This window comes from Callospermophilus lateralis, chromosome 18, assembly GCF_048772815.1.
Source record: "Callospermophilus lateralis isolate mCalLat2 chromosome 18, mCalLat2.hap1, whole genome shotgun sequence".
Classification (NCBI taxonomy): domain Eukaryota; kingdom Metazoa; phylum Chordata; class Mammalia; order Rodentia; family Sciuridae; genus Callospermophilus; species Callospermophilus lateralis.
The window spans coordinates 4,455,812-4,527,900 of record NC_135322.1 but is presented as its reverse complement, the minus strand read 5'-3'; the positions used below and the strand labels follow the sequence as shown (position 1 = coordinate 4,527,900).

The window sequence follows — 72,089 nt, the reverse complement described above, 5'->3', positions numbered from 1 at the left end:
TCTGTTGTCTTAGTACCATCTTTAAACCCCATGTAACCGATCATAACCTCAGGAGTGACTACAGACCATTCTCCAAGTCGCCTTGGAACAACCCTTTCACAGTGCACGTTTTCATTTGTAGTTCTCAGGATAACTGTAGAGTGTGCTGAGAAGGTAACACGATAAGACAGGAAGGGACTAGATGGAACAGCACAGCCTCTGCTCTAATTTTCCCTGGAATCAGGACACCCTTTAAGGGTTTAGTGAGTCATGTGATTCTAGGCCATAAAACCCAGGGAGTACCACTTTCTGGGTCCTCCAGCTGTGGTGTAAGTGGAGCACGTTCAGATGAAACTAAGACCTCTGTGAGGAGCCTTCATGAGTGCTGAGGACAAGCTTGGAATGCATCCTAAGCTTCTGCTGTCCCTTGCTTATCTATCTGTAAGTAGTAATCCTGCTTCACTCTTCTTGCTAAGTATTGCTTTGGCTATTATGGGTCTCTCATTTTTCCAGATGAATTTCATGATTGCTTTTTCTATTTCTTTGAAGAATGTCATCGGGATTTTGATTGGAATTGCATCTGTATAGTGCTTTTGATAGTGTGATCATTTTGGTAATATTAATTCTTCCTATCCAAGAACAGGGGAGATCCTTTCATCTTCTAAGGTATTCTTTAACTTCTTTCTTTAGCATTCTGTAGTTTTCATTGTAGAGGCCTTTTACCTCTTTTGTTAAGTTGATTCCCAAGTATTTTTTTGAGGTTATTGTAAATGAAGTAGTTTTCCTAATTTCTCTTTCATAGGGTTCCGCACTGATGTACAGATGTGCATTTGATTTATGACTGTTGACTTTATATACTGACACTTTGCTGAATTCATTTTTTAGTTTTATTTTTCTGGTAGAACCTTTCAGATCCTCTAAGTTTAGAATCATGTCATTGGCAAACAGTGACAGTTTCTTATTTGTATCCCTTTAATTTCTTTCTTCTGCCTGATTGCTCTGGCTACAGTTTCAAGGACTGTGCTTAATAGAAGTAGTGAAAGCAGGCATCTCTGTTTTGTTTCAGTTTTTAAAGGGAATACTTTCAATCGTTCTCCATTTAGAATAATGTTGGCCTTTGGTTTAGCATAGATAGCTTTTGCAATGTTGAGATATGTTCCTATTATCCCTAGTTTTTCTAGTGTTTTGAACATGAAGTGGTGCTGAATTTTGTTGAATGCTTTTTCTTACCCTTAAGTCTACTGATGTGATGAATTACATTTATTGATTTTTGTATGTTGAACCAATCATTCATTCCTGGGATGAACCCCACTCGATCACTGTGCACTCTTTTTTATGTTTTTGTATTCAATTGGCCAGTATTTTACTGAGAATTTTTGCATTTATGTTCATCATGGATATTGGTCCGAAGTTTTCTTTCCTTCATGTGTTTTTGTCTGGTTTTGATATCAAGATGATGCTAGCCTTATAGAATGAGTTTGAAATGGTTCCCTCCTTTTCTATTTCATGGAATAATTTGAGAAGTATTGGTATTAGTTCTTCTTGGACGGTCTTATAGAACTCTGCTGAGAATTTGTCTGATTTTGGACTTTTCTTTGTTGATAGACTTTTGATGCTGTCTTCTATTTCATTGTTTAAAATCAATGTGTTTAATGTATATGTCCTCCTGATTCTGTTTGGGTAGAACATGTCTCTAGAAATTTGTCAATATCATCAAGATTTTATTTTGTATTGGAGTACAAGTTTTCAAAATAATTTCTAATTGTCTTCTGTATTTTAATAATGTCTGTTGTGATATTTTCTTTTTCACCATGTATGTTAATAATTTGAGTTTTCTTCCTTCTTCATTAGTGTGGCTAAGAGTTTATCAATTTTATTTTTTTCAAAGAAATTTTTGTTTTGTCAATTTTTAAATTTTTCAAATTTATTGATTTCAGCTCTGATTTTAATTATTTACTGTCTTCTACTACTTTGGGTGTTAATTTGTTTTTATTTTTCTAGGGCTTTGAGATGTAATGTTGTCATTTATTTGTTAACTTTTTTAAATTCTTTTGATAAATGAGCTCAATGCAATAAATTTTCCTCTAAGCACTGCCTTCATAGTGACCCAGAGATTTTGATATGCTGTATTGGTGTTCTCATTTTTTATCTCCACTCTGATGTCTTCTGCTATCCATTGCTCATTCAATATCACGGTATTTAGTCTCCAGGTGTTGGAGTAGCTTCTATTTTTACTTTATCATTGATTCCTAGTTTCATTCTATGATCTGATAGAATACAGGTAGTTTCTTTATTTCTTATTTTATTCTTTTTTTTTTTTGTATTTTCTGAGAGTTGCTTTGTGGCATAATATATGGTCTATTTTAGAGAAGGAGCCATGTGCTACTGAGAAGAAAGTGTGTTCCCTCATTGATAGATGAAATGAACTATATATGTCTGTTAAATCTAAATTATTGATTGCATTACTGAGTTCTATAGTTTTTTGTTGTTGTTTGTTTTGTTTAGCTTTTTTTTTGCATGATCTACCCTGTTGTGAAAGAGGTGTGTTAATGTTACCCACTATTATTGTTTTGTGATCTACTTGACTCTTGAGATTGAGAAGAGTTTGTTTGATGAATGCAGATGCTCCATAGTTATGGGCACATATATTTATAACTGTTATGTCTTGTTGATGTCTGTTTCCTTTAGTCAGTCTGCAATGGCCTTCTTTATCCCCTTTGACTGACTTTGGCTTCAAGTCTACTTTATTTGATATGAGGATGGAAACCACTGCTTGTTTACATGTCCCATGTGTATGATATGTTTTTTTCCAACCTTTTACCTTAATGTCTTTTCATGTCTGTGTATGTCTTTTTTTATGAGATGAGTCTTTTGTAAGCAGCATATTGTTGGGTCTTTTTAAAAAATCCAATCTGCCAGTCTACTTCTTTGGATTGATGAGCTTATTAGGCCATTAACATTCAGGGTAATACATGTATATGTACAGTTCATGTGTATGTACATGTATGTATGTATACAGTGTATATGTCTGTATATATATTGTTGCCATCCTTAAACACACACTGACCATGCTCTGCACTCAGTCTTCATGGTTCACTCATGCTTTAGCTGAAAATCTGAACCTGGTGATGGTCCTCTCCCACTTCCCCACACTGCCTGCTGGCTGACTCCTTTCACTCTCTGCTTCCTTAACTTCAACAGCTTTAGGTTTTGCACAGAATTGAGATCGTGTAGCATTTGGTGTTCTCTGTCTGGCATGCTGCACCTACCATGGTAACCTCCAGACATACACATGATGTTGCAAATGAAAGGGTTTTTATTTCCACATGTGGCTGTGTAAATATTGCTGCAATGGTGTGGGAGTACAGATGACTTCTGGCTCTGTACCCTGATGTAAGATTGGTGATCACATGTTATTTCTGTTTTTCATTGTTTGAGAAAAATTCCATGTTTTTTTAATGACTGTATGAATTTCCTACCAAAATATGTACCAAGATTGTATTCCCTAACATTCTCACCAACTGGTATATTTTGAACTTCCAGAACTATCCTAACAGCGTAGGATATATGACAATGTCATTTGGATTTGCATTCCTCTCATGATTAGTGATGTGGAGCTCCTTTACACATAGCTATGTCCTCTAGGGAACATTTTATTCAAGTGCTTCACTCACTTGTAATGGGATTATTCCTATTTTTACCCTTGAACTTCTGTCATGAAGATATCAACTTTCCATAGGATATTTTGCCTCCTGGAATTTTCTCCCACTCATAGTGTCTTAATTTTGCTAGATTTTTAGCAACAGTGGTTGCCAGGAACTAGGGGAATGGAAAGAAGGCAGTTCTGATCAGTGGGCATAAAGTTTTAGTCAAGCAGGATAAATAAGCTCTAGAAAGCTTCCTTACAACAAGGTATCTATGGTCAATAGAAATGTGCTGTACATTTAAATATTTGGTAAGATGATAAATCTTAAGTATTGTTATCATAAGAAATATTTTAACAAACAGTAAAAGAAAAACAAACAATAAAACAAACAGAGGAGTGGGGAAATGTTGCTGGTTTCTCCTTTGGTGCACAGGAGCCTTTAATTTTAACGTAGCTACACTTGTTCAGTTTTTCTTATAGTCCAAAATTTGGTGCCTTATGGAGAAAGAACACTGTAAGGACGATAATATAGTCCTTTATCACACATTCTTTTAGGAGTTATATGGTGCCAGTTTTCACATTTCAGTCTTTCATCCATTTGAAAGAGGTTTTTATATACTGTAGAAGAAAAAGATACAATCGCATTTGTTGGATGTGGATGTGTGGTTTTTCAAAATGCACTTATTGAAGAGAGTATTATGAGTTCCTTGCATGTTCTTGCCATCTGTAGATAACTATATAAGCGAGACCCTGTTCTGGGTGTCCCACATTCTATTTCATTGGTATCCCTGTCTGTATTTATGCCATTACCATACTGCTTTCATTACAATGTCTTTGTTATATAGTATGATGTTAGAGGTGTGACATCTCTAGCTGTGCTCTCACACTTTTATTTTTTTAATAAGCTTTTGGGGCTTTTGTGGTTTCATTCCAATCATAGATTTGGTCTTCTGTAGTAAAAAAAAAAAAAAAAAAAAAAAAGCAATGGAGATTTGAGAGAGATTTAATTGAACCTATAGTTCACTTTGGGTAGTATGGACATTTAATAATATGGCTTCTCCTGAACCATGAATGTGAGATACCATTTTATTTGCTTGTACTTCCTCCAATTTTTTTCATCAATTTCTTATAATTAGGGTAACCCAGTAACACATTGTCCAGTAATACATGTCCATTTGAGGCCTCAAAGCCAGCCATTCATGTTAACTCCTTCTGGACATTTAACAACCATTGCCCTTCTTCTTCTTCTGTTTGTTAGCATCCCAAGATGTGCACCACCACCTTATCCCCATGTACCTCTTTTAGCATGTCCTCTTTTTTACTGGTTCTGTCTCACATCTATGCAGTATTAATGCCTAAAACATTCCCGAGTTCATATCCTAGGTCTTGACCTAAGTGGCCAACCTCACAGCATTTATTAAGAAGATTTACTATAAATATTGTCCTTGTAGGGTTGGAGGGGATCAAAATAATACAAAGGGCCCCTTTTCTGTGGTCACTCGTTGAGGCTCTCAAATTATCATTACAGAAATGGTGTATCTGGACTGTCAAAGCATCTGATCCTGCTGCTGTCATCGGTGAGGGTCTCATTTAGAACATGCTGTTACTTGTATGAATACCATTCTGTTTCTCCTTCTTGTCAGTAATGGGAGTTAATATTGGTAGAGTATATTTCCCTAAAAATATTTTGTATGAATTGGCATTGAATTGTACAAATGAGTCCAAATTACTTAACTTGTATTTGTGCAGATGAGTCCAATGGCTTCCGAGGTGAATTATTAGCATCACATTCTTTTTATATGTGAGTTTTTATATCCATCCCAGGTATTTTGTCTCATTCTATTTCATGCCTATAGCTTCAAGAATGGTGCCACTCAGGAAAATGAATAGGAAGCAACTAAATTTGAGGTAGAAAACCACTCAAGGAAGCAAAGAACACAATGAACATGCATAGCTCACTGCCAGTCCTGCACATGACAGACCTCAGTATTGTGTGCTTCTGTGGTGTGGGATGCTGTCTGCTTCCAGTAATCATAGATTATTGGAAGTAAACTCTCCAGGATCCTATTAAGAGATGCTATGAAGATATTATCCAAAAGATCTAAAATCAGCATCCTACAGTGAAATAGCTATCTCAATGTTTACAGCAGCACAATTCACAATAGCTAAACTATGGAATCAACCCAAATCCTGTCAACAGATGAATGGACTAAGAATTGTGATACACACACACACACACACACACACACACACACACACACACTGGAGCTCTACTCAGGCATAAAAATGAATGAAATTATGGCATTTACTGATAAATGGATGAAAATGGAGAATATCATGCTGAGTGAAAGAAGCCAAAATCAGAAACTTGACATGTGGAAGGTAGGGTAAAATAAAGGAAAGAGGGAGGGAAGGACAGGATAACATAGAGGGAAGATCAGTAATGTAGAAGACAGAGAGGGAGAGATAGAATAGAGGGTTGGGAAAGGGGAGGCAATGCATAACGAATTCTTTAAAAATCATGCTGTGTGCATATATAAATACACCACAGGGAATTTCACCTTTATGCACAGGTAGAAAGAACCAAGGCAAGTAAACAGAAGCCTAGTAGAGGAAGGAGAATGGGAGAGTGGATGGAGGACTAGAGGGAGAAGGGGAGGGATCATGAGCTGAAATCGAACTCCATGCATGTATGAGTTTGTTGAAATGAACCCAACTACTATGTATAAATATAAAGCTCTAATTTAAAAAATAAAAAGAGGTACTACCAAGAAACATATGATGATTTTTGATAAGTGTCACCGTCGGGAGCCATTCTCACACGTGACTGGGTGACTCCCGGTTAGGGTCTGAGGCGCTCTGGCTGTGTTGGAGCTTTCCCGGCCCTCTCCTGTTGAGAGAACCTGTCCGTGTGGGGGTGTAACTGACCACTGACCCCGGAGGCCCAATCACTGACCCTGACCTTGGAGTGCAGCCCCCCTTCAACCTTCATTGGATGGAATTCTCCCCTGAATTTCTTGCTCCCCAATAAAAGGCTACTCCCTGGCGTGCTCGCTCTCTCTCTCTCCTGCTAGCTCTGAGTAATCCTTGCTGCCCTGCTGGGCGGTTAGGGGAGGGAACCAGAGAGGGGAGCCCTCTTGGACCTGGTCATAGAAAAAGGTAACTGAGTCTGTGTGTTTATTTCGATCTCACTAGCTAACTTTTATGCCAAGAACCTCATTAATGAAACCATTGCGCTGGCCGCGTGGTAGATATCACCTGGGGAGAAAGTTTCCAGCAGTGTCCTCAGCTCCCCAAGCCTGCACACCCATTACTGCTGCAGGATCAGAGCTAATTGGTCCAAGGAGAGGGAAGGTCACAGTCACAGACCCACGTCAGAAGCTGGCTGCCTCCCTGCAGCACACATCCTGGTCACAGAGGCATCAGCTCTGAGATCAACATCCTAGTAAAATAAATAACCAGGTGAGTATTTCCAATGTCAGTATGAAATGCAGATTGTCATGGAAAATCCATTTTAAGAATCTGAATAAGTGATCATATCTGAAAAAAAGGATTCTGGAATGCACATGGTAAATATTAAAGCTACTCAGGAAAAGAAAAATTTCTGAATGGATTCACACTCTAAAGAGAAATGGGGTTGCAGACCATGCACCAATCCCTGATAGCTCCTAATTTTACTTAATGGGATTTTCAGTGACAGTTTGTTGGATTAAACAACACTGATTTTCAAGATGTGTGAAGGTGTTGCCTCAAAATCAGACCCTGAGAGGAAACCTAGCCTAAATCTGCAAGATTTCAAGGGCTGGACCTACAGTCACTCAGACTTCTTATAACAAGTAGGAAGAACTTACAGGAATCCGCTAGTCTTGTGTAGAAAATGATCTGAGTGATGTTTGCTGGAACACAATGTTTTCTCTACATTGGGTAAAGAAAGAATAGACACAGTAACTGTACCAATCCTGAAACCATCAGTGCTCTATGACTATGGTGAGGCCATTTCCCACTTAACATGGAAAGTAACATTTCAAGAAAATAGCATGAGTATTACAGGTGTGCAATACCAGTTATCAGATGGTTGTCTTGTTTTTACCTGTTTAAAAAATATTCACCTGATTGTAGCAAATGCATCATTTGCTACATACAGGGAGAAGGCTAGCAGTGTGCAGGAAACATGTAGGAAATCTCTACCTGTGTTAAACTTTTTTAACCTAAATATGTTCTAAATAAAGAAGCCCTCTTCAATATGTACATTTTGAAAGACAGCTGTATTTGTGTTCTTACATACACAATATAGACAAAAATCTACTATTTCAAGTTTTTAAATGCACAGGATTTCATGCCGTGGATATGACAGTTTGCATATAGGATTCCTATTCTAATATCGGTAATCAACCTTGTTTCCTTTATCTAGTTGTCCTTAAGTCAGTTATTAGTTAACACATAAGTGTATCATCTGAAGAGAGTAAGAATTCTGTTCTACCCTCCATTCTTTCATCACCAGTTGTTGCAACATGTCCCAAAGCTTAGGACATGCTATATCATTGTGACACAATGCCTGTAATAGATGCCATTGTGTTGTTTTCCTAACACACAACCATGGGGTAGCTGTCCCAATGTGCAACCAGTCCCACCTCACTTCAGGTAACTCACCATGGGACAGGTGCCTGCAGGGCTAGAGTTCCTTCAGTGTACCTGCAGTGATTAAAACACCTAAATGTCCCCCCCCCAATTGATATTGGTCCATAGAATAAACCTTTTTTAAAAACATTTTTTTTAATTATAGATGGACACAATATTTTATTTTATGTGGTGCCAGAATCAAACCCAATGCCTCACACATCCTTGGCAAGTGCTCTACCACTGAGCCACAACCCCAGCCCAGTCCATAGAATAAATCTTTACAAGCAAATGGAAACATATGAATATAAGAAGTTATAAAATACCACTAGTTTAGAATACAACAGGAATGTAGAAGAGCAAAAGTAAATATAGAACTGGATTGTCTGAGCCTTTAGGGAAGCCTGATGGTTCACTGAACTGTTTCAACTCAGCCAGTTCCAGGACCCTTCTCTGTCCCTAATAAGAATACAAATCTAGATCCATAACCAGTGTGCTCAAGTTCTCCTCCTCTTTGGAAAGTCATCTCAGTGCCTGCCTTCTGTCATGAAGACTCAAGAAGTCACCATGTGCTGCCTTCATAGCAGGGATTTGTTCACAATTAATGCCGTTAGATACACATACAAATCTTTTAGAAACAGCCTTAAAAGAAGAAACATGAAAGTAAATTTTCAGAGCAGGAACTCTTGTGAGTGGGCAATGCTGAGTTTTAGTTGACAGGACACGAACAGCCCAGTCCTGTTCCCTGCTGGACCTCTTGCTGGCACAGGAGGGAACTGGCAGGATAGCAGCCAGTGAAGAGGCTGTAGGCATCATCTTCCTGGCACAGATTGTGGTTGGAGCTCTGGGCAATTCCTCCCTTCTCCTCCATTACCTGGTCCTTTACTTCACTGGGTGCAGGGTAAGACACACAGACTTGATTCTTCAGCACTTGATTGTGGCCAACTTGTTAACTCTCCTGTGTAGAGGAGTTCCCCAGACAGTGGCAGCATTAGTTTGAAACATAGAAACTACTTTTCTTTCTTCACAGGGTGGGTAGAGGTTTGTCCATGTGCAGCACCTGCCTCCTCAACATTTCCAGGCCATCTCAATCACTAGTGGGGACTGCGGGTTGGCAGAGTTTAACATGAAAGCTTCCAGTTATATGGGCCCCTCCATATGCTGAGCTGGATCCTGTACCTCTCCTTGTAAACATTCACTTTCTTATGTACAGTACTAAAAAATACAGTAGTAACAAAAAAATCACCAGCCTAAGCAATTTTGGAAACTGTTCTGCTGTTCATCATGATAAAACCCTAACCTCACTGCATGCAGCATTGCTAACATTCCCTGATGTCACAAAAACATCCTTCTCCTGATAAGCACCTTTGTCTTTTATACAATTTCCTGCATCTTTCAAGTTTCCTTGGGTGTTATTTATAATCCCAGCTTGTTCCTGATGAACACAGGTACAATATTGCTGGGTGACTGCCAGCTTTCAGCCCCTTTTCACTCATGAGGTGGCCCTCCAGAGCTTCTGCACCTTGCTTTGCCTGTACACAGACTCCTAGTGCAATGATAAATCAGTCACATTGTCATTGCACTGTACACAGACACATTTGTATACTGTATTCCCATGTATATTTGCATATGTTTTCATTCATGTACCATCAAGATGTTGATTGTCCCTGAAGCAATTTAAGAAATTTTCACAGAAATAAAAATTTTCAATTTTAAAAGACTCATAAAACAACAAAAATCTCTTGAACATAAAATCTATTTTATTTGATGTCAATCTTACCATTGTAGTTGATTAACTGGTTACAATGTAATGAATATATCTTTCATCTATTTACTTCTATTCTTTTATCTTAGCTTTTTCTGGAGTCAGATATGCTCCCCTTGTACCATAAGGCCTCCTATCTCAGCCTTTTTCTCTTGGAAACCTATCCAAATGAATACAGTCAAATAGTATTTGACTTTTAAAAGAATAGTTAGTCTTTTATGTTCATATAACCATGGACATCCTTTGATAGAATTTACCTACAGATCTTGCGCTCTTCATGACACTTGTTTTATTTTCTTATTCTATTTTTTCTGTGTGATTTCCTTTCATAATTCCACATTTTACCCCTTTTCTTTGATGGTGAATATTTACCACTCAGAAATTACAGCATATTTTTGAAAACTAGTCATAGGGTAAATCATTTAGAATTTTTAGTCTCCACATTGACAATATAAGATTGTTGTAAACTAATCTGTTTACCTTCTTTCAGTTTTTAATTGCCCATGTTTTTTAAAATAATTTTATGCACGGGCTGTGAATGTTCTCCTCAATGAGATCTGACTAACTTAACTCAACACAGCTCTGCATGCAGCTCCTATGTCAAATAAGACAGCAAGGTCCTCTTCACTGATGCCACTTCACTCCTTTCCCATCATGGTCCCTGGGTGACCACTACGTAACAGCTAACTATGCCACTTCACTCCTTTCCCATCATGGTCCCTGGGTGACCACTACGTAACAGCTAACTACGTAAGTCTCTTTCTTCTCTTTTATAATTTGTATAAATGGAATCACATTGCATAACTCTTTAGTATTTAGCTAAAAATTACATGCTTCTGCACTCATCTGCATTTTCACAGTTAGTGATAGGATTCCACTGTGTGGGACGCCAGCTATAAATCATCCCTCCCTTGATGTCCATGTAGGCTTCAGTTTGGGGCATCATCAGTAGCGCTGGCATGAAAGTTCTACCTCATGTTTTAAAGACACAGTAGTGCTTTCTGTTGGGTTCACGAATGGAAGAAAGTGTTAGGTCTCCAGCTTGCACATATATATAGATCTAGAACACCTCAGTTTTAGAAAACACTTCCAATATTCCCAAATTTTTGTATGCATTTCACACCAAGAAAAAGCTCTTAATTTTAAACTTGACATGTTCTCCTTTGTATCTCATGTTTTTTGTTCTGTTTAGGTTATTTTCCCAGGACTGGGATGTAGCTCAGTGGTACAGCACCTGCTTAGTCTGTGTGAGTCCCTGGGCTCAATTCCCAACACCACGAAAAGAAAACAGAACAGAATATGCCCACTTCTGACCCCTGACACTTTCTCTTGGCTACTTTGGCAACTCCTGCCCCCTGCCCTCCCAGCCTCTAACCTGTGCTGTTGTCCCCTTGCCCAGCCTCTCATTCCCTTGTGGTTCAACCTCCTCCTCCCACACTTTTAACCTCCTTGGACCACTGCCTACTTCCAAGACCCACCAACCCCATATTCCCCTTCTCCTATAACACCCGATTTCTAAATCTGTGATAGGTTTCCTGTGACTTTTACAAACCACTGATCTTTACCACTTTTGCCCAATATCTCATCTGCATTTCCTCCTTAATTCTCACAAAGTCCTCACTTTCCCCTATGCCCTCAATCCCTGCATGCACATTGACCCCTCTGCCACACTTATCAATATCTGCCTTTTATCCTTTCAGGTCCTTTTCTCCTGCTCTCTATGCTGCCATGCCCAGACTCTGCACCACTTTTATCAGCACCCTGCCCCTTTTGTACCTAGGTGTCCTCCACCTAAGCACCTTCTCTCTTCCAAACTCCACAGCCTTCTTACAGGGTGTCTCAATGGTAGGTGGTAACGCTCACTAATTTTCCAGGCTGTGGCTATTGTTTGGGCTTGGAATGCTCCCCCAAAGATTCACGTTAAAGGCCTAGTTTCCAGGATGGTGCTACTGGGAGGTGATGGGCCTTTTAGTAGGTGGAACCTAATGGTCCCCTGGGGACATGCCCTTGAAGGGAATCTTGGGATTCTGGCCCTTTGTGTTCCTGTTTGCTTGCTGGCTCGTGGGTGGTTTTGCTATGCCACACATTGCTGCCAGGATACAGTGCCAAAGTATTAGGGTCAATGGATCCCAAAATGGAACCTCCAAAACTGTGAGCCAAAATAAGCCTTTTCCCTTTATAAGTTGATTATCTTGGGTATTTCATCATAGATACACAAAGCTAACATAGTGTTTATGAATATTGTCCTGGTAAGTTGTATGGGTGGAAGGGTTACAAGTGATGGGATGGGCCCTCTTCTCTGGCATCCAGAGGTCTGGAAATACAACTACTATATATGACATGTCAAGATAAACACACACACACACACACACAGTGACTACGTATGATTACAAGTAGTGTGAACATGCCAAGTATGTGCATGGACCTTTGAATGTGCTGCCAACTGTGTATGTGAGGGACTATATGAGCATCATGTGTACTTGAGTGTGAGTGTCCACACGCACATTTTTAATCCTTGTATAAGTGTGTAAATGGTTTTTGTATACAGTCTGGGTCATCTACCTCCAACTCAAGTTGAATATTGGGGATGCCTGGATTATGATCCTGAACAAACTGTGAATCTGTCTTTAGGAATACTCAAAGAATCCATTTCAACTCCTAAATTAAGTCATCCTGACGTGGGTGAAGTTCACAGAGAAAAGACTGACATAACTTCTTGCCATTGGCCAGTGGGTCATGGCTGAACTTAACTAGATGTCATGTAGCAGACTATTTTCTATTTCCCAAGTGGGGCTTCTCCTGTTTCTCTGCCACACTGAGATGAATTTTTTTCTATCAACATTTGAGAAATCATGTCAGGCAAGGGAACACTAGAACTAGTCCCCAGTAGAGTCTGCCCTTGCCTGTTCCTCTGCCCATATTAATCCGTTAGGCAGGAATAGAGGCACATTGAGATGGGCCTCTCAGGAGACACCAGACCTCTATTCCTAGAGGAAACCAGTCTGGGTAGTAAGACTGAGGCCTGGGGCTTTTCCAAAGTTCACAGTCCATCTGGGTAGTGGAGGGCTCCTGGGAATATACCAGAGTATATCCATGGCTTAGAGCAGAGCGGCCAGGATCCTCATGGAAGAGGCAATTGCAATACTTGCTTATCAGACGCCCTTCACACCAAGACTTCTGCAGTAGAGGCTCATCCAGGAGCTTGGCTTTGGTCAAGGATGGGGTCACAATGGAGCACAACCAAAGCCCACCCTTGCTCTGAAATGCTTCCCAGGCCATGGAGGGAGAATGACACTAGCATAGCACATGCTTCTTCATTTTAGATTACTTAATGCACATCTGCTCAGGTTTTATTTTTAGAATACACGTATTTTTTTAAAATGTAATTTGGAAAAAAAATACCCTCTACAGAAATATTCAGACTTGTTGAAACAAGAAAATCCAAAGAAGACCTCACCCCAGGAAGGGCAAGGGACAAGCATCTCCAATGTCAGTAATGGGAGTAGTTAGTAATGGCTACACCCTAATCAGAGGAGTGGGTTAGAAAGCTGTCATCTGAGTCATCTTGAGGCATAGCTGCCCTGCCCCACGGAAGCTGAGAAGTTGTAATCTGCTCCTTCACCTAAGCATGACATGAGGTTCCACCCTGAGCACATTCTAGAAGAGCAGGGAAAGGGGACTTTCCCTGAGTAGGGAAGGAGGGTAGCCATAGAACACTGTTATGCACTCTGGGCACTTTCCTGCACCAAAGGGAAATGTTCTCACATTCCTAAATCCCCTTCCTATCTCAGAACTACTGTGCAGACAAACAGTCTGAGAGCTATGGTGCTTGGTATGTCAGTAGTAACCTCAGCTATCTCAACACCGGACACTATGGCCAAAGGAAGAACAAGCAGTGGGCAGGCCTAAGGGCCAGGAAGAAAAAGAGGACATGGTACCTGCAGACCTGGGCAGGATTCTCTCCACATTTTCAAGCAGCACTCACATCCCCTCTCCAGCCACAGAGCAGAATTAGCTTCCAAGTTCAGGACATGAAACTGACCCCTGATATGAGCAAGTGTTGTGTATGTCCTCCCTTCCCAAGGCAGCCTGCTCCAAAGAAAGCCCTGGAGGCAGGAATACTGTCCTGGGAACAGTAGGCATTTTCTGCAGTTTAGAGACTTAATCAGGAGGTAGAATTGACTGGGAATGTATGTTTGAAGACTTTTTTGATGTGGACCCTGGGGGGAAAAAGGGCAAGGCCTAGGAATCCTCCATGAATGACAAGAATGTTTGTGATACTACCACATGTTCTCTCAGGAGAAAGGAGGCAAAATGAGGAAGAGGTTGGGATGGGAAGTGAATGAAGAGGAGAAAACAACCACTCCAGGGAGAAAGACATAAATATCCCCCTCCCCAGCTTGACACCCACAGCAAAAACCGATGAACCTGGGCCCAGGTGGCACGGCTCAGCAGGGGGCTCCCGCAGCAGAGCACTTTCCGCAGAGATGCACACAGGTTCCACCAAGGGAGGTTTCCAGGCCTGTCACTCTTAGACAGATGAGCCTGGTGTCTTCCTTCCATCCATCCTGATGATAAGCAGGACTGTGTCCTTGGTGTCCTGGTGATCCTCATCTGTTCTGGGAAGCTGCAGTAATTCCTGTGCCTGAGGGGACAGTGCCAGGGCTCTGCCTGAACCTCTATTCATTAACTAAAGGCACCAAATAACTCCACAACCTCACGTTTTGACCCAAGTGGTGTGAGTCAGACTAGTAGAACAAGCAAGCATAGAAGTTTCTGGCAAAAAAGTCAAAGAAGCAGAATCATCCAAAAAGAAGACCAAGCTTATGCATGGTGCTGTAAAGTGGCCACTAGAGAGAAGTTGTGCAGCATTTGATTCAGACCTGCAGGGAGGAGAGGAGGACAGTGGAGCCCATCCTGGCCAGTTCCAGGACCAAGGGCCTTGCTCTGTGAAACCCTTCCACACATACACACCATCCAAGTGCCATGCTCCTTCCTCTGGGGCTATCTGGGCCCCTCCCTCCATCAGTTAGGATTTAGATGACCAACAAGTGATAAGATCTCTGAACAGTCAATTAAGAGTGCAGCCCCTCCTTGTGACCAATATCAGCCAGCTGGCTGTTTGCAGCATCAGGAGCCCAGGCTCTTGTCTTGCTCTTCTGCCTTGCAAGGCCTACATTCCATAGGTAATCTTCTGGCCTAAGATGCCTATCTCCATTCCAGCCATCGTATCTACATCCCAGAGTTCAGGAAAAGCAGGGGAAGGTGGGGGTCATACCTTCCCCTCCTCACCCCCAAGGATCATTCATAAAAGCCACATATACCATTTCTATTCACACCTTTCCAGCCAGAACGTAGTCACAACTCCATGCCAAACTTCAACAGACACTGAGAAATGTCTCGATCCCAGGCAGTCACGTGCCCAGCTAAAACTCAAGTGCGTCCATGTTAAGAGGGGGAGAAGAGCAGAGATTGAGAACAAATGCTTGTCACTAAAGTCCCCTTACTGCTTACTGCTCTAGCTTTGACTATTCTGAGGCTCAGAGACAGGGCCCAAACCCAAGACACCCTAGCATGTAGGGCCTGGGGCACAGGGTGTGCAGCAATCTAAAAATAGTCTTGACTGCACATCATGTGCAACACGGGGCTTCTTAATTCACTGGAACTAACTCATTAGGCACACATGACTGGCCTTACAACCTAGACACAACTGTAACCCCCACTTTACAGAGCACAAAACCAAGGACTATGCTCTTAAGCAACAAATATACTGCTAGCATCTATACTAATCAACCACAGCATAGAACTCTATGGGCAGACACCATGGGGCCGACCGCTGCCCGTAGGCCAACGTACTGCTGGTGGACCTCGGGGAACACTTCTCACTCTAGAGACACCTGCTGTAATGGCTCTAGGACTAGTTCCCCCAAGAGACAAGGGCATAGTCTGTGGCCCTGAGGTGGCACCCCCTCCTCCATGCCGACAACTCAGACCAAAGGACTATTTCTAGACCTTTATTTCTCTGTGAAAAGAAGGAAAAAGGAATAAAATAAAAATGGCAGAGCTGACACAAAAAATCCACTGGGGGATGGGAAATAGGGAAGTGGACAAGTAGATGGGAAGGGGTCCCCATTACAGCAGCAGGAGCCAGTGACCTGGGATGCTCACATCTCTCCCCCAATGTGGGCAGGTGTGGCCCCTTCCTCCCAGGTTGCTGCCCTGTCCTACCTTGTGCTCTCCCAGCCCCTTGGGAGGTGGACAGTGACAAGTCATCCCAGGCTGGGGAGAGGAGGAACCGTGCTGGGTGAAGGGGCCTGGGGTCAGACCATGCACAGGGAGTGACAGTCAGTGGCCCTCTACTGTCTCCCCAAAGGAGGTACTTAGGGGAGTTGGAGGGTGGACACCAGAAGCCGGTGTGGGCTCTTCTTCCAGCATCAGGCGAGAGAGAGAACTGGGAAAAAGGAACAGGCAAGACTCAGAACCACAGCTCTCCCTCTGCCCACAACTGCCACATCTCCCTCTTCCCAGGCCACTGTGAACTGGGGCTCTATGCTTTCAAGGCCTTACCAGTCAGAGCCTCCTGGGCAAAGTACTTGACATCCACATCCTGGTCCTGGGTCAGCTTCTCCAAGATGGGCTTGACTTCACTCTGCAGGGTGCTGGGAGAAGGGAGACAAGAGGTAAGCCAGGCGTATCTGGGGGCCACAGATGGGCAGAGAGTTCCTGAGTAAGAGTCAAAAACAGACACACACACACACACACCCCAAAACCCAAGTGGGGAAGCCTCCAGAGCCGAGGAAATACCTATACACAAATAAGAAGTCTCTGAGGCCCAGGATACAATTACTCTGAAGGTTGGAAGGTGACAAACAAGGACAGACATCTCAGGGGCCCAGAAAAGGAACATGAGAGCTGCCAGGGAACGTAGAGCAAAGAGGCAGAGAACCCATGAGGCTCAACTGAGCAGCTGGGTGCCTTTCACTGATGAGACACATATTCACCGAGGCCCCTGTGTATTGTGTGTGAACACAGTGTTACATCACTCTTGATTTCACCCATGGAGAGCTTGAACCAGGAAAAGACACAGTCCAAACTGGGAATAAGTAAAAGGCGTGGGACAAGAGGCTCAGCTGGGGAGTTCTTGGCCCTGCAGGAGCTCAGCAGAGAAATCCACTTGCACCTACTTGGGCCCAGGGACATGCCCAAAATTGAAAATCAGTAATTTGGGGAATGCAGAAAGATTTCTAAGACAAATGAAAGGTAAGAAATAAGGTGTACACATCCCACTTGTTTTCCCCCAGCTGACAGCGAACTCCCCTTCCTCCCATGTAATCAAGGATTTGTTTTGCTTATTTCTGAACTTTATATAAATGGTGCATCTTCCTGGGTCTGGGTACTCTCTCAACAAAATATCTGAGTCACCTATGTCATTGTAAGGGTCTGCTTTCTCACTGTTGGGTGAGTTTTCAGCCCCATGAATAAGCCCCAATAAGTCCACTCTATGGTGGACAAGCACTTGGGTTGCTTCTACCTTACCGCCGCTACGTGCAAAGCTGCCACCAGCATCCGTCTGTCTCCTCTGGGACACAGACTAGGGTAACAAGGGGTGGCACACAGGGTTCAGGTGTAACTAGCCTCACTTCAGCCCACCATCATTCAGAACACATGGCCCTTTCCACAGTCCCTGGCAGTCAGTGAGCCATCCTGCTGATCCACACCCAGCCACGGACTAGCTGGTCTGGGAAGGACACACCACCATGTCAAGGATTATCTTGATGGCGAATGATGCTGATGCCCTGTCATATCCTTTCTGGCCATCTGGAGACACTCCTTTTGAACTATAAGTTCAAGTTTTTTGTCTTTGTCTTTCTTGGGCTTCCCTCACCTTAGTATTTTGTACACAAGTTTTCTGGGTGAATCCTGCAAATACCTCCTTCTAAATCAGGGGTTTTCCATTTCACTTTGAAATGTTACTTTTGATAAATAATTCTTCATTTACTGAAGACCTTTTATCAATCTCTTCCTATGCCAAGTCATGAAGACATATATTCTCCTACATTTTCTTCTAAAGATCTATTTCTTTGTCTTTCTGTTCTGCTCGGTCACTTCAAGTTAATTTGCTTATACACTGAGACAAGTTCTTTGATTTACATGTGGACATCCAAGTGAGCCACCACTTTTGAAACCATGTGCACTGCCCACCCAAGTGCACTGAGACCTGCTGCTACACCAGCTCCGTCTGCTCTTCCGCCTCCACCCTATTCTCTGTGCTGTATGAACATCCTTGAACCTACACCTGTTTTGATTATAGTGGCATCCTAAGTCTTGGTATCTGGTAGAATACTTCATCCAACTTCATTCTTAAGAATGCTTTGGCTAATTCAGATCTCTGCATTTCCATGTTATTTCCAGCATCATCCTGTCAATGTTCCACGAAAAATATCTGCTGAAATTTAATGGGCTTGTACCAAATCTAAAGATGTATTTGGAGAATTGTTCCATGCACGGATATTATTTAGGTTTCCCTGAATTCCTTAGAACAATGTTTTATAGATTTTACCAGGTGCTTCACATCTTTCATTTAATGTTTATTCTACTATTATTAATTATCAAGTACATGAACACACACACACACACACACACACACACATATATATATATGCACACACAGAGATTTATATATGTATGTGTGCATATATATTATATGTAAATATTTGTTAATTTCATTTTCTAATGATTGGTTGCTGGTATAGAGTGCTACCCTCTCCTCTTTCCTTCCATTCTGTGAAACAGGTCACACAAATGCTCATTCTACACTTGAGAAAACACACTGCAAAGGGGAAGAGAGAGGATAGGGCCACAGAACAAGCCAAAAGCAGGGCTAGACTTCAAACCTGGGCTCCATCTTCAAAGGTCAAAGATTAACATGCCCTGCTAGTGTGAGGGAGCACCCAGGCCTCACCTGTTGTCCAGGATGGGCCCTATCTTCTGTAGGGACTTGGCCACGTTGAAACGGACATTGGCAACTGGGTCCCCAGCCATACGCAAGACCGTGGGCAACATGTGCTTGGTAGTGATATCCTGCCCACATACTTCAGACAGCACCTGGGGGCCAGTGAGTGACAAAGGGATTATTATGTGAAGTTAAGGATAAATTCTATGTTCCCTCTCCTCTGTGTAGGCCACTAAAATGATCATCAGGCCCTAGAGGGATGCTGGGCAGCATCTGGGTCCAGAAGACCCATACTAAGAGTGGTTTATCCTCTGGAAGCTTCCAGGTTCCCTACCACTATGGCATATCCCCTAACATTGTGGCATGTTCTTGGTCTGTCCTATGGGGATGGGCCTTAATTCTTAACCCTTGAAATCTCTCCTTCATTCAGTGGTTTTTAAACTGTGGCATGAAAGAAATTATCAGAACACTTAGTTATATTTATTTCTAAATCCCATTCTTGACTTTCCAGCCATGTGTACAATTTACACATAAATATAGCAGTGCATAAGATAATCAAAATAATGAAAATGAATAGATAAGTGTACTTCCTACATGTGCCCCAACTGCTCTAAGCCCTTTATGTACAACTCATCACAACCTGAGGAGTTAGGGACTGTGACTACCAGCAGCAAGCCTTTCTAGTGAGAAAACTAAAGCATTGAGTGGTTAGGTAATTTTCTCAAAGTGTAGAGCTTATGAGTGGCAGAATTTAAGCCTAGGTGTGAGTCTAGAGCCTGTATGCTTAGCCCCTGTGTCAAAATTAAATAAGCTCACATACTAAGTAGGAAAGAAGAGGGTGCTCAAAACACTTTGGAGAGTACTGCTCATGTTTAACAGGTCTCTCCAACCCTAGGTCTCCCACTAAGCAAGTCCCTGCCCTGAGAGATGAATAGCCCCAAGCTTGGGAGCCTCCAGCCTACAGTCCCTGGATCTGTGGGTTTCTGTCAATTCTTCCATTTCCATGCCAGCTGTTTGGTTGGGGGCCCTCCTCCACCCTCCTCTCCCAGGCACTCTGTTCCACAGATGGGTAGGTGGGGTGCTCACGTTGATGCAGAAGAGTGTAGTCATGCGGTGCAGGTAGTTGGGGTCTCCAGACATGGCCAACACTTTGGGGATGATAGTGGCATGGGCCCACTCCTTCCCAAACTTCTCTACCAGCTTCTTCAGGTTGCTGGTGGCCGCCTCACGGATGGCATAGACTATATCAGAGTGAGAGGGAGGTGAAGTGCTCAAGAGGTGTAACACCCTACACACTACTGCTTACTCAGCAATGTCTGGTACCAGGCCACATGCGAGCCAATCAACTTTGCCAGAAAGAAAAAAGGGTTCACTATGCTCTATCTAGTGTCTTCTTTTCACACAAATATCTCCTCATCACTCCAAGAGGTGTTGGCCTCAATATACAGAAGGGTAAATTAAGGTCCTGAGATGTCCTTTGCCCAAGCAAATCATTAAGCACTAAATAGATTAAACAGTGCCTGGCAGAGATAAACACTGACTTTTATTTTTTACCACTATTAATGAAAACAACGAGCAATTCTTACAATTGCCCTGAGAGACTGAGATGTCTCAAGTTTCACAGAATGGCAATGACTCGTTTACGCTTCCAGGCCAAGAGAGTGGGATTCAAACCCAAGTCTGCTCAGTGGTGCTCATGTTCAACAGGTTCAAGCAGTCCCTCAGAGATCTGCTACATCCCGTCCCAGCCTGTAGTTCTCTAGGGTTCTAAATAGCAAGCGAGTGAATCCATGTGAGCATGTGGTGTCGGGGCATGGCCCAGCCCTTCCATCCACCCCTCCCGGAGCTTTCACCTCCTCCTGCCATCCTGCTGGAGGGACTCACCATGATCCACGAGCCAGGCCATGCACAAGGAGTTGAGTTTCTCATCAAAGAATTCCACCCCCTGCAGGAGCAAAGGAGACAGGGCTCAAGGGAGAGTGGGCAGGGCGAGGTGCCAGAGACCCCAGGGAAACTATAGGCATCTCAGACACTGGGTACTTCTCAGCCTCACCTGAAGTGCCCTTTCCCTTTACCCCTTATTGAGTTCTATACATGATCTAAGGACCTGCGTCCTGGGTCTGTTCCTCTGACTCCTAGGCAGTTGTTATGGCCTGCAGCAAGTTTCCATGCCATCACCACCACAGCCCTGCACACTTTACCAGACCCTGGCAGTTTACCACCCCAGGCAGTGTTGCCAGACCTGAGCCCCCTCACTCACCAGCTGTCCAGCCAGAAGGGGCATGTATTCGATGATGGCCAGCCGTACCCGCCACTTGGCATCTTCAGCCAGCTCCACAATGGCAGGGAGCAAGGACTGAGAGAGCTGTCGGATGCCAATCACTTCATTCACACAGTCCAGATTGGAGATGATGTTCAGCCGCACCTCTGGGCACTGTGGAGAGGACAGGAGGTTCTGAAAGAATGCTCTGTGCACTCAACCCAGGACCCATAAAAAGAGAATAAAAGCACCAATTCTGCACAACCAACATCTCACAAGGGCCTTCCCAGCTCCTGGCCCTATAGTAAAGGCACACAGGGCAAGCAGCATTTATTAGCAGGTGATGCAGCTTTTTAAATCTTATCACCTCAAGACATGTTGAGCCATTTTGAGAGAGCTTGCAAGAAGCACAGCAGAGATTACAATGTTATAGCAAAAGCAAGAATAATGCAGGCATGATTTTAAACCTGGTTCTGCCACCTGCTAGCTGTGGCTTCTGGGAAGGGGTCCTTTCTGGGTATCAAACTGTTGACATTAAAAGTGCATCCTGTAGCTACTGAAAGTAAAGGAGGGGCCACAGTTGCTAGCACACAAAAGGATTAATGTGTAGGAGCTTATTTTTATCACTGCTCTTGCTTTTATTCTCTGCCCATTTGAGTCCCAAATGGCATATATATATATATATATATATATATATATATATATATATATATCCATAAAGCATACAAACACATTTATAAGAAAAGACATATAAATGAAGTTCTCTCTCTCTCTTTTTTTTTTTTTTTTTGGATACCAGGGATTGAACACTTGAGCACTTAACCACTGAGCTACGTCCCCAGCCCTTTTTTACTTTGATAGGATCTTGTTAAGTTGCTAAGGCTGGCCTCAAACTTGTGATCCTCCTGCCTCAGCCTCCCAAGCAATGGAACTGCAGGAATGTGCCACTGCACCTGGCCACAATTAGTTCTTGTTAAAACAGAAGCTCTACTAGATCCTTGTCCTATATTACATACTCCTGAATGGCAGACACGGAGCTACTTTTCTCTATATTCCCTTAGAAGTGTGGGGTAAAGAAGCAAGCTTTGAAACAAACCAGTGAACCAACTTAGTAAGTGTGCAGTAAAGTCAGCAGGTCAAGGCTATCCAAACATTGCACATTTAGAGAAAGGTCTGGCCCTTGACCAGCTCCTGGAAAGTAACCTCTAAGCCCCTGGGATGTCCTGACAGGCAAGAGTGTCCTGGTTTACCTTGGGCTACTCTAGATAGTCTGTGCTAACACCGTGATCCACGGTTAAGGCCTTGGTATCAGCATGCTCTCTGGAAGGGCTGGGGACTAAGTAACTAAGGTTAGTCACACAGGTGCAGCTGGCCTGGGCAACCAACTGCCAATGAAATCCTGACCACTCAGGCTCAGGGGAGCCGCCTAGTTGGGAACACTCCATGTGTGCTGCCACAATCACTGCTAGGTGAAGTAAACACTGTCCTCACAACTGCACTGGGAGAAGACAATGGAAACCCAGCTGGTCTCTCTCCCATGCAACTGTGAATCAGCAAAGACTTCAATCTGTATCCCTGTACTGCATTAAACAGGAAATGTGAACAGAACAGCTCATCTAAATTCTGCAGGCTATTGCAGCAACCCATTGAACATGAGGATGGACTCACGAACCCAGACATAGCAAGAAATGAATAGAGACTAGCAGTCAATGGGAGGACAAGATGGCCTTATATGGAACCCCCAAAGTGAAATTCCCCAAAAGGTTCCCCAACAATTCCTTTGTAAAAAGCATATAAATCCCTTTTACCAAAATGACAAGATTTTCCATCAGGGATGGAAGGTAGCCAGTATTCTGCTACCTAGTCTGAAGGCTAAAGAAGTCTCAGAACCAAGATCCCCCACCTTGGTAGGGGGGTCAGTTTTCTATACCTCCAAACACTCAGGGAGAAGGGAGGAAATGTTCTGGTGCTAACCAGCTTGTTGACTTCCCTTTCCTCTTAGAGTGCTTTCCTTGGAACTTCTATGAAACAGTGTTCATGTGTGTTCATAAACTGACATAAATGATCTTACTGAAAGCTTCCCCAGCTTTCCTTCCGAGGGATTTGTATGCAATAGTTTACAAAAGCTCGGACTATCATGTCATCAGGAGAGCCACCCCGTGGTTTCCTCCTACCAAAGCAAAACCTTTTAATGAAATGACTTCCGCCAGCAGTTTTAAGTCAAACATAACCCTTCTGCTTTTTTCTACCTTGGCTCCCCTAAACAGCTCTTTGGTACCTGAGCCTGACAGAGATAAACTGAAGACTGACTATCCTCAGGAAAAAATCCACAATCATATGCTAAGAGCTTCTGATCTGTCTTTCCTTCCTGCTTCAGAAAAAGACTTTTGGAGTAGGAACACCTATGTGGCCATCTTCACCCAAGTCTAAGAAAATGTGCATATGAATATGTCAGAAACTACAACTTTGTAATGTCATCAAAGTGCTCCATTAGAGGTAAACATGACCCAAATAAAACAGGACCACTGATCCAGCCTGGCCCCTCCCTGACCCCTGCAGTCACCCCCATGTGGCCTCCCCTGCACCCTCCGGCCACCTTACTTCCTTCATAGTGGCCTCAGGGTTCTATTCTAACACCCAGATAAGTTCCGGCTCTGCCAATTGCCCACAGCTTCAAATCCAAACTCCTTTCCTAGTAGTCACACTGATGATCTCTCCAGTTATCACCCTCTTGCCTTCTCTGGTCCTGGCCACTTGGACAGTCAGGAGTGGTCACACGACTATCTCTGGATAATGGGGCATGCAGGTGTGAGCAGATGTAATGTCTTGTCCCTAGGAGGACCAGGTCTGTTGCTGTCAGGTGCCAACCTTTTCATGGGGGCTGGGAGACAGTAAAAATTAGAGCATTCACCTCAGACCCAGAAGGAGTCAAAGTCAGCAGGGCTAGCCCACCAGTGTGGGCTCACTGTGAGAGAAATAATCCTGTCTTATTTAAGTCACTGTATCTTAAGGTCTCTATTACAGCATCTTCACCTGAGCCGCAAAAAACATGACCCAACTGTCTCAGCACCTATAGCACCTTGGATGCTGTAGATGGGTATTGACCTTCTGCCCTCTTTGCTGCCGGTTTGTGAAGGTCAAAGATCAAAACTGACTTGTTCTTCCTCATTTGTATTCCCAACACCCAGGAAAAGGACCAAACACTTAGTGCGGGACATACAAAACAAAGCCTGATGCGAGAATGAGTGAACACACAGATTATTGCGCCCACAAACAATAAACTGAGCAGAGATTTGAATGCTTGCAGAGGTCCTAGAAGATTTCTGGTCAAGCTGGGCCACCAGCCTGTCACCTCTGCAAACTCAGAGCCTGAATTCCCTCCGGGCATCCTTACCTCATCCTTCAGCTGAGCCAAGAAGAGGGGCAAGAGGTGTTCAATGGTGTTGTCTTTGCCCAAGATGGGAGAGAGGCCCATGATGACTGAGGCCAAGGCTGACTTGACGTGCTGGTTAGCATCTGACACCAGCTCCTGTGAGGGAGAAGGGAGGAGGCACCAGAATCAGGCCACCCTGCAGTGGCAATGGCCAAGCAGACACCAACTCTGAAGCTCTTCAGATAGTCGTTCCTCTGCCCTGCTCACTAGTAGAAATAGACAGCTCAGAGACGGCGCAAACTAATTTCTTATATGCCCCCACTGCTTAGAGCTGATGGGCCTGTTTCCAATAACTCCACCCCAAACCCAGAGCTCTCTGGATGAGAAAACTAGGGTCACCTCTGAGGATTCTCACTGCTAGCACTTGTTGCCAAAGTCAGCCCTGAGCAGCAGATTGGTTTTTTTTTGTTGTTGTTGTTGTTGTGTTGTCACTGGGGATTTAACCCAGGAGCACTCTACTCCTGAGCCATGAGCCATATCCCCAGTCCTTTCCGTTTTTTACTTTGAGATAGGGTCTCATTAAGTTGCTGAGGCTGGCCTTGTGGTATGGCACCCTGCTGCAAGCGTCAGATTCTGTCTGTAGTTAGAAACCCCCAATTGCTTTAAGCCCAAGTGTGGCACTAGCAGGCAGGGAACCTAGCTTGTGTCTGGCAGCCCCCAGAGACCAACCCCCCCCCATATTCTTTGTCCCTCCCACGGAGCTCCCCATCACCTTAACACAGGGCAAGATCTGGGTCATGATCACATTCTCCCGACAGTCTGCTGAGAGGCTTTCACAGAACTCTGTGGGTGAGAAGAGCAGGAGGGAAGATGAGACCCAATGTCCTGCTGCTGCTCTCAACCCTCGAGCACCCACCCACCTTGCTGAGTTCTGGTCACCAGCACCAACCTTTGACCTTGTGGGAGGCTGCAGCCCTCACCTCAGCCTCACAGTCCTTCATCAAGTTCTGGAAGGCAGGGACCAGATCTGTCTTGGTGATCTCGGGCCCCACTGCTTTCTGGAGCTATGGATAGGGAGAAAGGGGATGAGTGAAAGGGGAGAGTGAGAGGGTCTATTGAGCCGCCATTGTGGGCCAATGGGTAAAATCAAAGTAAAGGCGCCAGAATCAGGGGTCTGAGCAAGGAGACTAGAATCTTCATTGAGCTTTAATCCCGGCACCACCGAATGACCCTGGATAAAACTCTGCACCTCTCTGAACCTTAGCTTCTTCAGAACCAAAGTGAGGCCCATGAGGGCATGTACTTCATGGTGTTACTTGCATTAAAGATAACAAGAGCCCTCCTTATCCTTTAGGTTATTTTATCTGGTTTTATGTTACCTAATCCAGAAAATTTCTAATAACATAATGGCTCCCACTTTTTAATTAATGATTTTTATTTTCTTAAGATTGATTACCAGAAACAGGTATTACTTTTATAATTAAAATTAAACAATAAAGACTGAGGGAAGAAGTAAACTAGACCTGCCTGTTTCCTGGAACATGGACTCTGCTCAGAGTTGGTTCCTAAAGACCCAGATGGAAGCAGGATGGTTCATTACCAAGAAGGGAATAAATAAGTAAAGACCTTCTCAGGCCTCCCGGGCATTCATATAATAAATATTCATATAATAAATATCTGTTGTCTGCTGGGAGCCAAGCACTGCTGAAGCAGTCCAAAGCACTGTCCCAACTTGGTGCATGCTGTTCGCCACAAGGACAGGGAGGCGCTGACTCACAGGCTGTGCACACACGCCTGCGTGGTCACCTTTCCTAGCATCTTCACAGAGCCAGGGAAATGGTACGGGAGGCTCTGACCCCTCCAACAGTCATGAGTGTAAATAAACGGCAACACAGGAGAGGAAGCCCACAATGGAGTGGCAAGCAGAGTGTGTGCTCTGACCCTGCCCATCTCTACTGCACTGGGTCCAAGATCCAGCCCTGAATCTTCCTACTCACTCCCGCTCCTCCCTCCCAGATGCTCTTGCTGGGACACAATCCCTCCCTAGCTCTCTCTCACCCATTCATCCTCCACAACCAGCTGAAGCACCACAACCAGCTAAAGCACTCGCTCCTCAATGCTTCCTGGTCCCCTCTACCTCCCCCTCTGCCCCACACCTCTGACACTTCATTATCAATTTCCCCCCACCTAGGCTGACCAGCCCCTTTGGTCAGGAATGTGCTAATAAATTCACTGCAATCTAACGACTCCCAGGAAAAAGATGGTACTCAGCCAAAGAGCACTATTCTGGGCTGCTGTCCCTATTCTGTCTGCTGGTGGTGTCAATCTAACCAACTAAACTTTTGGGCTATGTCTTCTCTTTTATAAAAAAAAAAAGAAAGAAAGAAAGAAAGCTCTGTGAAGACAGGAACACACTTTCTTCCTTGGAGTCTGAATTTGGCCTCAGAATGTCTCACTTCAGTTGCCCCAGCAACCAGCCAGGATTGGCATGTGTAGTGGGATTCAACAGGTCCATCACAGAGATCTTCTTGCTCTAACACCTGAGAGAATGTGCTCGCCTAATGAAAACCTCCAGTTCCTACACATCCCTTGCCCTGTCCCCTGTGTCCTCCCTTCTGTAGGACAATGTCAACAGCCCCTCACTGTGGGAAGCCATCCGTGAAATGCACAAGGACCTTTTCAGCATTGAGCCAGCAAGCGGGTAGATCTGGTATTTGGGAACTTATAGTGGCACTTCCCCTATTAAGACCCCAATGCAAGCGAGCTCCCGCTCCGCTTTGCCAAAAGGTCCCGAACAGCACCAGAGATGGGCAGGACCCCTTAGGAACTGAGCGGCCTACCTGCCCCCACCTCTATCCTGTTTTGGTGAAGAACTTCTATCCAAAATCTTTGATGTATTCCAATATAAATAAAGCAAGCACAGCTCCCTTCTTTGTTAAAAGCTGGACTCTTCTGGTCAGCTTGGCCCATCGCTGGCCCCATTCTGAAACTATTTTTCTGTGTCCCGTGGTCATCTCGAAGTACCACTTTTCTTAGCTTTTATTTCTCAGCCAGCCCATCCCTCTGGAGGGGAACCCATTCCCTCACCCACATGGGACGTGGGCGATACCTCACCTACCTCTGTGAACTTGTCAGCCACCATGTAGCGGACACGCCAGGACTTGTCCTCAGCAGCCTGGCGCAGGGTGGGCATCACTAGGGCCTCCAGGTCCTCCTGTGGCAGAAGCTGGGCGATATTCACGCATGCCTCCACAGCCAGCAGCCGTACCGAGTCCTGGGGAAAAGATTGGAGCAGTGGGAGGCAGCAGGGGCCCCACTGAGCCCTGGCATTCCCTTTATAATACTGGGCTCACCAGAGGCAGGGATGACAGGAGGTCAGGGGGAAAACCTACCTGCTCGTCAGAGGCCAGGTTGGAGAACATGGGGATGATCTCGCTCTTGACGTTGTCCAGCTCTAGTACCTTTGCGAACTCCCCCAGCTTGGAGGCTGCGGCCCGCCGCACCATGGGGGTATCATCTGAGCAGAGGTTCCTGAAGTACCTGGGGTGAAGAGAATGGGGCTCAGGAGGGGGAACTCTAGGATCCCTAGAGAACTCCACAGTCATTCAAGCGCTAATTCTGGCTGGGGGACTGTGCAAGTGATGGCTCCTCTCATCTCCCCAGCCCTGGCATGTGGGGCTGACAGCAACAGTTCCTCCCACAGGGACTGGCACCAGGTTCAACATGTTTAAGACACTTAGGGCCTGTCTGCACACAGCACATCCACAGACAATGGCAAGAGCTCACAACCATGGTAAAGGCCATATAAAGTGCTCAACCAAAATGCCACTGAAGGGTCTCATTTTTCAGCACCAATTATGTCAGAGATGTGTGGGGACTAATGCACACCTTTCAGCAGGTGTGCACAGCTGTGAGCCAGCATCATGGAATGAGCAATGGGGCAGCAATGTGAGGCGTGATATAGATGGTCAAAACCTGAGGGCAGGCCTGCTGAGGACAGGCCCGAGGGAACAAGAGACATCATTCATCGAGTGTTCCATGTGCCAGATTCTACTCTAAGCATCTATATGTGACAATTCTTTTAAATCCTCTCGGCAGCCAATGGGAGGAAGAACTCCCACTGAGGCGGAGCCTATGGATTTACTGCCATGGTGTCCAGAGACCACTCTCAAGGACAGGCCTCTCTGAGGGGAGGAGCTAGGAGAGCTTTGGGATTCCCTGGGTGGACCCAAAGGGGCTCAGGCTCAAGAGAAGGGAACTGAGCTCACAGGGAGGCTTGCTGACAAGAGAGGAAGAGGAGGGACTCACTGCCGCAATTCTGCCTTGACAGCACTGGACACTCGGGGGTAGCAGACGGAGAAGAGGCCACAAGCCGAGGTGCGGGAGGTGAACCAGTCGCCACCCGCCAGCCGCTTCACCAGCGGCACGAAGTGGGCCTCCAGGTCTGAGGGTGAGTGCTCATGTGAGATGGCCCGCAAAGATTCCACCGCCTTGTCCCGCACCACCGTCTCCTCCACTGTGGCCAGCGACTCGAGGGGTGGCTGTGGCAAGAACATGAGGTCACTGGACAGCTCCCTCCCTGCAGACTAGCTCGGAAACCCCACCTCGTGCTTCCAGGTGGACTCATCTCTGAAACTCCATCTCTGATCACCCTATCCCATCCTTCATCCAGTGAGCCTTAAAGGCTCTTACTGAATGGTCCTTGAAAGATATTCACTGGGACCCATCAATCTTAAAATTATACTAGGCACTTTTTAGGAAAGGGTATCACCTGTCCTTTGCTCTCCAGGTGGAATGATCTTCACTGACATTGAGTAGAAACACCTATTTACTATGTGTTTGAAGCAGGGTCCTTGTGTCATGAAACTGTGTGAAATAGGTCCTGATATTGGCCTTATTTCAAAGAGCAGAAATCTGAGGCACAGATAGCTTAAGTTACTTGTCCAAGCTGGCAACTAATACAATCTAGGACCTAAAACCAGGCCACCTGGACTCTTATCTTCTCCTCAACTGCAGTTCCTGTTAGTATCTAACCCCCTTTGTGTCCCATCATTCAGGATAATGATACACAGGCAGGCAGCAGGGCAGGGTCTGGCAGAGACTCAAACGGACAGCCCTGGAATCCCCCCTTACTAGCTGTGTGACTTTGTTGGGATGCTCAACTTCCCAGTGCTCCACGGGGTTCATCTATTAAGAGACTCTCGCTACCCAAAGGGTACACGTGACAGTGATAATGACAACTGCAGTACTTTGTGCCACATGTTATGACATGGGATTCTCAAGTCAGTTATAAAGTATGGTTTGATGATTCCCACTTCATAAAAGAGGACACAGAGAAGTCAAATAACTTTCTTACAGGTCACCCAACCCAGCCCAAATCCAAATCTGAAGCCCTGCCTGTTGGGCCTGGCACTAGTCAGACAGGTGTCGGGGGAACAGTGTGGATGGCAAGTGCCCCTTCAGTAATACCATACCGAATACCACTACTGACTTGATGGACTAAAGTGCTATCGAGCTCTGTCTGTTCTGAGGTGGTCCCCAGTCTTTCCTCTATCTTCCCTTTCCTGGACCTGACAGGAAGGACCATAGGTCAGACTTGGAGGGAGAGGTGGGAAGAGGATCTCAGCACTTCCAGACTCACCAGCAGGCAGTGCACATACTCTGGGCCTCCCACCAGAGTGGTAAAGGTTCCCAGCTGCTCCGCCAGGGCCAAGAGGACCTCGTCCTCATCATAGATGGTGTCTGTGGGGTCAAGATAGATACTGTTACAGTTCTACCCCAAGTCCAACCCCAGCCCTTCAGTAACCCAAGCTCAGAACAGAGAAGCTCCACTCTGCTTCTTACACTGTCAGCACCCAGTCTCAGGCCTGCGCTTTGCTAGGTGTGGGTAATGGGAGAAGCGCGTCAGCCACTGAGCCTCTCAGTTCCTGCTCCCAAAGAGTGCTCAGTCACTCCTGCCTCTCATGAGCGGCAGAGACCATATATATACAGTGCAGGACTTGGTCAATGGAAACTTACTTGTGTGGGTCAAGCACTTCCAGGAAGTTCTGCTAGGAACTTCCTCCTCTTCTGCCTAATAAAGTCTTTTCCATCTTTTCAGATTTGGCTCAGCTATTTGGAGAAGACTTTATTAGGCTAGGAACTTCCTCCTCTTCTGCCTAATAAAGTCTTCTCCATCTTTTCAGATTTGGCTCAGGTATCACCTTTTGCAGGAATCTCAGGATGGCCCTAGACCAAGCCAGGCCCCTTCCTTGGGTTCCCTCCCCCTGCCTTCCATGCTGCCTTTATCACCACAGGCTGTGTTCATTCTGGGCTGGCCCCTGCACATACCCACTCCTACCAAAGACCAGCAGAAGAGCCCTGTTCAGATTTACTGAAAGAATGACTGACTCTGGAATGGGAAAACTGTCCCTGCCTGTAACTAACCCAAAGGCCTTGCTCCCTGAGCTCAGGCTGTTTCTCCCCAAGGCAGTGGTGCCTGCTATCACTGGCAGAAAGTACCATGTCCCTGGAATCCATCAGCATTTAGACCCCCTTGAGCTTAGACTCTTGCTATCTGTGAACCAAGGAAAGTGACCTCAGAAGAAGAATCTTGATATCATACTTCCAGCTGCCAGAACTGTGAAAATAAATTTCTGATGTTTAAGACATCTGGTCTGCAGTATTTTGTCCTTAGCCAAAAAATATAATGTGGTGATTTTCCTCTCATAACAATGATTCTGAATTTCTGAAAAACTGAACTCAGAGAGGGTTTTAAGCATATTCTGTCTGAAACACCACCACCTTTTCTGAAAAAAACAGAGTACCTGACACTTGCCTTCCAAACATTTTCTAGTGGTTTGAAGTCCAAAGCAGAAAAATATGACATCACCTGGGACTCCAAAAACTCAAAAAAGTCCCTCTCTGGATCACCAGACCTCTTCAGTCTACGGCTCCACCTTACTGTGACCCTTCATCTTCCCATGTGAGTTATTAACATTATAACGTTACATGTGATTTCACCACATAACCAAGATAATACTTAGGCATAAAACTCACTGAGGCTTCTCACTGAGGCTTACACATCACTGATTTACAGGAGGAAACAAAGCACATTGAGGCAGGACTGAACTCGCGCAGACAGGCTCCAGGGTCTCTGCTCTTAACCACCATCTCCAGCTGTCTTTCTCTTCTCCACCCAACCCTCAATACAAATTCTGCATGTGCATGAGGTGCTTCTACATCTAATTTGCTCCACTCTCAGCAGCCATCTACAATGGTGCCCCGCCCTCCTCTATAGGAGTAAACCTCCTGTTTCAGCAAAATCGAACCCAAGCTGCCTTGTATCCCTCATTCTGGTCACCTCGAACACCCCACCTCCACTCACTGGTTACTCACCACACTCACCTGCTAGTGAGTGGAGGTGGGGTGACAACTGCCTTCCCGCCACCCGCTCACAGACACACTGGGCTATGTGAGAAGTACCTCATCCTCCCGACAACTCTGGTAGGTGCTTTTTGTAGATCCCATTATAGAGAAGGTAACTGAGGAAGGAGGGGGAGTGAGCACAGTAGGTTTTCCAAGCTGCATGTTTCAAGCCAGGCCCTCCACTTCACTCTCTAAACCTTTTGACCCATGTTATCCTGCGCAGCTACCCCCTTGCTCCAGGAGATGTTCCTATCTCAGTAGTTTGCGCTTTCAAGTATCTCCAACAATTCACAGTGGAAGCCACTTGGTTTGGGCTCACCATCACAAGCACAGACACCTACTCCTCAGGTGGTGTTCAGAGTCTCACACACCTGCGCTCCTCAGTCATGGCTGTGTCACTGTGGGCAACTGGCTGAACCTGCTCTGGCCTGTTTCCCCACGTTGGAAGGGAGGGGTAACAGTCTTGGTGTCCTCCATTCCCAGGATCATCACTAGGTCCAGGTGAGATGACTGGAGAGGAAACACTTCCAATGACAGCCCTCTAAACCTTCAGTTTGCAATTTTAACTAGTATTAAACTTAAAGTTCAGAAAGTCATGTAAGTAGTAACACCAGAAGATTTACTATCAACTGAGATCCAGTCTGTGCCAGACACTCTGCTGGGCAATTCCCACACATCTTCACAGACGGCAGGTATGGAAGCAATCTACCACCAGAATAAGTGCACGGACCACACACTGAGTGCCATCACAGGCTCTTTGTAGAAGCCTTCCTCAATCCTCATGTTGCCTTATACTCCTACATCCATTCACACATCATGAATCTGAGGGTGGGAAACATGGAATATCAAGTCCAAGTCATACCTGGAAAGTGGGAGAGCTTGGATTTGAAATCAGGTAGTAGGGACCCCAAGTTTGTGTTACTGGTCATTAACAAATGCTGTCATGTTTGGAGACAGAATGACTATCATCATTCCTTCTCTAATAGTACAACCTCGGGCAAATGAATTATTTTACCTCTCCACACTTCAGTTTCCTCATGTACAAAATGGGGACAGTAGTATTACCTGCCATAAGGCACTGCTAGAAGACTGGCTCAGAAAATGGCGAGGGAAAGGGACACAAGTGCAGGTACCACTATGAACACTTCATGAGAACTAATTCCGTCTCACTCAACTCAGTCTAGACACCACCTACACATGGCAAACGTATGCTAAGTGTTAGTAATCATCATTAATCTCTAATGCTCACGTGCTATAGTGCAGGGATAACTATCCCAATGGTTGATTAGGAAAAAAAAAAAAAGGTAAAAAGAGTCAAGTAAGGAAAACTGTCTAGCCAGACACAGTGGCGCATGCCTGTAATCCCAGCAGCTCGAGAGGCTGAGGCAGAAAGACTGCAATTTAAAAGCCAGCTCAGCAAGGGCAAGGCGCTAAGCAACATAGTGAGACTCTGTCTCCAAATAAAATACAATATAGGGCTGGGGATGTGGCTAAGTGGTCGAGTGCCCCTGAGTTCAATCCATGGTACTCCCCGCCCCGCAAAAAAAACTATTTACAGCCACCAGATAACAGTTGGCACCACAATGCAGAATGAGCTCCTTGTGTTTCTAGACCCCGCTGCCAGCCTGCCACCATTCACCGCAGACCTTCTCTCAGTAGGGCGCACTTCGATTCCTCTGAATTCCTGTCCTCGCTCCAAAGAAGCAGACACAGTATGTGAAATCTGCGATGCACTTCTATCTCAATTAGGAGGAACCACCTCCAGTAGTCACCCTCCACCTGGGTCCCAAGAGTCCACCTCCTTACCTGTAAGGAAGGGCAGGAGCTCGCTTCGGGTCCTCTCAACCCCAAGGGCCAAGGCAATGGTGGACAGCTTCTTGATGCTATTGAGGCGAAGCTAAGCAGAGAACAAGAAAAGGTAAGAAAGTTAGTAATTCCAAACTCAAGGCAATTCTGGAAACAATTTCTAGAAACATCTACATATAAAGATGCTCAGCAGTAATGTAGTCATTACCTACCAAGTGTTCTTCGGCCTTGAATGGACCATTAAAAACAATGGTAGCAGAGGCAACAAGTGCCAGAGCACCCTCTGGGTCTCGCCAAGCCCAGCACTGCTCAGGGGCACTTCTCAAGACTGCACCTGCTTCCCCAACACCACTCCCCCTGCAGGACCCGCTCTCGCACTCAGTACCATATGACAAGCTGTGCGTGCCCTTGGACAGCAGCAGCCTTGGTACAGGTAAGCTTACTCTGGACCAGGTCCTGTAGGCACTCACTAAGATCTCACTTCATCCTCACAACAGCCCTTTGAGGTCAGAGTTAAGATTCTAAGTCCCCCTTTTTGGAGGAAAACAGACTCAGGGAGCAGAAGTGCCTTCTCAGAGTCACAGAGCTAAGATGGCCTGGAGCAGGCATTTAAACCCAAGCTGCTAGCTAACAGTGATGCTGAAAGTACCGTAACATTCCTATGAACATTCCTATGAACAACAGCAATAACAGTAGTAATACACCACTAGCGCGTTGGATTGGCCAGTGTCCCATGATATCACAATACATATTTTTCATTTTTGTCCACGGTTCCTGGCTCATAACTCCCTCCTTAAGGCAGGCCATAGACACCAGAATTTCTCTTTCTCAAGGTGGGCCACAGAAACTGTAACCTTCCTCAATCTGTCTTGGAGCTGCCCACGATGGAATTCTCTGGAATTCCTCATCTGACAGTGGATCATAAGACCCCCCCCCCCCCCCCCGCCCACCGTCACTTCAGAATGGGCCCTGGCCATGCCCTGGAGAAAGGAATACTGCACAGAGGCTGAGAGCACTGAGCACACAGGCCTTGATGGGTTTTCCTACCCAGTCTAGCATTAGATCAGAACCCTAGAGCCTGCACAGGAAACAACTCTGCTGACACCTTGATTTTAGACTTCTGGTATCCAAAGAGTCACAGGACAAATCTATTGTCCGAAGTCACCTTCTTTTTGGTGATTTGCTGCAGCAGCCCTAAAGAACAGATATGTTGGTTAACACATATGACAGGTCACTCTCAAAGCATTTATGTGCTGGATCCTCAATGGAGCCTCTCAGCCTGGGAGGGAAGCACCACTGAACCCTCTCCACCTATGGCAACTGAGGCCCAGACCAGCTGCTCTGGGGCAGGATGACTGAAACCTTCCCCTTGAGTTTCTCCATCTCCACAAGGGTGAGTCTCTCAAGGCTGTCCAGAGATTGTGACGAGATCACACCTCTTGGCAATAAAAGCACCTAAAAATGAAGTCTTGTAAGACCCACAATTTATTTTCTACCAAAGAATAAGATGTACACAGAGACAGAACTATGAAATGATAGAAAAGCAAATATGACAAAAATAATCCATCACCAAATCTGGGTGCTAAGTATATAGCTGCTCAGTGTGTTAGCCAAGAGGTTAGCAAAACCATTCTATAAATTGCCAGTAAATATTCTCAGCTTTGCAGAGCCCCCATCTCTGTCCCAAACACTCAACTTTACCCTCACGGTACAAGAGCAGCCACAGAACCCAAGATTGCATAAACCAATGAGCATGGCTGAGTTCCAACAAAAGCACACTTGTGCAAGCAGGTAGTGGCTGAATGTGGCCACAGGCTGCACTTTGCTGACTCTTGTACTAATTTCTCAATGTTCTCATGTCTGAACTTTTTCATAAAATACAGTGGGGAGTATTGCCCTAGCTGCCTGCTTTCCTCACTGTGTCTTTAGGCTACATCTGAGTTCTCTCAGCTGGACTTTAGGGAAAGGCAAATGTGGGCTGGGGCCTCAAGTGAGCAGCAGCCCTAAGGACCATGGGACGGTGGCAGGGCATAATCACAATAATCATCCTAACTATGCCAGCAAAGGTACCAACCAGCATCTGTTGGTTGTATCCTGTGTGCTTCTAAAAGTTCAACATGGATAATCAACACAACCCCAGAACTGTGCTCACAGGTTTTGTCTCTAGAACACTCATTCTACAGGAGAGGCTGCCACCTGCTGGAAAGCAAGGAGGCCACAAGCAGCGCCCAGGCAGCCGTACTCAATCTCCACACCACAGCACCTAAGGGATGCCCAAGAGGCAGGCTCGGAGAGCCAGTCCTTCTCTCCCACAAAGGAGAGCTGTCCTTGGACATTCTAGTTGTGGTTTTGTTAATAATGTCTTCCAGTCTGTTCAGGCGGAGGGCTCACGACTGCATGACAGAGGTGGAACAGGGTGGTGTTTCAGAGGCAGGCCACCTGGTTCAAGGCTAAACTGTTTACATAAGCTGTGGGATCTTGGGAAATTTTTCCACCTTTTTGAGCCCCATTTTTTCTACCTGGAAGTGGGAACAATAATACCCGACCTCAGGAGGTTATCATGAGTACAAAGTGACACACTCTCTAGAATACCCCAGCACCAGAGAAAGATCAGTAAAAGCAGCTGTGGCACCTCCCCCTGCTGACAGCATCCTAATTTTGTTGGAGTAATCGGGAAGTGCACAGGAGGCGGCTAGCCAACTGCCCACCAAATAATGCTGGCAAATTATTCCCATAATGCTTATTATGCTCCAGTTCTGCATGCTTTCAAGTTTAACTCAACTGACCCTCACATCCCCATGAAGGGACACAGGACACCCATCTGATGACAGAGAAACAAAGCACAGAGAGGTTGAATACCCTCAACAGTCCACAGGCAGCAGAGCCAGGACACAGTGCAGCCGCAGGCTCTCTACCAGTATCAAGAATTTCTGCTTTTTTCTAGGGGGAGGGAAGTTGATGGTGGTGTCCAACGTTAGCAGATTTAACACTGCTATAATTTTGAAATAGAGGTAAGCATAAATAATATTAAACGATGCATACAATAGATAAAATAAAATAGGGATATGTTGTGATTCCCACTGGTGACAGGTTCTGCTTAAAAGTCTTCTGTCATAATATACTTCTAATAGAAGGAAAGTTAGATGTAAGTTAGAAGTTAGTGAAAATTAAGTTACTTTTCCCATCCAAATTCATGGGTCTGCCTAGGGATCAGAGATGAGCCCCAGGTCAAGAGCGCCTGCCTGCATTGGTTATACTGTGGCTCACATCCCTTGGTTTTCAGCTACGCACAAGACCACCTTGGAAAAGACATTTCCAAGTCACCTTAAATCTGAATGTGCTACTAAAGACCAACATTTGGCCAGTGAAACCCAAGTGAAAATGGTATATGCTACTGGGAAGTGTGTTTATAGTAAAATGGGGCGACACCTTCCTTCCTGTGTGGAATGTGGTCATAATGTCTGGGGCTTCAACAGCCATCTCGGGGCCTTGAAGTAATCTAGAAGGTGGTGATAAGGGAAGAATATGCAGAGTACAATGGTAGGAAAGTGGGACCCTAATGGTAAGAGAGTGGGACCCTAACATCATGGAGTGTCACAGCAGCTTGGACTACCAGCAGACACTCTAATCATCAGTCAGAAATAAACTTCAAGCTCATTTAAGCCCATTACTTAGAGTTTTCCTATCATCTTAAACTTGATCCCAACTGACTCAGCACATGGCCTAGTTGTGAACGAGATCTAAGGGCAGTCTGCTGGGGAGTCCAGAAAAGAACCCCTCCTTGACTCAAGGGAGGAAGTAGGTAAGTCCCTCTATGTCCTGGGCTGACCCTTCTTTCCCTGTGGTTCCAAGGACAGCAGATGCTATGGCTACCCTGTGACCATAAGGCTGGTCAAGAGTGGTGTGCTTGATCCAATTCTTTGATATTCCTGAACTGCTGAACTTGTTTATGAGAAAAAAATAATGAACCTCTTATTTAAACCAATCTCAACTGGGTTTTCCTGCAGCATTCTTGACAGAAGTTATTAATATTGTTTCTTCATCATGTCATATCCCAAAAGAACTTCCTTAGGTACTGTCTTCCAAGTGTGCTGCCGCCAGCACTTACCACAGTCCACCCATTGGGCTCCATGTCTGCACTTTTACCAAGGACCTCTCTCCAAAAGGCCTCAGCAAAAAGCCCAGCACATGAAAATCTAAAGAATAAAATCCTCCTTCCCTCTGCTTGTACCTGCAGAAACACTACCCACTTCTAGGACTCATCTCACATGCAACCCATGGAGCCTTCCCTGAAATGAGTGAGTGCAGTATGATCCCACAGGATCCCACACATAGAATGTCTTCCTTTCACAATCCAAATAAAAAGTCAGCAGCCTTACTCTGGCTGACCTAGTGCCTATCTATTGATCCACATTCCCCCTTGCTCCCTGAGTGCCTGGGGCAATGGCTTCCATGAGAGTAATCAACCAACAAACAACCCACAGCCACTCCCAGTCCAGGTCTGCACACTTGCTGGCTTGTTTCCTTGGACTGGTAATTCTCCCCCATGTGCCCCGGGGCTCCTCCCTCACCTCCTGGGGTCTCTGCTCAACCTCACCTGGTAACCACCCTACACACAACAGTATCCCAGCACCCATCCCAGCACTCTGCACAACTTAACTCCTATCATGCCCCAACATGAACTTGCTAGCTTACTGTTTCTCCTCCCCTCCAAGAGCATGAGCCTGGCTAGGGCAAGGGACTCTGCCTTCTTCACTCTGCTCCAAGAACCTAATGCAGGGCCTAGTACAGAGGAAGTACCCAATAAATATTCACAGGATTAATTTTGGTAAAATAAACATAATACAGATATTAGTATATGCAGAGGAATATGTTCAAAACAGTTGCTTTGGTAAAGACGGTGGCCAACAATGGAGGTGGGATGTGTCTGTGATGTGTATGGTTTGACAATGTTCAATGAATGACAGAAGTGTCTCCCCACTCTAAAGCCCTAAAGTCTATGCATCCTTCCTCCTTATTCCATGAAGGATCAAATTTTTAAATAAAAATAATGTGGGTGGGTGGATGTGTGTGGGAAATACTAAGCACCCACCTGATGACTGTTTAGAATCATCACTGAGAAGTGAGAACAGCCAATGTGACCTCTATTTCTGTAGCAACCGATTTTTTTTCTTTCTTTCTTTCTTTCTTTCTTTCTTTTTTTTTTTTTTTAAATAATCAATGAGTCTACTCTGGCTTCACCAGTTACTAGCTAAGGATCCTCATGCCAGTCCCAGGCATTTTGGAACTACAGTTTCCTCATTGTAAAATGAAAAATATAAGGCCTAATTCACAGGCTCGTTAGGATGATAAAGTAAGGACAACAGAGAAGAGCCTGGCATATAATAAGCACTTAATATTGCCTGTTATTATTCTCATTTACTTTCTGAAAAGTAAGGACCTGTCTCCAGGTCCAGAAAAAGAGTAAACTAAAGCGGAGAGGGGGAGTAATTTCCCTACCCACCTGGAAGCCACAGCACCTAGGAACACTTCTCAGTTGCTTGGTTGGCATTATGATTATTTACACACATGCATGTTCCCCCATTTGGAAGACAACCTATCTCTGGGATAAGGGTCAGGACTGGTACCAAATGAGGATTCCTGAACTAGAATCCAGTACAGAACTGGCCCTACTGAAAAATATAAATAGAGCTTTAGGCAAGTACCAAAAGCAAACAAGGAAGCTCCTGCCTCTGCCAAGGCCAAAGCAAAGGCTCTGAAAGTCAAGAAGGTAGAGCCTCAACAGTCACACCCACACACCCGCAGGGGCCCAAGACACTGCAGTTCCACAGGCAGCCCAAGTATCCTCAGACACCCCACCCCACCCCACCCCCGTCCAGAAGCACACTGACTGCATCCACCAAGATTTCCTGACCATGAACTCTACCATGAAGCAGATGGAGGCACTGCTCTGTTGCCAGTGTGCACTCTGGAGGTCAAGGCCAACAGCACTAGACAAGTCATGCTGAAAAGAGCTCTATTACACCACATGGCCAAGGTCAACAGGCTGACCAGCCCTGACAGCCAGAAGGAATGTTATGTTCAGCTGACTCCTGATTGTGATGCTTTGGATGCTGAAAACAATCAAAATCATCTAAACTAGTCCAGCTGGTTAGTTTAAACTTTGTTTTTTTCCGCCATAAATACAGACACACACACAACAGATTTTAAAGGTTTTAAAACCCCAGCTACTATTTACAGAGTGCTTTCTATGTGCTAGGTTCAGAACTAGACACTTAAACGTGTTCTGTCTCACAGCAAAGGAAGAGGCAAACAGTACTCTGCATTCATTTCCTCACAGATGAGGAAACTGAGGCACAGAGAGGGGAAACTGTCCCTCAGTGAATTTGTGACAAAGCCTAGACTGAACCTGTGCTCTTCACAACTGCCCTCTTCCAACTCCTTATTTGTAAGCTCTTAGAGGGCAAACTCCTTTTCTATGTTCTGCTTTATCAAATCCCAAGACACTCCATAAAAAGAAGCCCAAATCTGGAACACCATGTTTCCAAGATGTAGACACAGGGGAATTCTGCAATGTCTCAGATGATGGCTGGTAACTGTTCTGTCTTTACATAATCTATCTAATTCATTTGGAAAACCTTGATGCTTGTGCCTTCCATCCTTAATCTTATTTCATTTAACAAGGGATGTAGTTCAGTGGTAAAGCACTTGCCTAGCATGCCCAAGGTCCTAGGTTCTATGCCCAGAACCAGTGTGTTAAAAAGGAAGAAAACCAAAGACCCAAAGGGTTGAGTAACTTGTACAGAAGCCAATTTGGAATTTGAACCTTGATGTGCAAGACTCTCTCTGCAGGGAGGCCAAGGCTGGGTGGTGGATGTGCCCTCAAGCCCAGAGCCCTTGGCTAATTCTAGTTTTGCCACTCACTAGATTGTACAATACGGGCAGAGTATCCTTATTTATTAAGTGGGAAGAATTCCAGACTTTAAATTTTGGTTTAAATTATATTTCATGGTCAAATCTGATTTAAACCAAACCAACTACAAAAGGATGCTTCTGAAACAATCAGGAAAATCAAATGATACCAAAGAATTGTTGTTAACTTAGCTAGATGTGATAAAGGCAGTGTGGTTATAAAAGTGTACGTTGTTTTAGAGTTGCATACTGAATAACGAGAAGGAAATGTCTGAACCCTAGAATTTATTTTTAAAATACTTCAGGGAAAAAGGAGATAAACAGATGAAACAAATGTGGCAAATATTGCAGAAACTGCTGCAGCTAGGTATCTAGTATTATTTTCTCTATGTATTTTTGAAATTTAATGATTAAAAAAAAATGGAAAGAAAATGAGTACCTATCTCTGAAGTCTTCTGTGTGGATTTGATTAACACATACCAAGTACTCAGCACACTGTGCAGCACATAGCAGGGTTTTCTGACTCAGCACTGCAGCCATTTGGGGCTCGGTAGTCCTTGGTCCTCAGGGGCTGTCCTGGGTATAGTAGGATACAGTGTAGCATTGCTGGCTTCTACTGTAGATGTGAGCAGTACTCCTCACCAGCTGAGACACTACCAACACAGCTTTCTGGCCTCTGCCTGGAACCGGCTTGTGTGGGGAGGCTTGGACAAGACCTGTAAACCTAGTGAATCTATGGCGGGCAGAGCATGAAGAACTAAACCTCTGCACCTTGCCACATCTGCTAGGCAGCCACTTACCATGCCATTCCACTGCATCCCCACAACCAGCAGATGCGGATTCTTTGCCAGTGTGCACTGTGGAGGTCAAGAGTGCACACATTTTACAGATGAGGAGTCTGGGCCCAAAGACAGGAGCTACTACAGGGACACACAGAACAAACTGGCAGAACTGAGGTCAAACTTCTATCATCCTCGCTTCCTCTCTACAGAACCCACCACACCACATCCAACCCATCAGCCCTGCCTGACATGTCCCAAATCCAACCATCTTCCCCCATCTATGTGCTAACACTGGGCCTGTGTTCGGCAATCGCTTCTCATAAGCTATCTGCTCCTGCGCATCTCCTGCCCCAACAGCCAGAAGGACCCTTTAAAACATTTTGCTCCTCTGCTCAAGGGCCTCACCTAATCTAGCCTCATGTCAGTCCCCACATTCCACCACTTTCCCATTCACCCAACTTCAGCCACGTGGGCCTTCCTGCTGCTCTCTGAATGCATCAAATGTGTTCCCACTTGTGGCCTCTGTACCTACTTTTTCTCTGCCCAGATTGTCTTCCCTCACCTGTTCATTCTCCTTCCTTTCATTCAAGGCCTTGCTCAACATCCCTTCTCAGGGGAGCCTTCCCTGACCTAAACATCAGCCCTGGGCTTGCTCTATTCCCTGTTGCTACCTTGTTTTTCTTCTTAGCAAACACTGCCACTGACATCACATTACTGATCCATCATCTGTCTTCCCTACTAAAGTATAAACGCCACAAGGGCAGAAGCTCCCTACCGTATCTGCGATATCTGAAACAGAATCTCCCACATAGGAGGTACTGCATAAATATCTCCTGAAAAGAATGTATTGAGACTATAGGATTTGGTATTCCATGTTCTTTCCAGTATCCTGTACTGTCTCACGCCTCAGCCTCAAGGCTTTGGCCAAGTTGTTTCCCTTTACTGTGCTTCAGTTTCCTGATCTGGAAAACGTAGACGAGCAAAGGATCTACTTCAAAGTTGTGAGATTCAATGAGAACATAAAAATTATTCTTTTGTACAGCACCTTGTACAGGCAAACATCCAGTAATTTGACAGTGATGGTTTAAGTCAGAAACTGACATTTTCTCCCCCAAAGAGACAGACAGTAAATATACATATGGGTATATACATATGGGTATTTTAAAATTAATTAATAAAAAAAACTTTATTCAAAAAAGCAAGCAAGCATACAGCCAGGCAGCTGTTTGCCAAGCCCAGGCTTAAATGATGGCTCATGAGGTTTTTGCAAGGTCTGACCTGAGCTTCCTCTTCCAACTTCATTTCCCAACATAAACAGCTTATTCCCTTGGCTCCTATGGTCTTTTTTTCTGATCCATAACACCTTCTACCTACTCCTGCCTTAGGGCCTTTACACTAATTTCCTCTGACTGGGATGCTATTTCCTAGATATCCATGGGGCCTGCTGCCTCCTCTGTGCTCAGATGTTACCTACACTGGCTGTCCTATATAAAGCTGCATGCAGCACACTCTCCAATCTCCTCCAGACCCAACCCTACTTCATTTTTCTCCATAGTATTGATCACCATCTACCATTCTCTATACTGAACTTGGTTTCTTGTCTGTCTCAAAAAAATGAGCTCCACGAAAGCATTTTTTGCTCATGGTACACTGCTGTGTCCACACAGTTAAGTACTCCATAAATACTTGCTGAATAGCACCCCTTCAAAAACGTCAAGGAAAAAAAAAGTAACAAAAAAATATTAATTACTTAAAACTAAAGCAAAAAGAAAATATTTTAGAACCATCTTCAATATCCTATGATTTTCCCCCTCAATCTCTACTTTCTAATTATAGTAACTGTGATAGGCAGAATGAGATCCACCAATATATCCCTGTTCTAATCCCAGAACCCGTGAGTATCTATCTACCTTATACTGCAAAAGAGATTCTGCAGAGGTGATCAAAGTTAAGGATGCTGAGATGTGGAGATGATGAGAGATTATCTGCGAGGGTCAGTGAACCTTTCCTGACTGTGGTCAGAAGCAGATGTGAGTAGAATGGCTGGAGAGATGCAATGTGGCTGGCTTCAAAATAGAGAAAGGAGTCATGGGGACCAAGGAATGTGACAGGCTTATGAAGGTGGGAAAAACAGGGAAACTAGATTTTCCCCTAGAGTCTCCATAAAGCAATGCAGCCTTGACCACACCTTGAGTTTAAGTCCAGTGACACCCATGACAGACTGGATCTCCAGAACTGTAAGACAATAAATTTGTGATCTTTAATATCACAAGCTTATAGCAATTGTTACAGCAACCAAAGAAAAGGTTGACCAAGCTCCTTTTTGCCTCAAGGCAAATCTCCCATAAATCAGCTTTTTCTCAATCTTAGCACTAAGGATATTTTGGGCTGGATGATTATTTTTTTCTTGTGCTTTGGGGTCAGTGTCCCATGTATGCAGAATGTTTAACAGCATCGGCCTGCACCCACTTGAGCCAGCAGCAATTCCCTGGTATGACAACCAAAAATGTCTCCAGGCATTGCCAAATGTCCCCTGGTGGGCAAAATCACCCCAAGATGAGAACTACAGCCATTACAGGTCTGCTCCCTCTGGGAGGCTCTTCATCCAGTCCCATCCTCAACTATGCACCCTCAGAAGCACCTTCCCTGACTGGCCCATTCCCCACCCCATACTGTACTTGCTGTGCTCTCTGCCCAGAAAGCCCCACAGATTCTTCCCCTGCCTTCATAGTAGGGTATTTGCTCAAACATCAAAGCCTCCCCTGACCATGCTTTAAATCACATCCTCCAACACACATACATATCCTCAACTAATACAGCATACATTTCACCTAATGTCCATTGTCTGTTTCCCCTCACTACAAGGTAAACTCCCATGGCCAGAAGTTTTTGTCTGTCTTGTCCTCTGCTGTACAACAGTGTCCAGTTCAGTGCCCAGAATAAAGGCCCAACAAATACTTGCTGATTCACTATCACATCACCCCATTTGTTTCCTTCTCATCATTTCTTACATGTTAATGATACTGTATATTTAGTTCTGTTTACCTGCTATATACCTGTAACCTGACAGCAATTGGTGTGACCATGATTTGCCCAACACTATACATGGCAGGTGATCACTGAACAAATTAACTCATACAATGGTCCAATTAACTATATATTTATCCACATTTGAGAAAAGAGGAAGCCAAGGTTCAAAGAGATTAACTAACTTGCCCATTGTCAATCAGCAAGAAGTGGAAGAGTCAGGATGTGTAACTGCACTCTACCTGACAACAGAACCTAGAAGGCAGGGCCAGGTTCAGCAGGTTTCCCCGTGCACCTAGCACAACTTCACAAGAGGGGAAACAGGCCTAACTGGAGGATGGACCTCTTCAATTGCCAATCCTAATACTACAGGTGACATTTACTGGGCCCTTCCAAGCACCCACGCACCGTTCTATTTTACGGATTCAGTTCCTCACAACCTCCCAATAAAGAGAAGACTATTATTAGCCCCTATTTTATGGAAAATAGAAGCCCAGGGCCATGAAATAACGTGCACAAGGTCATTCGGAGGGTGGGAGGTGGACCAAAGTCTGAAACCCGCTCAAACCTAAGCCGGCCGCGATCAGGGGTCTGGGGCACCCTGACCCACTCACCAGAAATGTTAGTCCTCTAAGGAAACTATGCTAAGGGGCAGCGGGGGACAGCAGGGTTTCGGAGTGAATCACCCCTGAACTTGGCCAGTCCTACCCTCGGGAGTGGAGTGCTTTCACGCCTTCCTTCCCTTGGGGATCTACACCAAAATTAGACGCAGAGGGAGGACAGGAAAGGGGATGGCAGCCTTCGCTCTCAGGCCCAGTTGCCCGCGCTGCCCAGACCCCCGGCCCGCCTCGCGCCAGTCCCGCGCCCAGCCCAGCCCCAGGGGCACTCAGAGCCGCGGCCAATCACCGAGGCGCCGCGACCACAGCGCCCACGTCCCGGGCCTGCGGAGCGCGCGGCGGCCCGGGACCCTCGAGGCTCGCCGGCCCCCGCCCTCCACGGGTCGACACCCAATCCCGGGCGCCGTCTCTTGGAGTCCGGCGACCGGGAACGTTGAGAGCGGGACGCTGATTGGCCCCCGTCTCCTTCCGCCACTCCCAGCGAACGCTCAGCCCTCTCCGCGAGGGCCTCCCGCGCCCCGGTGTCCCCCTCCCCGTCTTCCCCAAGTCCCCTGGAGCCTCCGGACCTGAACATCCTCGTTGCGAAGCTCATCTATGAGCACCGCAATGGGGTAGAGCGAGTCGTCGCCGTCGGCCGCCGCCATCTTGGCTCCGTCTCGTTCCTGTCAGACTGCGGCCAGCGCTGTGCGGAAACGGGGTTAGGGAGGGGCAGAGCTGGGAGGAGGAGGAAAGGCGGACGTGGGGGCGCCCGAGCCACTCTACAGGGGCTGCCCCACAGTCATTGGCCGCGCTACGGGACGCCAAGCCCGCCCTTCTTTGGTCCAGGCAAGTGAAGTCCCGCCCACTGCCCATTTACCATTGAGCGAACGAAAGAGATTGGCTTGCCGAGCCTACCATAGGGGAAAGGAAGCGGAAGTACGGGGTTTCTTAGCGACCAAGATTGTACCCGCCTACGTCGCTGCTAACAACGGCTGAGACGAGCAGTTGCTTCTGACCAATGAGGACCCTGGAGCGGGAGGAGGCCGATCCTGTCCTTCGGCAACTCTGGGAGCGTAGCTTGTCTCACGGAGGCCCGCAGGTTTGCGGGTCCTGGATGGCCTAGCTGCGGTTCGGCTGGCTGGAGGACCGCCTCCCTGCGCCTTTGTGTGGGAAGGCGAGAGAAAGTCTTTGCTTTTTGTAGAAGCCCAGCTTGGGGTAAAACCCTGTTCTCTCCTGCTGGCGCTCAAGATCCTGCCTAGGCCCTTCCTACTCCCCTTTCACCCTAGACGGGTGAAAACTAGAGCTGCCCGAGTAGTCTTGCCTTTTCACGCCGACAAGCCTCTTTGCCCGAGCTGCACTTTTCTCGGAGTGCCATTCCTGACCACTCGCCAGATTTCCGCGAAAATCTCCCCCTTTCCTGCCTCCCCTCGTTTCAAACATATTTCAGGCCCCTCCCCTAAGACAGGCTGCTTATTTTATTGTCAGAAGTAAAGTCCTTGAACTATCATAGATCATGCATTTCTTCAAGAAGCCCTATTTCCTTTGAGCAGTGTTATTTAGCTAATGCCTTTGGGGGCTAGGGTGTATGTTGCTACTAGGTTGTCATCAATTCTAGACTTCTTAGTTGCTAGTTCAGGGAAATGTGCATTTTATAAATTGAGTCCTTACATTTCTAATCATGAATTCATCTTAATAATATGCCAATTCAAATAAAAACTTATGGGATCTTCATTTGCCATGTTCTAATTTTATGTTTATACTCCTTTTTCCTCTTATGCTAAAAAAAAAAAAAAACAGTATTTATCTATAATTAGGAAAATATATAAAATATATGTGTAATAGTTTCAAATAGTTCCTTTGCCCTTAAGAAATTTCCCACTTAGGCGCCCTGTTCAGTGGCACATGCTACTAATCCCAGCCATTTGGGAGGTTGAAGGAAGAGTATTTGCCAAGTTCAAAACCAGCTTCAGCAAATTAGTGAGGCCCTGAGGAACTTAGCAAGACCCTGTAATTAATTTAAAAATGAAAAGGGTCAAGGATGTGGCTCAATAGTAAGTGCCTCTAAGTATAATGCCTGGTACCAAAATTAGAAGAAAGAAATTTCCCACTTGGAATGTATAGGCAAAACACTGCGTTTTAAAATTACTTAAAAAAAAGTTCTTGCCAGGCACAGTGGCCTTTGCCTGTAATCCCAGTGGCTCAGGAGGCCAAGGCAGGAAGATCTCAAGATCAAAGCCAGCCTCAGCAATTTGGTGAGTTAGCAAGATCCTGTCTTAAAATTCAAAATTTAAATGGAGGGGGGGGGGGTTGCAGATGTGTCTCAGTCCCTGGATTCAATTCTGATACCAAATAATAATAATAATAATTCTCTAGTATGGCTGTTCCCCCATCTTGATATAACTTGTTCATTTGAGAATTCCTTTTCTTTGTTCAATGTTCTTAGAGTGATCAGAGGCATTTCCATTGGTACTACCTTAAGTATCATGGGTATTTGTCAGTTGATCATGATAAGCCCCAGGAATTCCAGATTAATAGAACTTAAAATAAAAGAGAAATAATTTAAAAATAATTTGTTGAATCAATGGTAAAAGATAAATTGATAGAACTTAAAAGTAAAATCTGCCATGTTCTTAAGCATCCCCAATACCCTGTGTCAGGCTCTGAATGTGCTAGTTAATATCATTCTACCTGTGCATATGATTTGCTAATGGAGCAACAAAAACATCACAAACAAGAAAATGTAAATGATAAGTCTAATACAGAAAACAGAATGAATATTTCTCAAAAAGTTAAAAAGAGAACAGTAATATGATCTAGCAATCCCATTTCTAAGTAAATATCCAAAGTAAATGAAATCAGTACCTTGAAGAGATACCTGCACTTCATGTTCATTGTCACAGTAGCGAAAAGGGGGGATGGATCTAAGTGTTCATCAATGGATGAATGGATAAAGAACACACATACACACAAATACACACACACGAGCACACCTGTATGTGCACACCATGGGGAATATTATTCAACCTTGTGAAAGAAGTAAATTCTGGCATTTGCAAGGACATCTCTGAACCTGTGTACTTCAAATTGAAATGTCACACACAGAAAGTTGAATACTGTATGGTTTCGCTTATAAGTGGAAACTGAATTAGTTACACTCACAAAGCAGAAAGGAGAATGGTGATGGTTGGCAGGATCTGGAGGAAGGGGGAGATGGGGAGGTGTTTGTCAAAGGGTACAAGGTTTCAGTGATTCATGATAAATAAGTTTTGGAGAGGTACTGTACCTGTAGGGCATTAATTAACAATATTGCATTATACACTTAAAATTTGCGAAGAAGGTAGATTGTATGAGTGCTTTTACCACAGAAATTTTTAAAAAAACTTAAGAAAATGAAGAGAGTGGGAGGAAACTTTTGAAGGTGCTAAGTGTGTTTATAACATTGTGATAATAGTTTTATGGAAGTAAATTACCCTCCAAACACCTCAGGTTATATATATTAACACCTATGACTTTTTATATGTCAAACATACTCCAACAAAGTGGTCTTTAAAACAAAGAAAACAGAAAACTCATACTGTAATGCTGTATATGACTAATTTTCTTTAAGAGTTTGAATTGTAGTGGGGTATAGTGGCACAGCCTTGGAATCCCAGTGACTCAGGAGGCTGAGGTAGGAAGATCACAAGTTCAAGGCCAGTCTCAGCAATATTGTATCAAACCAAAAGTAAAAAGGACTGGGAATGTTGCTAGGTGGTAAAGCACCCTTGGGTTCAATCCCCAGTACCAAAAAAAAAAAAAAAAAAAAGGTTGGATTGCATTAAAGGAGACAACTCACTTTTCACCAGATCAGGATGGGTTCAAGCATACAGACTAGGGAATGGATTTAGGAGACAAGAATTTATCTACAAAAATGGAGACTACAGAACGTTATTGGTGAGATGGAGCAGGGGAGAGAAGTGTGGGATAGCAGGGTGAGGGGCTACATAGGTAGAGAGCAAAGAACTGTGACTCCTTAACTGGCAGAGCAGCCCAGGAGGGGCTCTGGAGAAAAGTGATTACACTAAAGTTATTGGTGTGTTTCCCTTGGGGCTGGATGGATCTCGGCCCCCAGGCGGCAGCCAAATGGCTCACTGAGGCATCTGTGGAAGTGGTTTCTTTGAGGTACACCAGAAGAAAGGGCTGAGTTAAAGTAAAGGTGTATCATACAGGGAAGCCCAAACAGGACATGAATATTTGGGAATTAACAAAAATTTGCAGAATATTTCTGGATTTTCAGTACTGATACTGGCAGGGTTAAAGTCTAACTCTCCAATAGTGATGCTAGGACCATCTGGTATCTGGGTTACGTGTGGAATAAATGGAGCTCTACCAAGGACTACATTTGATATGAGGATGGACATAGGACAAATGAAGGCCCAGGAAAGAGTGAAAGGCCTCAGATGTGAGGCCTGGTAACCCAGGCTGGATGGGACCTCCTTTTTATCTCTTTGCCCACCCTATAGAACTCTTTGTGCTGTTTCATCTGTCTGTGATGCTGCCACGGAACTCTCGTTGGGAACATCCCACTCATTTGGAAGCTCCAGGCAACAGTGCCAGCAAGTGTACTTCAAATATCAGAAAACTGTTTCTTTGCTCTGAGGACATTTAGCACCCATAGTTGAACTCAAGCTGGATTCCATGGGGCATAAATTCTATATAAATTCTATATCTGCTGTGTGGGTTGGAGCTTCTGTTTTTCTACGATCTAGAGAAGAATCAATTTTTAACCAGTATTTGAGGAAATCAGAAATATTTAAGAGAGCCCTAGACCCTGCAACCAGAAAAAGCTATGTCTGCCTATTGCACGTCATACCTAGTCAGGAACATCATCTAAGAGATATCTGAGATCAGACTCTCGGAAAAGGTGAAGGTCATTCTTCTAGAGAATAAGGTTGGGCAGGATGGGGATCAGAGTGAGGAATAGAGCTTTTGTCCTAAACTTTTGACGTTCATATGTGCTGTAGATAGCTCTGGGAAACATTCTAGCCTATTCTAGTGGTCCTGGAGGAGGTTATTAAGTGGTTAAAGGATCCCTGCAAAGGAAGGATCCAACCTTGACTATTCATAGGCCACCTTCCTGTGTTAGGAAGGCTGTATTTGTGAAGGTGTTGATGTGCATAGCAATGACGAACCTCTGGAAGCCTCTAATCACAGGGGAGAGAAAGACACTGTGGTCTCAGGGAGAAGAATCCTATCTCATGGAGCATGATGCTCATGGGGGGTCACAGCAGAGGACTGTTGACTGAAAAATCAATTGAGGCTCACATGTATATCAGCTTTCTTCTTTGAGTTCCCTAAGGAATAAAAATCGCATATATATATATATATATATATATATATATATACACACACACACACACAATATGTGTAATCATGTGTATATATGTATATATGTGTGTGTATATATGTGTATATATGTATGTATGTATATATACATTCACATACACACACACACATATACATACATGTAAAAGGAATAATAGAGAAAGAATACAGACCTTCATGAGTTGATGGAGAAAAATGGTGCATTCATGAATAAGAAATATCTTCCCTTTGCTTAGAGAGAGGACTTTGAGAATTGGGCTGTAGTCTTCTATCTTTATCTCTCAGGATAAGTCAGGCATGGAACTCTAAAATCCTGCCCATTCAGTCCTTGGCTGTCCTGGGGCCACCTCTTTACCTGCCCTTTCCATGGGCTCCAGATCCCAAGTCTCTGAGGATGCCACCTTCCGGGCCTGAGCCTCTTGGAAAGCGGACTGTATGGGAAGGAATCAGAACCCGGGACAGTCTTCCTTGGTGTGGTCTGCAGGGCCACCAGAATTGAACAGTGGTGACCTGGGATGAGTCTTGCCAGTCAGCAGGTGGCATGAGATGTAGTAGTTAGAACTTCAGGTTCCGACATGGGTGTGTTGTTGGGGAACTTCCTGAGTCATGGACTCCCCCTTTCCTGACCAGCGCAATCACAGGTGCAATGGGATTCTCTCAGGAGTTACTGCATACGAGGTCATGTGTACCTGGAAATCATGATGCATAGGTGAGTCTTCCTATTATCAGCATATTCTGCTGGATGTTGTGTCATGGTGTTAGAAATATCAGGGTGCCACAAGAAATCAAACACATGCTCTGAAGTGGGTCAGCAAGGCCAAAAAAAGAATCTACAGAAGAGTGTCCCCCAGAGGGAGTCCAGCGAGCCAGCACACATGGGGAGGCAGTCCCCCTGCCCTGACTGGAGGAGCTGTGGTTATAATCTATGTGATTTGCTCATTTTAAAATTGGGGTGGGCAAAGGGAAGGGCTATAATTAAAATGGTTATAACTGAACCAATGAAGGCCAAATACTAGATTCTGAAAATGGACCAGTGGATTTCCTATTTTTCACACTAATTCCTCAGAGTCTAATCTTGCAGGAATTCACTATCAGGGGACCATTCTTCTCCTTTCTTATAACATTCCTTTGCTCCTAACCTTATCACATGTAACTAGGGCTCCTACATTCCTCTTTGAAGGGCTTGCTAAAAAAACGCCTGAAGTAACAAGGGACCTTCTTTTTTTTTTTTTTTCCTTTGAAAAAGCAGATCAGTCTCTTCAATTTTCCTTTATTTCCTTTTTCCAACGAGGGGCTATGCGGTTCTAGGGCCTCTTTTGTGTCCTGGGGTTGACACTGAAGGGGAACACAAGTGAAAGTCAGCTTGGGTTATGGATAGAAGGCACAGGGGTCGGGGACAGGATCATGACACCTAAACCACCTATTTTAAGAGTCACAGCTAGCACTTGTAAAACAAAAGAAGGTCAGCAAGAGGAAAACGTGACATTTATTTAATCAGTTTTACATGACATGGAGTCTTCAAAAATTAAGACCCAAAGACTCAGAGAAAACTATTTTTACACTTAGACTCAATGAAGAGCAAGTAGCTGTGTGGAAATGTGACTGAACAAAGGCTGTAACCTAATGGTAATAGACTGAGAGGGAAACCCAGAAAGGCCTGGTCTCTGTGTGACATTCCTTCCTCCCAGATACAATGCAGAATCTGTTCTGGAATGAGGGTCTTATGATCCATTATCAGACAAGGTAGGTCAGAGAATTTCTCTATGGTCAACTCTTACACAAAAAGTTGTCGGGGGAGTAATATTCCTAGGTTTTATGGCTGGCTTTGGGAGAGTCGGGTTCTAATTTCTGTGGCCTGACTTGGGAGGAAAAGGGGATTAGGAGAAAAATGGATGTTATTTAAACAACATTTTAAATAATGTCCCCTTTGTTTCCTAGTTTTATACATCTTAGGGAAGATTCTGGGAAGTCTCACCCAAGTACCACTTTTGATTGACATTAGGATTGCATCAGATCTTTAAGTCCTTATGATACATGGTCTCACCCGTGGGTACGCTAAGCAAAACCCATGGTGGAGGGGGAGTGGATTTTACTATTATAATGACATGCCAAAGATCTAAAGGCAACAGTAGGTCATCCTGGCCTATGCCTACTGGTTTTAATTGGAACTTGTTCTTTCAGATCTTTGAAAGGAAAGAAATGTCTCAGATGTGGCTGGTGCACCTGGAAGTGGGTTCGTGGGTGGTTGTGGGTTGCATGGATTGTTTTGGAAGGCCATAGTTTCTTAGCTCAGACGAGCTATACATGCAGCAGGTTGTCAGGAAATTCATGGTCACGCCTGAGGAATGAATTAGTAGATAGATTAGGCCGAGAGAAAAGTCAACCTGCAATGTCATTAGAACCAAGACCTAAGCTGAGCCTACAAGGAGTTTGGGCAGCTCTTTAACCCTGAGAAGGGACACTTTACCCTGAGAAGCTGGATTACAGACACACCACGGCATGTACTCCATGTGGTGGCTTCTGTAGGAAACTTGGGAACAGTAAGGGGAAAATCTCAGAGATCATTTTAGGGGTTACCTTTGTTCTTTTGAGGTACTTGCAGATGAAATTCAAGGTTCAGATACATTTTGGCAGACAGAAAGGGCAATTTGGAGTGTTTCCTCCGGTGATGTCAGGGTCTCATTGGGTATGTGCCTCATTTCTCTTGTATTTGCAGATGTTGATGGTACCTATGTTGGAACCAAGATCATTATAACTCGTTGGTACCTTTATGGATTCACAAGTTATTGGGGCTTACAGGGTTTCCTAGCATTATGAGGGTATTATTGGGAGGTATTAATTATGTTTTTTTCTTGCAGTAAATAGACCTCTTCTGTTTCATTTAAGACAAAAAAAAATTGCTTATACTGTCTTCAATTCTTAACTCCATTTTTCACTTGGACCTTCCAATCAAGCTTTCACAACTGCTATCTGTTCTTTCTTCTTTCCTTTCTCCCAGGGCCTCACACACATGCTGGGGAGGCATCGTGCCACTGCGCTCCATCCTTGGCCCTTCCTATTTTATTTTGAGACAAGGACTCACTAATTTGCTGAGCCTGACCTTGAACTTGTGATCCTCTGGCCTCAGCCTCTGGGATTACAGGAGTGCAGCAATGTGTCCCACTCACATTTGATACTTTCTTTTTCAGAGTCACCAGTATCCCCCACTCCACCCCCACCCCATTTCTAAATCTGGTATTTAGTTTTCTCTCTTTTTCTTTTCCTGACAATAGCTTTCTACTAGTTTTGATTTCCTTCCTATCTCAGTCTCCTCTGCTGGTGTCTCCTGAACACTGACTCTCAGGGATTCTTCCTCAGGTAACATGAGTCTTTGGAAGTCAATCCTGAATGTTCAGAATCAGTGCACCCTCTTCTTGGCCATGGCCTCTGGATATGGAGTGTCCCAATGGCTGAGTCCTTGAACCCCTTCTCATCCCGTCTATACCCACTTTCTTTCCAGGTCGGCTCATCTCATGACATTGAGAACATGTACATGTTTCCATTTCTCCTCTTCTCCTGGCTTCTCCCTGGACTTCAGGATCCTGTGTCCATTGGGTTCCTGGACATCTCTGCTTAGGTGTCTACTAGCCATCTGCATTCTCAGATATCCAAAGTGACTCCCTAAGTTAACCCGTGTGCATTCCCCAGGCAGCCTTCTGCATTTTATGTATTTAGCATACAGATGATGTTCAATTATTTATAAGTGTTTTAATTTATGTGATAAAAAATTGTATGTTTCCTTAAAATGAGTAAGAAAATACATGGTGTCCAAAATTCTTTTAAGGTATGGGACAAAAAGTGGGAAGACCTGGGCCTGCTGTGCTTCCCCAGGGCCTCTGTGTCCTGCTCACTCACCTCCAGCCACACAAGCCGCTTCCCTTTTCCTGACACAAGCTGCTCCAGCCTCAGGACCTTCACTGGCTCCTGTCCCTCTCCCTAGCCTTCTGTGGCCCCTGGGCTGCAGGTGGCCACACCTCAGGTCTTTGTTCTGACATCACCTGCTCCATGGAGACTCCTGTGACCCCCCAGCTCCTGTCGCACTCCAGCCACACCCTGCCATACCTTCATCCACACAGCAGCTGCTGCCTGTTTCTTTCTGCCTTTTGGATTGATGACAAGGCTTCAAAGAGAAGGCAGAAAACAGGAGATGAATGTGACTTGCCCCCCTGGTTGTGCTCAACCCTGGATTTTCATAGGAGTGCTGAGACATTCTGAAAATATCTCTCTATGTCCTTTTGTCAGAGATTCCCATTTTTATGGTCAGGGTGGGAACCAAGCTTAAGGAATATCTAACATAACCAGGTAATTCTGACTTGTATCTGGCATTGACACCCAAGACCTGTGTCCTCCATCCTGTGGGCTACTGAGTTCAGCCTGGGATCCCAGGAGAGGTGAGGGGGGCTGTGCTGTGGTTCAGTTTGGTCAGGGCCAGGCTGTGCCCTGAAGGGGAGCCCAGTGCTGCCCAGCTCCCCGCTGCTGCAGCCTGTGTGGGCTTCACCAGCAGGGAGACCAGGCCCAAAGAAAGGAGTCAGAGATGTCTCCTGTAGGCTTCCTGCAGGAGTTTACTGTGCTTGGGTCTCACTGGTGCGGTGGGAAGCCGAGGAGCATCTTCCCATGTGCTGAGTTCCTCCTGGTGTATGTGGCTGTGGCATAGGAAGAAGGTGTATTGATTCTGATCCTTAAATTGTATGTTTCCAGTATCCAGGATGGTGCATTTTATGTGTTGCTAGATCGAGCAAGATCCCCCACTCATCAAATGAACCTCCTCCTGCCAACATCAAAAAAGATAATCTTCTCATGTTTTTTTCAGTGCTGGGATTGAACCCAGGGTCACTTTACCACTGAGCCAAATCCTCAGCCCTTTTTATTTTGAGACAGGGTCTCTTTAAATTGCTTAAAGCCTCACTAAATTGCCGAAGCTGTCCTTAAATTTGTGATCCTCCTGCCCCAGCTCTCGAAGCCACTGGGATTAGAGGGACGTGCCACCACGCCCAGCTTAACCCCCTCATTTTGCAGTTGGAGTTTTGAGATGAAACTGGGCTCTCTGCCTCACCAATTTCTTTCTGGGTTCTTGTCTTACAAATTTGAAGAATAAAATCCATGCCCAATAATGGAAGGGAAGAATACACGGAGCAGGATCTACTTAAGTGAGAAGAGACAGGACTCCCACAGTATGGAAAGGAAGCTTATAGCAGGAACAGGTGTGTCCTGGTGTGCAGGACACCAGGCATCCACTAAAAAGGCTCAGATTTGCAAATAACAAGTCATGCAGGATTCCAAATTAGCCAAGGAACTTAAAGTTTGATGTCAGGTTGAAAACATGCTATCTTGAAACTTAGAGAACTGAGGACTCAGGGGGCAATTACGCAGGAATGGCAGGATTCTACTGTATCTAGATCCCTAATTTTGGACTAATAACAAAACCCTTGTATAAGGCATTGAAAGGGACATAAATAGGACCTTTGACTTGGACCCCAGAATACCAAGCTGCATGAAAAGTTATAGTCTCATGACAGGTCCTGCCCTGGACCTACCTGATTTACCAAAGGAATTCAGATTATATGTGCATGAGAAATAAAGTACAGACCTTGGAGTTCTCTTATAGACACTGTGAGACATCACAGCCAGTGGCCTATTTGTCAAAACAGTTTAACCACATGGCGAAAGGATGCCCTGCCTGCCCGTGGGCAGTTACTGCCACTTGTGATTTACTAGAGAGGCTGAAAAGTCACTCTAGGACAACCCATCCCTGTGTTTGTCCTTCAACAAGTCTAGAACAGCAGGGTAGCTAGTGGTTAACAGCTGGATAATGGGAGATACAAAGCCATGCTATTGGACAACCCCAATGTCAATTTTAAAATTGTGTCCACCTTAAATCCAGCAACACTGTTGCCTTTAGACGATAATGGAACAATATAACAAAGTGCCTGGAAATCTTAGAAATTGTCTACTCTAGAAGGTTGGACTGGTCTGATCACAGAACTGGTAACAATAATAACAGGTCTGCATAGGTTAGCAATACCAGCAAAAAAAATCAAAGGATAGCCTTAAATTTTATACATTTGGAAAAGCATTAATGATCAGAGATAGACTTAGTCAAGGCAAACAGATATAAACCAGGTCTTCGAATGGCAGTGTGGCCCTACTATGTCAGATAAAATGCATCAAGGAGAGCACGTGTTACTTACTTTCATGGTAAATCTACATAAACTTTTATATGACACAAGGCTAAGACAGATATAGTTCTCAGATGTATACATATATCCAGTCACTTATATTTAGGGGATAACTATATTGTTAATCCCCTGTTTAAGTCATAACTATATTTTCATGAACTGAAATAACTGTTGTTTATTTAGCCAGTTATGAAGTAATCATTTGAAAGACTTTAAAACAAATACAAACTCGGGCTGGGGTTGTGCTCAGAGGCAGAGTGCTCGCCTACTATGCGTGAGGCACTGGGCTCGATCCTCAGCACCACATAAGAATAAAGTAAAGATATTGTGTCCACCTAAAACCAAAAAAAATAAAAAGATATTTTAAAAAAATACAAACTCTAATTCCTTTAAGACTTAGTTTCCATAAATAATAAAATCTACAGACAAAAAGAAAATCACCTCAATAGATAAGGGCAGATCAATGTTTCAGACTATGCTTCATATTAGTATGTTAAAATTTAAATAGCTTTAAATTTTAAATTTAAATAGCCAATATAAGCACACACACACACAAACTTTTTGAGATGTACCACAAACCTCTGCAACTCACTTTCACACACTCTGCTTGTTTCCATCCTGAGTTCTATCCTGCTTTTCATCGTGGATTTTAGCATAATGTTACCTGGCCATACAAAACTCTTCTCATCCAGAAACATTTTTTTAACCTTCTAATTTTCCATACTAAAATATATTTCTATGTCTACAACCTTCTTATATCTTTTTTCTAGTTTTAGACCCTTTTTAAATTCATACTCTGAAATAATTATTATCAATGTTATCTGTGCATTTAATTCACACAAAAAATTTTTCTCTCAGGAGAGGGATCAGAAAATCTGACATGTACAAAAGCCATGCCTTGGTCTTTTTTTCCAAGGTTGCATTCAAGGAGTTGGAGCACAGGATATTTTTGAGTCTAACCAGTCTCCCTTATTATTATCACAATGCTTTAAGTGAGTTCTCCACTGTCAATTGTACCCACAGACTCCTTTGAGTATTTCTTTTTCTTTTTTAAGGCTAGGCATATTGGTATGCGGTGGAGGAGGCCCTTTCCATCCTTTTCTTTAGGCTTCCTTGAAGATCCCTTTGTAGATGCTGCCAACAAAACGTGGGTTGACCTTAGTTTGCTTTTATCTTTTCTGGGTGCAGTTGTTTATCCTCCCAGTCTCCCCATACATTTAGTTTGATGGGTACTGTCATAGCAAAGTTGCTCTGCCCTGGTGATGGACATCTCTTGGCCAAATGGGGTGTCCCATTAGACCTTAAAAGAGGAGACTATCCCAGGTTATAAACAGTGCTGCAAGTGTTGCCACATTCTTTGTGGCCAGCAGCCTCTAAATCCCATCAGCAAAGGGGGCTGAAAGTCAGGGCTGGAAGTCAGGTTCTCTCTGACCATTTTCCTACATCCCAGGCAGCTTTTCTCAGACTTATTCCCCCTCCCAGGGCTGGCGTCCCTGATCCAGAGTGAGCAGATTGGCAGCTACCTGGCGCCAGGCTGAGAATCAAGGACCTTGAACACCAGAGGCAGGACCTTGTACACCAGAGGCAGTGCCTTTGTGCATCCTGACTGTTCAGACTCCTTATAGTGGGATCGTATAATTGCCTGTGCAGACAGGATTTTTTCCATATACTTCACCTCTGAAAAACCAACTCCAACTCCAAGATCTTTCCCAAGAGACTATCTATAGGATCAACACAGGGTACAGTGGTAAATACCTGTAGGCCCTGCAACTTGGGAGGCTGAGGCAGGAGGATCGCAGGTTCAAGACTACCCAAAGCAATTTAGAGAGGACCTAGATAATTTAGCAAGATACTGTCTCAAAATAAATAGATAAATAAATAAAAAGGGCCCGGGATGTGGCTCAGTGGTTTACTGTCCCTGGGTTATATTCCCAGTTTCCAAGGCCAATTACTTCATTCTTATGGTGGGTGTGTACAGATAAGTCTGCCTAAAAGGGGGAAGAAAGATAGTCTTGTTTTCCCTAAAATTAGGGAGGGGAGAGATTAGGGAGGAACAGGGAGAGAGAAAGAGAAAGAAACTTGACCTTTTAAAAAATAAGTTGCTGTGGCAGAGCAGCAAGGGCTATATTCAAAGCATAATGTGGACCAGTGTTACATTATGATTAATAAAAGTATTTTCTTCTCCTACAAAACCATAAAATTAAAAATAGGAGCACCTAATGGGTTGAAACTTATGCAAACATTTGGCAAACCCTAGCAATATACCTTAGAGCTGAGTAAGTGTTTCACTGTGACTAACAAGGGCCCCACTATATATGTACCAGCAGAATTCGTACATGTATCATCAAAATTCTTGAGGAACCTCTATGCCAGTGCTGCTATGATCCTCCAAGCTGAATGGCACTCACATGCTGTGTTAATCTGTTTCTGTTGCTTTAACCAAATATTTATGGGTAGATACTTGATAAAGAAAATACATGTATTTAGCTACAGTTCTGGAGACTCAGGAGCATGGTGCCAGCATCTGCTCAGCTCTGGTGAGGGCCTCACAGCAGATGGAATCACAATGGTGGGAGCACATGCAGAAGAGACCACAGAGCAGAACAGGGAGTGATATCTGCACTCACTGTAGGACCACTCATTCTCATGGGAGCTGATATGCTCCAGGAGATCAGCATTTGCCCCTTCAAGGGTGACTGCCCCAGGACCCAAGTCCTTCTCCTTGTCTCTATTTCTCAAAAATCCTACCACCTAACACATTCCACTGGGGACAAAGCTTCCAACACATGGAAATGAGGACAGAAAAACATAAATCATAATCAAACTAGCGTACCTGTGCATCAAGAGAGGAATGCTAGAATTAATTGTTTGAAATTCCTTCAGTTGAATTCTGTCACCAACAACATGGAAAAATACAAATTTTAAAGCACATGAAATTCTCTCAGTCAAATACGAAAGAGTTCATGGCAAACCATTCCCTTATATAAAGTATAAAAGAGGTGAAAGTGATCTATGCTGTTAGATGTCACATACTGGTCATTCTTGGGGACGATTATGAGAGAGTCATCTGGACATTGTTTTTCCACATAGGACCTGCATGTTGTGAAATTTCACTAGTAAGGAATGCTTGACTTATACAAAAAAAGTTTTTACAAATACCAGTGGATTTAAAAGTCAGTTGCAACAAAAATATATTAACTTCCAATGTTGTATAATGTCAAGTGGATAGTAAATCAATTAAATAAATTTATGGCCTGATTATATTTTGGAAGGATAAAATGTAGCATTCTGATAATAACAGAAGAAACCAACAGAGGAACTGCAAAATAACTCACGTCATAAAGAGAGCGTTAGTAGACCATTGTTTCCCATTTCAAAATTATATGGAATATATAAATCTTTTTTTTTAAAGAGAGCGAGAGAGAGAATTTCAATATTTATTTTTCAGTTTTCGGCGGACACAACATCTTTGTTTGCATGTGGTGCTGAGGATCGAACCTGGGCCGCACACATGCCAGGCGAGCATGCTACTGCTTGGGCCACATTCCCAGCCCTGGAATATATAAATCTGATTTCCCTTTCTGTAGGCAAATATTGTTTGACAATGGTCACTTTGATTTTTCTTTCAAGAGACTAAGCTAAGAAACAAACATGTTTGTAGATAAATGAAAAACATTCTACTTGTTTTAACAACTAAATCAGCCAGAACAGCAGGAAAATATAAGAGAAAGTAGATTTTATGCTGAAGTATTTTTTAGTGAGAATATTATCTATTTTTATTTTTTAAATTTGTCCTACTTAGTTATACATGACAGCAGAATGAATTTCAATTTACTGTACACAAATAGAGCACAACATTTCAATTCTCTAGTTATACACAATGTAATGCCAAAGTATCTTGCCACTGTTATGATTAGTATTATATTTAAATCTGAAATTTACATTTGTTACATATCCTTTTCCTGAGTTTTTACTTGACAGATAATAAATATAATCCGTTAAATGCACGCACACATGCTCATGTCACAAATACACATACACTCTTATGTTTTTAATATACATGCATATGTGTAAAAATCACCATTCTCATATGATATGAGTATGTAAGGGTGCTTATAATTTTGTTGATGTTTTTTAAATATTTATTTATTTTTTTTACTTTTCGGTGGACACAACATCTTTGTTTGTATGTGGTGCTGAGGATCGAACCTGGGCCACACGCATGCCAGGCGAGCGCGCTACTGCTTGAGCCACATCCCCAGCCCAATATAATTTTGTTGATATTAACAATAAACAATTAAGCATTGTGCCTAACCTTAAAATATACATGTTCATCATGACATCAGGGGTTTTCCTCTTTCTTATCCAGGCAAAGGAGAGCCTGAATGCACTGGAGTCCCTGCTCATGAGCAGGAAGGGGCTGACAGCTGGGAAACACCCAGGAACTATTGCTGCTGTGTTCACCAGGAGCCAGTCAGGATTATAAGCAAGAGTCAAACAAACTGGAAAGATGCAGGAAAGTGTGTAAAAAGAGACAAAGGTGCTCACCAGGAGGAGGATGGTTTGGGTGGCTCTGGACTCAGGGGAGGACCTGGGGGAGCTGGACCTATGAACCTGCTGCATTCTCTGTTTGTGCCTGTGCAGGACGAGCATCATGGAGCTGCTGGCCCAGAGCATGAGCCCCATGCAGAGGGCATCAGGGAATGTTAGCAATGCTGTGTACAGTGAGTCTGTGGATATGTCATGATGAACACCAGAACAGTATCCAAAATCTTTTGGGATTGTGATGTTTTTGTTATTTTTTTTTCTTTCAGTCATGTATATAAGAAAAACAACATTTACAAGGAGGTATAGGATCCAGCTCAGATATATGGAGGAGCCAGTGTACCTGGAAGACTTCACTTTAAGCTCTGCCTACCTGGAGTCACCAGGACTAATCTTAATGGCCTGGAAGACACTCAGGAGGCAGGTGCTGCCCACCCTGTGAAGATAGAAAAGCAGCTTGCATCCAACATCACCGAGGAAACCTTTTTTTTAAAGATAGAAGAGAGAGAGGATTTTTTAATATTTATTTTTCAGTTTTCAGTGGACACAACATCTTTATTTATTTTTATGTGGTGCTGAGGATCAAACCCAGCGCCCCATGCATGCCAGGCGAGCGCGTTACCGCTTGAGACACACCTCCAGCCCCATCATTGAGGAAATATTTTGCTCCAAAAGCTGCCACTGTCTGGGGAACTCCTCTACACAGGAGAGCTAATAAGTTGGCCACAATCAAGTGCTGAAGAATCAAGTCTGTGTGTCTTACCCTGCACCCAGTGAAGTAAAGGACCAGGGAATGGAGGAGAAGAGAGGAATTGCCCAGAGCTCCAACCACAGTCTGTGCTAGGAAGATGATGCCTACAGCCACATCACTGGCTGCCATCCTGCCAGTTCCCTGCTGTCCCATCCAGAGGGTCCTGCAGGGGAACAGGAGGACTAGGCTCATGTGTCTTATCAACCAAAACCCAGAATTGCCCCACTCTCCAGAGTCCCACTCAGAATATTTGATTCATATTTTTCCATTACAAGCTGATTTTAATGAGGTTTGTGTCAGTTTTTAAAATCATGAAGTGGGTATAAATCCTTGCTGTGAAGGCAGCACGTGGATCTTCACAACATGAGGGAGGTGTTGAAATGGCTTTGCCTAATGACAAAGAGCTTTGGGGTGCAGAGGTGCAGTGTCTGTCTATAGTCATACTCCTGTGAGGGCTGGTGCAGGATCCTGGCACCGAGTGGTATCTGAGACAGTACAGTCAACCACAGGCTTTCCTAAAGCTCAAGAGCAGCCTTCTTCAAAGAATCCAGTTCTATATAAGCTTTTCCTTTCCTACGTGCCTATCATATATGCTGGTGTTTTGAGCTTTCATTGAAACATGTTTCTATTTGCTTGGAAAGAATTATTCTCCAGGCCAATGTCAATTAGGAGGGAACACTTAGACTTTGTATTAATGAAGAAGCTGTGAAGGAGCTATAATCCAGCAGGCACTGTCCCCTGGTGAGTTATGTGCAGTGAGACAGCACTGGCTCCACGTCAGGACAGCTGTCACAGTACTCACTTGGTTGTGTTAGGAAAGCAAGCACAAGAGCACCCTTGGAAAAGACCGGTAAGGATTACATGCCATGTCCTAAGCTTTGAGACATAAAGCACCAACATGTGATAAAAGAGTGCAAGGTAGAAAAGGTTGTTATTGATTTCAGGTGATACACTCAAGTGTTATTAGTACCTGCTTAAGCACAACTATTTCAAAGAAGCAGAATTTTTGGTGTATAATATTAAAACAGGAGTCCAGTATGCTATTTTGCAAATGTGCAGAAGGTCTTGTGGTTTTAAAAATTCAAATACCAGATTTTCACCTGTTGTCCAAATGCACATATTTCACAGAGTTTTCATTTAGAGTAAATTCAGAATCACAGAAAAACTGAGAAGGTGAAGAAATCTCCTATCTGCTTCCCGAACACTCGTCCCGCCTCCACTATCAAACTCCTAGGCTTGATGTTATATTTGCTACAAATCGGGACTATGTGTAATCAGGTGAAAACAAGAAGATATTAACGCGTGACAGGTGGAGATGGAAACCTGTAATGATTATGTTCACTATTTCCTACACGTTCCTCACTATGTAGAAGAGGGAAAGAGCCTCGCCATCAGCATAGACCACTGATGGTTTCAGAATTGGTGCAATTACTGTCCCCATGAATTGCATCATTCCCAGAACCAGAGGAAAATTCTTCTCAGTCAGTCACCGTTCAATTACACTTTCTGCAAAGGACTAGAGGGTTTCTGTAAATTCTATGTAGTCTTTACAGCAAGCATGAAGAGATTGTGGGTCCAGCTCTAGAAATCCTGAAGATTTAGATGAGGATTCTTGTCATGGAGCCTGAGCAGAAGATTCATTTAAGAAGAAAATCCTCATGAACATTGAAAATTAGTGTTTAATTCAGTGACAGAATGGTGATCTTAGTGCAGAGGCCTCTGTGACCAGGATGTGTGTTGCAGGGAGGTGGTCAGCTCCTGAGATATGGGTCTCTGACTCTGTGACCTCCCCTCCCCTCAGACCTGCAATTATCACTGTGCCTGTAGCAGAAATGGCGTGCAGGCCAGGGGAGCTGAGTTTATTTTTTAAAACTTTTCCCCAGGTGATTTTTTATCAAAAACAGTTACATGTTTCTTGTTAGCATCTCTTAAGAGGATAGTGGAGTGTTTGGCAAGGTTCTTACTCATCCTTGATCCCTGGAGGCAGAAAGGGTCTCACTTGGAGGGGGCAGGAAATACTGAGGTCTGTCATGTGAAGGACTGGCCGTGAGCCATGTTCCATTTTATTCCTTGCTTCCCTAAGAAGTTTTCTACCCCAATCCTACTTGCTTCCCATTCTTTATCTTCATGAGAGGCACCATCATGGAAGGTATAGGATAGAAATGGAATGAGACAAAACGTGTGAAGGTTTTAGAATGAACACAAATAAACAGAGAGGGAATAATGCTAATAATTCACCTTGAAAGCCCTGGGATTCATCAGTACAAATAAGTGTCCATTAATTTTGACTCATTTGCACAATTCAATGCCAATTCACACCACATTTTTGTGAGAAAAATATCTTCTACCAATATTATCTTCCAAAAATATCTTCTACCCATTCTTGACAGGAAGGGTAAACAAAAAAAAAATCCATACAAGAAACAGGGAATGTTTTCAAGGTCCCTTGCCATTGGCAGTGGCAGGATGAGATGGTTTTACAGGCAAGATGTACCAATTCTGTAACTATCACATGGGCTGATGCTACTAAAACTCATGCAACAGTCTCAAGGGGTGACCAAAGAAAAGGTACCCCTTCTATTACTGTAATCCCTCCAACCCTGCAGGGATCATATTTATTTATTTGTTTATTTATTTATTTATTCATTCATTCATTTATTTATTCATTCATTCATTCATTCATTCATTTATTCATTCATTTTTTGTAGTTGTAGATGGATAGAATGTCTTTATTTTATTTGTTTATTTGTGATGCTGAGGATTGAACTCAGTGCCTCCCACATGCTAGGCAACCGCTCTGGCGCTGAGCTATGGCCCCAGCCTGCAAGGACCATATTTACAATGAATCCTCTTTATCGATGCTGTAAGGCTTATAATTCCGGTCCACACCTGTGGTAGGAAAGCAGGCAAGTTGGGGGCAGTTACTTTGCATGGTGTTAGAAGTGGGAAGAAAGAGGACATGGGCAAGGGGACATGGGGCTGTGATGGTTAATCTGAATTGTCAACTAGATTGGATTAAGATCTGTTTAAGAGACTTCCCTCCGTCAATGAGGGTGTTTCTAGCAATGACTGGCACATAGGACAGCAAAGCAAGGCAGACCCACCCAAAACGTGGGCCGCACAGTCCAGCAGGCTGGGGACCTGGATGGATCAAAGACAGTGGGGGAAGGAGAAAGCAGACGCAGGCGCAGACTCGGCTCTTCACGAGCTGGCACTTCCCACGCTGCTGTGGTCGCCTGAGGACATCAGCATCCAGTTCTTTCCCTCTTCCAAAGTGGACTCTGACCAGTGACTCCCCGGGGGTTTCCAGGCCTTTGGTCCTGGGCTGGGGCGGTGGCATTGGTCCTTCTTTTTGTGAGGCTCCAGCTTCTTGGACTGAGCAGCTTCTGGGACTGAGCTCCAGGTGCCTCCAGCTCTCCAGCCTGAGACAGCCATCTGGGCCTCTTCAGCTTCTGGTTTTATAAGCCAATTAAGTCCCCATTTCCAATTATCCCTACGTACCCACGCCGTGTTTCTGTTCATCTAGAGAACCCTGAGTAATACGGGGGACAAGTGGTGTTAAGGATCCTGGGATACTGAGGAGAGAGCACAAAGCAGGGTGGGTAGAGGTAGGAAGGGCAAAATGTTATAGAATATCCAGAAAAAGTTAATGTGCATGGCTGGGTTTCAGCCTAGGAGGCAAAGAGCTAAAGGATATTAAGGACATGGGTCTTCCAGGCAACAGAGACATGGCATGCATGGTCTAATTATGAAAATACGGTTTTTACATCCTGTAGTATAATGGAGGATAAAAAAAAAAGATACCACTGAAACCCAGGAAGGTGTCTTGACTTAGGACCATGCATACGTGAAAGAGCTGTGCACCTGAAGCAAAATGGAGGATAATGGGATTGGCTGTAATTGGTTTGAGGTTTGAATTGAGAGTTGGGATTCCTGAAAATTAAAGCTTAAACATTTGGTTGCAATGGTTTAGAGGCCATGAGGAATAGCCTAAGATATTGGAATTGGAAGTAGTTATCACAGAAAAAAATAAGGACCCTGATGATAGGTTTTGTATAAGTAATGGAAGGTAGGGGGGCTGTCTGAGGCCCCTAGGATAGGTCACACATGGATGAGTGTTAGATAGGTCACAGGACACAGGTGTGTGTTCGTGGTTATATGGGTGCAGAAGAGCACAGGTGTTTCCGTAGATGACAACCACTATCTCTGCTATCTACACCATTTATGCAGAAGTATATTTCCAAATACAAATTTCTCATTGCACAAATGATTTCAACTTGAGAAGGAAATTAGGTAAATCACATAGTTTCATCCTTACTCTTTTACACACAATAAGGCAAGATAAGCGTAATACTATTAATCCTGTCAAATTTCCCTTTGATTCATGTTAGCTAATTGGAACAACAGATAAATTCCACGTAAGCCTTGGAATCTCAACTCTCCATCACTTGATGAGTCACCAGCAATCCTTCTCAGTGTTAAATTCTGGGAGACGCCTTCAAGGGTTGGTGTAGGCTCTCAGACCCTTACCTCCCCTCACTAGCTGAGCCTAGGGATAGGGAATATTCCTCTGCTTGTCCCTCTCTGCATGGGGTCTGCTTCTACCCTGGAATCCCTTTTGCAGACATGAGCACTTAGCCAGACCGCCCGTCATTATCCACCCTGCCTCTCAGACGGAAATACAAAATACTCACCTGACTCTCTTCCTCTGGACATGGTGGGCTCAGTGTGAAGTTTTGAGAGCCAGAGTTGAGGCAGAGAAGCATCTGGCCCCTGAGATGAAGGTCTGGGCTTTGGTGACCTCCCTTACCCTCAGAACTACTATGATCAGTTCAGCTGTGCAGGCCACTTTTTCATTTCCCTCCTGTAATTGAGATCGTCTGCTACCTATCTTGCTGTGTTTTGTATTTCACTGAACACAGTGACCTCCAATTCTATCCGAGTTCTTGCAAATGACAGGATTGTATCCACTTTCATGCTGAATAGAATTTCACTATGTGTGGGTCCCATGTTTTCTTTATCCATTCTTCAGTAGATGGACTCTTGTTTCTGTTCTGCGGCTATGGTGAACAGTGCTGCATAAATACGGAAATGCCTCCAATGAGTCCACCTCATTTCCTTGAGGTAAGTTCCCAGCAGTGGGATTGCTCTTCATATGTAAGCTGTATTAATTTTTTGAGGATCCTCTGCATTGATGTCCACGATGGCCGTCATAATTTACATTTCCACCAACCGTGTGCAAAAGTTCTGTTTTCTCCTTATCATAGTGACCTCCAATTTTATCCATGTTCTTGCATGACCATCTAGTTCCTCTTTCCCAATTTGGATGGTCTTTATTTCTATCTTTTGCCTAATTCCTCAGTCTAAGCCTGTTAGCGCTATGTTGAATAAAAGTGGTGAATGTGGGTATCCTTGTCCTCTTATAGAAGGAAATAATTTTTTCCAACAATCTAAAATATTTGAGAAGTGAATGCTTGCCCAATGTCTTATGAACAGAGCTTGCAAGATCCTTGACTTCAGCCTTCTGATACTGCAATGGGAGGATGAAGCAATGCCCTCAGATTTCTGATCTATGAGCCATAAACAAGGCTTTTATGATAAGCTGCTAGATTGTGATAAGTCAAGGCAGTCATATAAAAATACACATAGAAAAAAAATTTAATGGTGAAGCATTCTTAAAATGAAAGACATGTTTGCTGTTTCTTATTCTGTGATCAATACTATGTTGATCTTTGGCACTAATGATTTTCATCACTAAGGTATGTACTCCTGCACTTTTGAGATACATATGCTCTTTTACCTGAATTTGCTCTACACACACACACACACACACACACACACACACACATCCCTAACATTTTGTCTGGGCTCAGTATCTCTGATGCAGAGAGGGCAAGATTCTGACTTGGGACTTGGCATTTGCCTGAGAGACAGGATCATGCTTTCTTAGTCCCTTTCTCCTTATCTTGAAGAGTCACGTCTGCAGTTTGAGAATATGCGATCATATGGCATAAATCTGCAATTCTCTATGGATTGAATTGTGTACCTTCAAAGTTTGTATGTTGAAATCTGAACCCCCCACCTCCTCACCTGTGAACTGACAGGCCCCTTGCAGATGCGTCTCCAGCCCTGTCGTCTCCACCTTTGACCACCTGTCACCACCCTTATTCATGCTCAGGGTCTCTCTCTGCCCGGTTTCCCTCTAACTCTTTGACTGCCATTTTCATTTCCTGGCCGGCACCCAGCCCTTCTAGATTCCCCTCCCCACACCCCATGTCCATTCTTCTCCCACTGTGGATTCCTTCTTCTGCCAACTCCAACCCTGTGCATTTCCAGGAACCTCAGCCTGATGATCCCCATCTTCCATGGAACCAACAAATTCTGTCCTCTCTTAGGACTCTTTGTTTCCAGCCCAGTGACTTCAGCCCAGTTCCTGTGTCTTCTCCTTGGAAATTCCAGGTCTCAGTCACAGATTGCCAACAACTCAGTGTGTCCCCCCCTGCACACCCCACATCTGCCTTTTCCCCAGATTATTTAGCCCCGGGTTTATACTTGTGGCTGGCATCAACTTGGGGCAGTCTGTAGCCATTATTTCTTAGGATACTCTGTCTTCCTCTTCCTCTCTCTCCTTGTTCTGGGGCATCCACCGTGTATATAATAGTCCATCTGACAGTGTCCCACAGGCCCACAGGCTCAGTTCACTTTTCTTCAATCTTTTCTTTTACTGTTCCTTAAAAAAACTCTATTTTCCTATCTTCAAGTTTTCTCATTATTCTGTCTGCTTAAATCTCACTATCCATCGCTGAAGTTTTTGATTATTTAACTTTACAGTTGCAGAATTTCTTTTATTTATTTATTTATTTATTTATTTATTTGGTTACTGGGGATTAAACTCAGGGGCACTTAACTACTGAACCTCATCCCTAGCCTTTTTTTTTTTAAATTATTTGGAAACAGGGTGTTGCTAAGTTGCTAAGGCTGGCTTTGAACTCACTGTACTCCTACCTCGGCCTTCTGAGTTGCTGGGAATAGAGGTGTGCACCATTGCTTCAGGCTAGAATTTCTATTTGGTGTCTTTTTCTTTTAGTGGTCTCTCTATGGACATTTCCATTTCATTCATACATAACCTTGAGGGGTTTCTGCAAGTTTGCTATTAGTACTTTGAACACTTTAAAGATAGTTTTTCAAAAGTTGTTGCCTGCTTATTCCACCTTATGGCCTTTCTTAGGGTGGATTTTGTTGGTTTATATGTTTATTTGAACTTCGAATGGATCGTACTTTCCTGTTCCTAAATGTGCCTTTCCACTGCATTTGAAAACTAGACATATGAATATAATAATACAATAACTCTTGAAATTATGTTCTCACTGGTCCCAGAATTTGGTGGCTTCATTTTTTTCTTGTAGTGGTCTGTTTTAGTCAGCTTTTTCACTTCTGTGACTATAAGGACCCAACCAGAACAACTGTAGAGAAGGACAAGTTTATTTGGGGGCTCCTGGTATCAGAGGTCTCAATCGATAGATGGCAGATCCATTCTTTAGGGCCCAAGATGAGGCTGATCATCATGGTGGAAGAGTGTGGTGGAGGGAAGCAGCTCACCTGATGATCAGGAAGAAGAGAGAGAGAGAGAGAGAGAGAGAGAGAGACTCCACTCTCTAGATAAAAAAATATGTAGCCCATAGCCATGCTCCCAATGAACCACTTCCTCCAGCCAAACTCCACCTGTCTCCAGTTGCCACTCAGTTAATCCCAACAGGGATTAATTCACTAATTAGGTTAAGCCCGATCATTTCTCCTGCAGACCTTCCTGCATTGTCTCACAGGTGATCTCTTGTGGGACACCACATCTAAACCATTGCATGGCTGTCTTTCCAAAGATGGGGATGAATCCACAGTGGACACTTAAAAGTCTTCTCAGGTCTGTTCTGAGAGGGTTCTGGCTCTGTGCATACCCAGTGATGTTCTAAATTCCATGGGACGTGCAATGCTCCTGAACTTCCTGGATGTTCACTGACTTACTGCAGAAATGAAGAATGGGAGGGGAAAAAGGAAGAGGCAAAAAAAAAAGGAAAGCAAAGAAACAAAAAAAGGAGCCCTTTGAATTGCAGGAGAGAAAAGGGAGTGTCTGTAATGCTGTGGAAGGTGTGACCTTGACTGTCTGCCTGTGTCCGGAGCTCCAAGGCTCAGAAGGCAATCAGCAATGAAAGCACAGGTCCCCACTTGACACCCAGGGCTCCTATATACCCACGCTGACTTCTTCAAGTTGTGGGCAGGCTGCTGCAGGGGCCCAGACACACGGCTGATGCCCTGGGTGTGGGGTGGGGGTGGGTGAATGCTGCTGTGCTAAAAGCTGAAAAAACATCTGATATTAAATTTTCCTTTAAAGCTCTTTGCTGGAAGTTCTAAGCCAACAGTATATTCCAGACAGCTTCCACAGATTATGACAGTGAACTTTTGTCTATGGGGAGACAGAGTCCTGGTGTTGGCCACTCCACAGTCTTCCCAGGATTCTCTCCCACCAAAGGGCTTTGACACCACACCTGGCATAGATTGATGCTGAGACATTGATGAATGAGACAAGGAGACCAGGAGACTTTGATAGTGAGACAAGGAGACAGAGAATGAGTGGGAGACCTGACATGAGATACAACTCAGAGGGAAGTGATGTTCACCTGGGTGAGGCAGTGACAGGCAAGGAAGAAAACACCTGATGCACACTTTCAGAAGATACCGAAATTCATTGTTTGCTTTGGCAAAAAGACTCAAATCACTACCAACACATCTAAAACACGGATCCTGATGTTTTTCTCGTGTGAATTTTCAAAGTTTCAATTGATGTCGTAGAAGAAAACGAAAGAGAACATCTCAGTGGTCTTTTAATAGGACATGTGAGTAGAACATATATTATTAACTATCAAGTGGGACACGTCAAATGACATTTATTGAAAATGAGAACATCAACTCTGTTGAAATTCACAGAAACATTTGGTAAACTCTTTGGCAATATAACCTAAGGCCAAATAGGTGCAAACCTAGGACCAAAAATGGCATCACATCTGTATGTACAACTAGCAGAAATTCATATCAGTATCATCAAAACTTCCTGAGGAACCTACAGGGCAGTGCTGACCACCATGCTCTCAACTGAAAGACTCTCCCCTCTTGTATTAATCTACTTCCGCTGCCACATCCAAGAGCCTATGGCTGGGTATTTGGTAGAGAAATATATCTAGCTCAAAGCCTGGAGATCTGGTGCCCGCATCTGCTCAGCTCTGGTGAGGGACTCCCAGCAGGTGGAATGACAACGATGTGGCACATACAGAGGAGACCTCAGGGCAGTGACCCGAGACACCTGAACTCGCTCTATGACAACCCCTTCTTGTGGGAGCTAATATATTCCACAAGGTCAGCACAAGCCCTTCTAAAGGGTGTTTACCCCATGACACAAACACCTTCTACTAGTCTCCCTTCTCAAAAGTCCACCACCTTGACGGCATCACACTGGAGACAAAGCTTTCAACATACAACCAACCCTTTGGGGAGAAATAGATCAAATAATATTCAGAGCATGTGAGCATCAAAAAAAAGAATGCCTGTGAATCAACCTCCTTATATCAGAGAAAACATTCGGCATTGGGTATTTTGGGATTGGCTAACTTCACTTAAGATTATCTTCTCTAACTCCATCCATTTACCTACAAATGCCATGATTTTATTCTCTTTTATTGCTGAGTAATATTCCATTGTGTATATATGCCACATTTTTTTTTATCCATTCATCTATTGAAGGACATCTAGGTTGGTTCCACAATTTAGCTATTGTGAATTGTGCTGCTATGGCTGATTCACAGTGTGGAATGGAGGGGGAGCATGGGAGGGAGGAATAGGTGAACTCTAGATAGGGCATAGAGGTGGGAAGGGAAGGGAGGGAGCATGGGGTTAGAAATGATGGTGGAATGTGAGTATCCAAAGTACATGTATGAAAACATGAATTGATGTGAATATACTTTGTATACAACCAGAGATATGAGAAACTGTGCTCTATATGTGTAATAAGAATTGTAATTCATTCTTCTGTCATATATAAATAA

At 44.2% G+C, this 72,089-nt stretch overlaps 1 protein-coding gene and 1 pseudogene across 1 annotated transcript; both read right to left on the bottom strand.

Annotated features, from left to right (window-relative positions):
- Positions 1–16,005: 16,005 nt before the first annotated feature.
- On the bottom strand, positions 16,006–45,865 carry Ppp2r1a (protein phosphatase 2 scaffold subunit Aalpha). Its single transcript, XM_076838618.1, has 15 exons — positions 45,711–45,865; positions 33,807–33,897; positions 30,235–30,335; positions 28,902–29,134; positions 27,986–28,133; positions 27,712–27,867; positions 25,543–25,657; positions 25,366–25,436; positions 24,615–24,749; positions 21,221–21,394; positions 20,845–20,905; positions 20,047–20,201; positions 18,970–19,112; positions 16,575–16,666; positions 16,006–16,458 (listed from the first exon to the last, which is right to left on the bottom strand). The coding sequence occupies exons 1-15, from the start codon at positions 45,786–45,788 to the stop codon at positions 16,442–16,444; spliced, it is 1,770 nt and encodes a 589-aa protein (XP_076694733.1). The 5' UTR covers positions 45,789–45,865; the 3' UTR covers positions 16,006–16,441.
- A 37-nt stretch (positions 45,866–45,902) lies between these two features.
- Positions 45,903–62,127, bottom strand: LOC143384239 (vomeronasal type-1 receptor 4-like; annotated as a pseudogene).
- Between the last annotated feature and the right edge of the window lie 9,962 nt (positions 62,128–72,089).

Coding starts and splice junctions, on each gene's coding strand:
- Ppp2r1a (XM_076838618.1), bottom strand. CDS start 45,788: ATGGCGGCGGCCGACGGCGACGACTCGCTCTACCCCATTGCGGTGCTC. Junction 20,906..21,220: donor CCCTTCTGGCTGGACAGCTG/GTGAGTGAGGGG, acceptor TTGCTCCTGCAG/GGGGTGGAATTCTTTGATGA. Junction 20,202..20,844: donor GGCCTGGCTCGTGGATCATG/GTGAGTCCCTCC, acceptor ACTCTGATATAG/TCTATGCCATCCGTGAGGCG.